Source organism: Myotis daubentonii, chromosome 14 (assembly GCF_963259705.1).
Source record: "Myotis daubentonii chromosome 14, mMyoDau2.1, whole genome shotgun sequence".
Lineage (NCBI taxonomy): Eukaryota > Metazoa > Chordata > Mammalia > Chiroptera > Vespertilionidae > Myotis > Myotis daubentonii.
This window is the reverse complement of record NC_081853.1, coordinates 22,173,281-22,243,490: the sequence shown is the minus strand read 5'-3', so window position 1 is coordinate 22,243,490 and position 70,210 is coordinate 22,173,281. Positions and strand designations below refer to the sequence as shown.

Below are 70,210 nucleotides of genomic sequence, written 5' to 3'. Positions count from 1 at the left end.
GTTTAGGCAGGGAGTGCACTTTCACGCCCTTGTCCTGGCTGTTCCAGATCCTTCCTGGGAAAAGTAACAGGTGACCCCTGTCCTTCTCAGCATACACGCCCCCCCCCCACGTCTTCCCTCCCTCTTCCTCTCCTCGCTCCATCTTCTTTCTTCTTCTTTCACCCCCTTTTCTTTTCACCCCCCTGCCCCCCTCCAATGCCTTGTTCTCCTTTCTTTTATTTCTTTCTTCCTCTTTCTTCCTCTTTCTTTTGTGGCAACTGAAATGCACCCAAACTGAGGTGGCTGCAGTCAGCCTCTTACCTTTCTGACAATAAATGTTCTGAAACATCAACACAAAAGAACTCCCACGGTTGAATGTGAAGCAGCAAATCGGGGGCAGAAGTGGGTGGTGTGTTCGGCAGGGATGGTGTGTGACAGCTCTTCTTAAGGAAGGCATTTGTAAAGGCGCTAGATGCTAGAGAATACAAGCTCAGTGTTTGTGTGATTCACAACCAGGAATGACTTGCAGGAATTGGAAGATATCAGTTCTCCAGAAACATTTCAGAGTTCCCTAAGGTTGATCTTGATAACATGTCCAGGTTGCCTTCTGGATGCCTGCATTTGCTTTTCTGTGAAATGGGAGCAATGATGTGTGTCCTTTCCAAAGGTTAGATACTGTGAAGGTTGAAGGCCCATTGAAGGGCAGCATGGGGAGGAGGCCTGGTACTGAGCCAGTGCTGCCATTTTCTAGTTTTGTCATCGTCAGCATGTAAATAGCTTCTGAAGACCTCAGTGTCCTCATCTGTGAAATGGGAAAAGTGGGATTCACAAAATGGGACGCATTTCTTCAGTCCAAAGCTGCCATCCCCCCTCTCTGGCATTTTTGTGATTGTGATTTTTCAAAAAGCAGAGCCTATCATAGGATCTGGCTAAAAGCAGTTGCTCAGAAATATTGTTGGCTGGCTGGCTGGCTGGCTGGCTGGCTGCTCACCATCAGGACCTGTAAGCACGGGAAAGAGGGGCACTTCGGGAAGACTGTGATGGGCGCCTGCCCCTGGAGCTGTGCAGATGGCAGTCTCCTCCAAGGTCCTGAAATTGCCAAGGAGGATGCCAGGCTCTTGGAGGATGTAACATCCCTTTGCCCCTCTGCTCAGTTTCCTCTTCCAGGAGCTACAGAGCAACCCATGTGGGTGCTGCGTCTCCCGCACCTACAGAAATGCAGGCTCCTGAGTGCTTCTGGGTTAGCAGCAGCCGGGGGGCTGCGTGACCTGCGAGAACCCCCAGCGGGACCCCCAGGTCAGCACAGGCTTTGCATTGCCAAGACCAGAAAAGCTTATGAAGCTGATTCGGCAAGCCCTTTCACCAGAAGTTATATTTTTGGAAGTTAAAGAGCCAAGGAATCCCTCACTTTCTAACCAAGGAAAATATTTATACCGCAGTCAGAAAGCAAGTCCCCCCGCGACCCCCCCCTCCCGCCCCCCCCCCTCGCCCCAACCACACACATTCATTTTAAGTTAAGGGCATGCTGAATGATTTGGGATTGAGGCTGCTTAATTACTCAGTTAGCAAATGCATAGCGCCCCCTGGTGGGCATGCTACTTTAATGGACCATGGAATTCTTGGACTTGGATGAATTGGAAAAGCATTCCCAACCACAAATGCTATGGTTCCTGCCCACCCCCACCCCTCCGCTTTCAGCCACTCTTCTGAATTTTCTCTGCATTAATGTCTTTTTGTGTTTACGTCTCACAAAGCCCAGGTGAAGCTATCAGAGAACACAGGATGGGGGACAGAGGTCAGGACTCAAACTTCTAAGTTTCAGTGCAGGGACTTTCTCTGACTCATGGGCCATGGCTGTTCTGCAGGTCTCCTCTGTTCCTCTGTAGTCAAGCAGGAGGGGCGGGGGACCTCCCAGGCTCCCCATAGCAGCAGAATGCAGTGGGTAAAGCTTGGACTTTGGGGCCAGGCCAGCGTGGGTTTACATCGGAGCTTAGAACTCGAGGCAAGTTATTTCGCGTCCATGAACTTGAGCTTTCTGACCTGTCAAATGGGGATGATGCTGGTAATGGCCGTCCCTGGGGTTGTGGTGAGGGTCAGATAGGAGCACGTAGGCAAAGCCCTGGCTCAGGGCTGGCACTCTCATCAGCATGCTCAGTGTGTGGCAGTGGCTGTCTTCATGGAGGCATATGGCCTTCCAGTGATATGGGCCACGGCATGGCTGCTGAAGGGAGTGAACAATGTGAGGACGAGAGTAGGAATAATAGCACGGATGTCACCTGGGTACTTGTTTTGCATTTGGAAAGATGCTAAAATAATTTTGTTGCCTCCATTTTATAGTGGGTAATAATTTGTCCCAAGTGAGCACCACCAGAGTCTGGGGCCATGCTCAGCCATTTGGATGTCATCACGTCCTGTCTGTGAATGAAGATGCAGGATGGAAATCGGAGTCAATGGTGTAGGAAATTGCATCTGCCTGAGCCCAGCCAGAGCCTGGGAAGCAGGGGGAAGGGGGGGGGTGTAACCAGGCGCTTCACTTTGCAGCTGTGCTTCTGCTCCCTGCTCGGGAGCAGGGCGGGCCCTCTGGTCCCCGTGTTCAGTCTTCTCCTTGTGCACATCAGTTTTTTTTCCCTTCATTCTTTTTTGTTAACACCTATAGCCCTACTGTGTGCTAGACTAAGGACTGAACTCATTTCGTCCTCCCAACCACCCTGTGAGCTGTCCACTGTCCTTAAGGCTCCATTCCATTTGGGAAAAATGAGGCTCAGAAGTGAATTCTGTACCCTGCTTTGGGTTCTCCAAACTCTATTGCCTCTCCTCGCTCTGGTCTCCCTCCCCCTTCCCTATGCAGGGCTGAGGGCTCTATGGGTTTTGGGGAGCCAGTCAGGTTCTTTATTACCTCTCAGCCCCTCCCCAGTTTCTGATGGTGATAGCCCTGTGAGTCCTGGCACTGGCCGGAAGGGAGCCCCCAAGAGGGACCAGGTCAGGGCTGGAGACTCAATCCAATGTTTGCTTCCAGGAGGGCAGCACGAGACCGAGGGGAGGCATACCACATTCCGAAGTGTGCAGCGGGTTCTGCAGGGAGGCCCTTCTCCACGGGCCTCTGGTGTTCCTGCATGTCTTGCAAGCAGAGGCCCATCTGTCCTTTATTCTGGGCCATCTTTTCCGGATGTTTGGACAGCAGACATCACTGGGAGCCAGATAGTCCTCCTCTGGAACAAAGAGCTTCCTGCCCACTAGAAAATATTTGGGTTTCCTGAGCTCGGCGTTACTCTCTTAATGCAACCCACACATGTGCAGGTGTTACCTGGTTCTCCTCATGTGCTCCTGTGGAAATTGGGGTTCAGAGGACTGGGGCAAACATGCTGACCACCTGGATACTGCTATTCTGTGAGTGATCATGTCCTTTGTCTCTGACCCAGGTGTCTCATGTCTTCCGCCAGCATCCATGAAACTGGCAGGCTAACAAGAAGTCGAAAGTCTCAGACCCTTCACAGTTCCTGACAGATTCTGGGCTCATGACTTAGAGGAGACAATGATTTAAGATTTTACAGATGAGTCAGCTACAGTCCCTGCCCTTAGAGGGCTCAGATACTAGCAGAGGTGGAGGGGGAAAGACACACAAGAGAATGATATAAGCGCTAAAAAGATTGCTTTCTGAGTAGATAAGGAAAGCACTCAGAGGACACAGCCTGTGGGTGTGGATTTTGATGGGCTTGGAAGCTGGGCCAGGCAGTTGCAGGCAGAGGGAACAGAATGAGCAAAGGCACAGGGTCTGAAGGCCAAGGGCGGTTCAGGGAACAGCAGTCAGTCCAAGCGTGCTGCAGCCAGGGATGCATGGCTGGATGGCCCCAGCAGCTTTGTACCTGCAGAGTCCACCTTTACCCTTTCCACCCTGCTCTCTACCCGGGTGGCTGGCGGGGTCAGCCAATGGGAGGTTCCAGTGGGAGATCAATGGGTGTGGGGGAGACTGAGGTCAGGGTAAGGATCCTCTAGGCTCCCTGCCTGTGAGGTTGCCTTAGCTCCTGAGACTCTCGGGGGAGTGTCAGGAAGCCTGTCTAAGAAAGGTCTCCTGGTTGCACTGAACTAACCTCCATTCTTCCCATAAGATGCAACTCAGGTGCTTTCTTCCGTGAAGGACTGCCAGGATCCCCCACCTCCCCTTCCAGGCATTGTTTGGCTGTCTTTCACTTGCCTCCTTCCATAGCTCTCTCCTTTCTGACTGTAGGTGAGATTGATTCCCATATCGCTCCACTTACACAGTAACTATTTGCTGAGTGAATGGATAATCATATGGATGGATGTGGGCATGGACAGAGGGATGAATGTGATCCTATGTCATTGAGGGTTTGGGGACAGGCGTGATGTGAACAGACACAGAGCACAGTTGTAGCCCTTGATTTCCAGCAGCTTCCCGTCCACTTGGGAAGACACGACAGGGACCTGAGGAGTCTCTAACCCTGAAAGGCCACGGCTGCAGAGGTGCCCCACGCACACAGAAGCGGGTGTGATAGGGGGTAGCTCACTTTTCTCTGGGCAGGGAGAGATCAGGGAGGCTGCCTGGGGGAGCTGGAGCTGGGTGCAGAAGGAAGGTGTCTGAGTCGGCTTGGGCTGCTATACAAAATGCCATAGACTGCGCGGCTTAAGCAACAAACATTCATTTCTCACAATTCTGGAGGTTGGGAAGTCCAAGGTCAAGGGACTGGTAGATCTGGTGTCTGATGAGAGGCCTCTTCCTGGCTGTGTCCACATGTGGTGGAAAGCAGAGCGAGGAAGCTCTCTGGGGTCTCTTGTTACAGGGGCACTAATCCCATCATGAGGGCCGCACCCTTAGGACCTAATCACCTCCCAAAGGCCCCACCTCCCAATCCCATCGCATTAGGGGTTAGAATTTCAACCCTTATGAATTTGGGGGCAGGGGACGGAAATATTCAGACCAGAGCCCATAGAGAGATTTAGGTGGGAGGCGGGGAGAAGAGAACAAAGGCCATGGGACCAGAGGTCAGAGCAGCACAAGGCGTTCTCAGAGAGAAGGAGGAGGACGCTGAGCGGTAGGCGGGCCAGACTTTGAGGGCATTCAGGGCCACGCTAAGGAGTCTGGAATTTATCTTGAAGGCTGCAGAGAGCCATTGAAATGCCCCTTTGGAGTCTGTTACTTCAAAGAAAACAAAGAAAAGCGACAAAATGGGCTTTCTTTTCAGAAGGCGTCAGAAATGGCTGGAGGACACAGCCTAGATTTGGAGTTAGGCAGTCCTGGACTTCAGTCTCAGACTCTCTGCTTGTTCACTGTGTGACCTTGGGCAGGTCACTCCACCTCTCTGAACCTCAGTTTCCTTTCCTAGGACATGGGTTTGTAATAGGGCCGCTGTGAGCAGATGAGCAAATGGTAACAACATGCCTGTCTCGTGCTCTGTGTCTAGTAAGTGCCTTGTTATTATTATTATTAATCATCATCATCATCATTATTATTGCTGTTCCTATTCCTCCTATCGCCTTTCTGCTTTTTTGTTTTGTTTGGGAGAGCATGTCTTTGAGGGTCATGAGCATTGTCTGCAGTGGCTTTGGCAGCTGGGATTGTGGGTAACAAAAGGAGGAATCATGTAGCCACAGAGCTTTCTTTTCTATTTTTCTAGCCTGAGAGAATGAGATAGGGGGATATTAATACTGCTCTCTGGGGGCTTGACCCTGGGGCTTGTTTTCACAGCCTGAAATAGTCTGGCATTTGCCTTTCCAGTGGGCAGGCTGCCAGGCAAGGCGTGTGTAAGCACCCGCCTAACAAAGCAGAACTATTTTTACTCGGGCGGGGGGGGGGGCACACAAGAATGCACCCCCGAGCCCCCGAGCCAGCCCCACCCAGCCTGGCGGCTGCAGCCAGTCACCAGCGAAGGCTGGTCTCTGCAGGCGTCAGTGGAAAGCAAACAACCAACCCCTTGGGGACTTTCCCTGGCAGGGAGGCCAGATGTGCCAGAAAGTTCCTGGAGTGACCTGCCCCGCCTTCATCTCTCAGCCGGGAACTAGGAGACCAGAATTCTCACTGAGAGAGTTTCTGAGGTCATCAGGCAAGAAGCTATGGAGTTTAGCTTTATCCCCTAATAGAAAGTGAATAAAAGTAATGCTGCTACTAATAGTAATGACTCCCACTTACTGAGATTCCACTGCATATCGGTCAGTACATGCACCATCTCTGCTCCTGTTAATATCTCTGTGAGGAATAGCCCCATTTTTCAGGTGTGCAAACTGAGGCTCAGAGAGTTAAGTCCCTTGCCCAGGGCTAACCAGCTAGGAAGCAGTTTGCCCCCAGATATATTGGCTGCACAGTGGATGCCTCTCTGGCCTCCCTCACTGCTTGCCTTGCAGGAGAACAAGAACAGGGAGTGGTCGGGGAGCTGGCCTCAGTCCTGGTCTTGCCCCTGACCCAGACCTCCAGCCAGTGCTCTTCAGGCCTGGGAGTTATTACGAGGAAAGCAATGCCTGCGCTCCTGGCCAGCAGGCCTGTGAAAGCGTGGGGCGAAAGAGATTTGGAGAGCCCAACGCATGATGGTGGCGGCCCTAGGCCCGCACACTGGAGGGCGAGTGTGTCTCCAAGCCTGATTCTCTAATGGGGGGGGGGGGGGGGGGGGAGGGGGGGGGGGAGGGGAAGCTGTGGGGCAGACATCCGCAGAGCTGAATCCTCTGTAAGATTCCTTAGAGAAGGCTTGTCTTTACCTTCCCTCCTCTCTTTGTTTCTTCTTCATAACCTTTCTCTATTCCTCTCTTTCTTTTTCCCTTCCCTCCCTCCTCCTCTTCATTGTCCAACTCTTCCCATCCTTGAGTGTCCAGCTCCAGCCCAGCTCCTCCAGGCAGCCTTCCCGGCCCAGAGCAGAGTGAGGTCCCTGCCATTGGCCTCCTGTCTCACCCCCCTCCTCACCCCCCGTCTGTAAATATGGGGCGCCTCAGCGGAGGTGGCCTCTCAGTGTTGGGACACTTCACGTGTCCACGTCTTCCCTGCTGGAGGCAGAGCTGTTGGAGGGTAGGCCCGAGCTCGTGCTTCTGTGCATCGCTTCGTATCCCTGCCCTCAGACCCTCAATGACTCCTTACTCACACAGGATTGAGCGTTCATCTGTCCCTCCACCCACCCGCTCAACAATACCGAGTGCAATGTTAGGGCCTAGAGATACATTAGTACCAAGGAGTCTCCATAGGAAGGAAGTGATTACAACACAGGGCGGCAAGACCTAGGAAAAAGGAGGGAAAAGCTTATGGGGGTGAGAGAAACCGTATTCAAGTCCTGACTCTGCCACTTCCAGCTGCAGGAGCTTGGTCAGCTGGCTTCCTGTGCCTCAGTGTCCTCATCTCTGGAATGGGGACACTATTAACCCCACCTCTCAGGGTTGCAGTGAGGACTAAATGAGATGATGAATGAAGAACACAGGGCCCTTTCCTCCTTTCAGTCACGTTAGTTCCACGTGGCCAGGGGCATGGTGGTGGCATGCTAGCCATCGGTGGCAGGGATGTTTCTTTGTCCCTGCGTCCCGGGCAGTGATGGCCTGTTGTTGGTCAAGGGGAGCTGAGGGTCCGAGAGATGAAATGATCAAGCCACAAACGGGTTTTGTGCCAGTTTGGCCCCACATCATCTTTAAATCAAACTTCCACTCAGTCCTTTTCATTTCTCTCCAGCCCCTGTCTGTATAATACAGGGGGAGGGGCAATTTCTGGGGGTCCCTTCCCCTGGACCTGCCTCAAGTCTCTTCGTCTCATCAGCAGAGAAACTGAAGCCCAGAGGAGGGGAATAGAAGCTGCTGGGGTTCCGTCTGAAGTTCAGATCCAAACTGTGCTTCTTCGGTTGCTTTTGGTCTCCAAGGACGATGATGGCAAGATTGCCAGGGGGCCTGGCTGCTTGCATCCCTGTTTCACCCTGACCTCATTTTCCAAAGGACCCCCCTCACCCTCCATCTTGGCCTGCACACATCACTCCACACCCAGAACCAGGTCGTTTTCCTTGGAGGCTCTGGAATTGCACCGGCCAGTAAATGGGCAGGCAATGAACGCCCCTCCCCTGAGCACCGGCAAGCTGCCTGCACAGAGGGCCCGGGACTCAAGACCAGGCCGGCCGGCGTGGGAAGGCGGCAGCCATTCTAAGAGGTCTCGTTTCCTGGGGGTTGTTGGAATAAATAGCAAAGTTTGTCCTGGACTGGACTTTTTGTTCCCTCTCCTGCTAGACTTGTTGATGGGAAATGAGCTGTTTCATAGCAGACAGAAAAGGGGAGGATGTGTGTTTTCAGCGATCTGTGCTTCTCAGTTCTCGGCCTGAATACGATGCCTTTCGAGTTGTGTGTTTGAGATTTGCACCAAGCTTGTCTCTCTCTTAAAATACTTCCTTGGCCATTGTTGAACTGGGACACAATTATTATTAAAAGACACAAAAGAAACAAAACAACCCCCCCCCCCAAAAAAAAACCCAACAACTTTGTTTCCATAGCAGCAAAGGCTTATATTTGCTTAGAACAATATCCTTTTGAAATTCATTTTTTTTCCCCTGCCCCGGAGTGGTGCAAGGGGAAGGAAAAACAGTGAAGAAGTTGGAAAAATTCCCCACTGTCCTGAACCTGAAAAAGAGCAGAGCGGGCTCTCAAAACCGCAGTCTGTGTCACATTGCCTCCTGCCCCCACTGACCAGCGATCCACGCCATTTGCTGTAGAAAGCGTCCATTATGTCCGACAGACGCCGAGTGGTTATGAGGCTGGGTCACTGGGCTGCCTTCCCTGTGCACAGTCAGCTCAGATGTCAATCAGAGGGTGGCCTGGCACACTGAGATTCCAGCTAGTTCATGTGCACAACTAATTCCAGGCGACTATTTTCAACGAAATGAAGTAGATGAGGCAAGGCGGACGAATGGGGCAGGCATGGGAGTCAGGAAGCATGCTGCCTCTGCCACACGCCGTGTGACCTTCGGAGACCGTTCACTCACTGTGACCTTGAGAAGTCACCCACTGAAACACTGGGGCCTTGACCTTTTCCTCCTGAGCCCCAACATCTGCTGGAAGGTGAAGCAGTTACACCGGTTCTGTTTCTACTAATCTCCCCATGGAAACATGCACACATGCACAGGGTTGATTTTTATCACAATGCTGTCTGTAGTTGCAAAAGTCAAAATTCAGGAGTCCATCAAGAAGAGAATGGTTGGCTACCTCGGTACATTCCTACAGGATGCTGTGAAGTGTTAAAAATGGATGGGGCTGAGGTGCTGGGTACAATTCTCACAAACATAATGTTGCGTGAAAGAAGCCAGGTGCACAAGAGGTCTGCCGTTCATTGCACTGTGTCCCCCAATCCACACACTGAAGCCCCGACTGCCAATATGATGGTATTTGGAGGTGGGGCCTTGGGGAAGTGATTAATGTTAGATGCTATCATGAGGGTGGGGCCTCCATGATCGGATTAGTGCCCTCAAAGGTGAGGCCGAGAGTTAGCTCACTCTCCACCACATTAGGACACCACCAGAAGGCCCGTAAGCTAGGAATAGAGCCCTCACCAGAGCCCTGAACTTGGACTTCTAGGCTCCAGCTCTGCAAGAAAAAAGTGTCTGTCCCCATCTATTGTTATGCAGCCCGAGCTGACTAATATAGGTACCTCAGTGAACACAAGTATATAAAGTTCAACTGAGCTATGGTGTTACGATGCAGTGGAGTGCTTACCTTTGGGACGGGCGCTGGAGGAGGATACAGGAAGAAGCATGAGGGGGGCCTTGGGATCGGGCCACATACTGTCCTTGATCTGATTATTGATCCAATGTGGGTGCCTTTACTTTGTGAAAATTCATTGGGCTATGTGCTTAAGATTTGTGCATTTTTATGACATTATATTTCAGTAAAATGCACAAAAGGATAGAAACCCTATCCAAATAAGAATAATGGTTACCAATAAAAACAAAAGGCTGGTGAACAATATTTCAGTCATTTCTCTGTTATTGGTATTGAGTGCCCAATAAGTGTACACTACAAATGTAAATTTGCTACAATAATTTAAAAGAAAAAGGAATGTGGTAAAACTGTGTATGCCAACACAGAAAGGCACCCATGATATACTTTGTTTTTAATAAAAGATACTGAGCAATATTTATAGTATGACCCCATTTATGTTTTGAAAAATTCTAAGTGTGTATACATTTATATGCAGATCTAGCTATAAAATTCACATATGGACATTGGAAGTCAGGGACCATTAATTTTTAACATTTAATCTTTTGTAGGCTTGATCATTTTAGCATTAGAGTATTTCTTTGATGAACATTAAAATGGATAATGAAGATAAGTAAAAGGGAATAGATGTGAGGGGTCTGGAGCAGATGTCTGAGGTCCCCCAAACCCAGTCTAGGGTCGGTGATTAACGCCGAACCCCTCCATGTCCAGCAATAGTGGTGGCCAGGTTTGAAGCGCCTGGCATTAAATCTTCATTTGTGATTTTTAAATTTAGATCCACAAAGGCATTTGGCCTTGTTCGTTCCTGTGGCTGTTGTTTTGGGTTTTCATCATGGATTCTTCAAGTCATGTTTGATGCATGGAAGCCAGGTGACATGCCTCAGGATGGCCATTCAAGGAGTGGCCCCAGCGTGGCATCTCCCCCATCCCTTGGGAAAATGCCCTGGGGTTAGGGGGGAAGCAGTCACATATCCATAAATAATGGCCCTGTGCAGAGTGATGTGGAGACACAGAAGAGAAAACAATTGGTTGTCCCCAAGGCAATCAGGGAGTGCTTCCAGGAAGAGGAAGCACCTGGAGTGTGTCCTTGGAAGATGAGTAAGAGTTGGACAGGCAGGGAGTGGAGGAGGAAGATGTTCTGAATGGAGAGAACTACACGCACAAAGGCTTGAGGTTGCGACTGGGCTCGGATGTTGGGGAAATGTGGGAGTGTAGAATGGCCAAGAACTTGGGGCGTGGGCAGAACTGGGGAAAGCACCAGGGTTAAAGCAGGAAAAGCTATTGAAGCCAGACTGACGATCTGGATGCCATCATGATGACAATAGAGAGCCATAGAAGACTGAAGCAGGAGACTTACTCAGATTGCAATGTGGCAGGAGAGCGCTGCCGATCCTTCCCTGTCTTTCCTCTTACATCCTTCCTTCTAGGGTGGGGACTTGGGCCAATAGGAATGAAAGGCAGGATCTTGGTAGGCATGATCAGCGTGGAGGTTATGCTGTGGAGGTGGCTGGTCCTGGTCACCAAAAGTTTTGCTGGCTTGTGGATGTTTTATTTGGGGGAATCTAGAGCTGGTGAAGCCATGCACATTCCAGGTGCAGAAAGTTACAGGTGCCGTTCATAGAGCACCTGAGACCCAGGTGTGGGTGCAAGGGGGTGGTGCAGAGGCGGGGGACCTGAGAGGTGGCTCCACAGGAAAAGGTAAGAGTGTTCTGTGGCATTCTCTGGACCCAGAGTGTACTCAGGATCGTCTGATCATTCGATTCCCCCCTGGAGGCCCCGTGATGCACCCGTTACCTCCACTCTTGGGGTTATCACAGAGCGCATGCGCATGCTTTAGACCGGCTCCCGCTGGGGGGCGCTACAGAGCAGGTGAGCAGAGGCCCAGAGGGCAGGATGGAGGGGTGGTGAGGGGAGATGGGGGGAGGAGAGGTTGGCAGGAGGCACAGGGTTGAGGAGAGGCAGGAGTTGAGGATAAGTAGCGGTTTCCAGTGTGCGGCTGTGGAGTGGCGATTGTGGATGGTGAAGCCGTTGGGAAAGAAGAGGCTGAGGAAGGAGGGGCTGGGCTGGGAGGAAAGCAATTAGATGGAGTCATGGTAACACATCATTCTTGCTCAGAGCTCTGTCTCCAGGTGACACAAGGTGGGGCGGCCCGGCCTCAGAGGGCGGGGGAGAAATCATTTCTGCCATTTTCGGCTTCATGGAGGCGCCTTAATGTGTCCGATATTACTTATGGCTCCAGTACCTGTCTGCAAGGAGACGAAGCCTGTTAATGGTGAGGAGGGAAAAAAATTACCTGCCGTGTACTCCCAGCCCTACTCCCAGCTCCTGTGTGGCCCTCAGGGCAAAAATGCGAGGCCCTAGCCCAGCCTTGGGCAAACTACGGCCCGCGGGCGGCCCGTTTGAAATGAATAAAACTAAAAAAAAAAAAAAAAGACCCGTACCCTTTTATGTAATGATGTTTACTTTGAATTTATATTAGTTCACACAAACACTCCATCCATGCTTTTGTTCCGGCCCTCCGGTCCAGTTTAAGAACCCATTGTGGCCCCGAGTCAAAAAGTTTGCCCACCCCTGCCCTAGCCAGTTTGGCTCAGTGGCTAGAGCATCAGCCAGCGGACTGAAGGGTCCCAGGTTTGATTCCGGTCAAGGGCATGTACCTCATTGCAAGCTTGATCCCTCACATTGATGTTTCTCTCTCTGTCTGTCTCTTCCTTCCATTCTCTCTAAAAATCAGTGGAAAAATATCCTCGGGTGAGGATTAACAAACAAATAAAATAAAATGCAAGGCTATCTGTTATGAAAGAAATCTTTAAGACTATGACTTGCTACTCACCCTCCTTCTCCTGGCCTCGGTTCCCCACGTGCACCATGTAGTGGTGGGGCAAGGGGAATTCTGAGGTGCCAGCACGTGTTTATTCCACGGATCTGACCCTCCCCCTCACAGCGGCCCCCAGCATTGGTGACAGTCACAGGGCGAGTGGTCAGTGCTGTCTCCAGGCCTCGGAAGGCTGGCGGTGCCTTACAGAGCAAATTGAATTTGTGTTTGAAAATTTAAGTGACCAAATAGACCTGCCTTTTAAAATTCCAAATTGGTTTTGGAGACAAATGGATTAGGCTAGTAGGAAGGGAGGGAGCAGGAGAGGGCCGGCTAGCCGTGCGTGGACTGCTGGCAGGCAGCCTTGCCCATTATGAGATTAGTATCTCTGACTTTTGCTGCAAACAAACCACTCTGTCCTCCTGCCAGGAGCCAGGAATGAAAACCTCCCCCTGTTTCTTGCCCAGAGAGGAGGGCAGCCAGACCCTAGAAAGTGGTTCTCTGGTGGAGTGAATCTGAAGCGCCAGCCTGGGTATGGTCCTACTAAGAGCGCCTCGAGAAGTGCCTTCCCGAGTCGTGGCCATGGAGGGATCCTGAGCTGTCATTGGCCACTTTTCTGACCTGTGGGGACAGAGCTTTTCTTATTCCCAGCTTCTGGGGAAGCTTCCTTAGTTTAGCAGGTGAGCCTCAGGGTCACGGTGACTCCCTCCTGCTGTCCTTGTGATGAGACACCCTGAGACTGAGTCCCTCTGTTCTTGAAAATGTGAACGTCTGATATTTAATCATTACTAGTTTTCCCCCCTGTTGCTCCATAGATGGGACAGAATCATCCTTGGAAAGCCCTGCTCAGAAGTCCAGGACGATAAAGTCCCTGAGTAATAATGTGGACTGTGTATTCATTCATTCATTCATTCATTCATGACACATATATTGACCACCTATTATTTGCCAGGTCCCGTTCAGCAAGCTAAGCTGCAGCAGGAAACATAACAGACAAACACTGTCCTCCGGGAGCCTACATCGTAGTGACAGAATGGTGAGGCAGATATTAAACAACATTAATGGTACGGTAGGCAATGTGTGGGGAGTAATAAGTGCTCTGAAGAAAAGCTAAAGCAGGAACCAGGAATAGGGAGCTGGAGATTTGGCGGGGTTGTGTGTGTGGGTGTTTAATTTTAAGTAGAGGCCAGGGAAGGCTCATTGGGAAGGTGACATTTGAGCAAAGGCCTGAAAGAAGCAAGGGAGTGAGTCATGTGGAGATCTGGGAGGGAATTCCAGGTAGAGGGCACAGCCAGTGCAAAGCCCTGGTGGTGTGCTTGGTGTGGCTTAGAGCAATAGGCAGGCTGGGGAGGCTGGAGTAGGGGGCAGTAGGGTATCTGGGCAGAGATGATATGGGAGGGGGGTGAGGAGGTGCCAGCCTCACCTCATCGCCCCGGGAACTGCTGTGAGAGTGAGAAATGTAGTTCCTGGATCTTTGTGAACTGCTGGGGCTGTGGGGCCCTGTTGGGTGGACGTGGTGGAAGTCCGGAAGGAAGGCTCAGGCCGGGATGTGCAGGTGGGGGTCAGTTGGGGGTGCTGTGGGGAGCAGGTTCTGCGAGGGAGCAAAGGCAGCAGCAGAGGGAGAGTCCAGCTGCCGGGCCTCAGCCGATTCCATGGGGAGCCCGGTAGGTGGCCCTTCAGCGTGGCCTGAACTGGGGCACGGGGGCCCTGCCTTGGTCGGTCGCTGGATGTGGCTCTTAGGCAAGGCAGCTTCCTGTGGCCCAGCGTTCAGGAAGGACAGGGCCCTGGGGCCTTGAGCATCCATGCTGCTGTGGGTTGGGGAGTGTGCGCCTTGGTCCTGAAGGGGACCTGAAGCACCCACTGGGGGAAGTGGCTGGGCCTATTAAGATGGCGGTGGGCCAGGTCGATTAGGACAGTTGGCAAGTTTGGGGTTCCCTGGGGAGTCAGGACTGGTGGAATCAGGAGCTGTGAGAGTCTACAATCCAGGTGAGGTTATTTTTGGTGTTCCAAAATTTCTATAACTGAATTCTGGGAAATGAGACAGCCTGGTTCCAGGGACTGGCAGGAGGGGCCTCACTTATGTCCAGGGGTGAGAGAGGAGGAGCCGAGAGCATCAGGCCAGGTGACATGTGGCAGCACACCCAGTGTGCACTCATGCAAGGGTGCGTGTTCCTCAGGAACTTCCAGAAAGGCCAGGGAGGGACGCGTGTTAAAGTGTGGCTTTTCTGTTGTCAAGGAGACCGAGGTTCAGATGATCATCACTCAGCTAGGAAAGGGGAGGGTGAGCTTCCCGAAGGCCAAGGAATTGCAGCATGAGTTTCACCACTTTCCTGTGTTGTTCAACCATAGCACCCCCCAGCCCCCATTCTTATAATGACACATAGTCATGCTCACTGTTTCAGTAGTCAACATTGGGGCCTTAGTGCCAACAGGTCTTGCTTGAATCCTGGCTCGGCCACACATGAGCTGTGTGACCTTGGGTACATCAGTCACACTCTCTGAGCCCCTGCCTCCTCCTCTATAGAGAATAAGATCTACCTCATGGGTTGTTGTAAGGGGTTAGGCAGGAAAGCGCCTTTTCTGTCTCTGCAGTTGGGAGTCCACGACTTGGCCTGAAGGGAGGTGCCCATTTCCCTGGTTCCCCAGAAGAGGACGGCCCTTGAGTGCAGTGTTCCAGGAACCTCCCACTTGGGCAAGTTTCTTATTTGTGTCAAGACCATTCTCTTCCACTTCATCCTCGATTCCTGCCATGGGCAACACTGTTCTCCATCCACCCCGCCTGCAGATAAGCCAGTGACAATGTTATCGCAGCTGCCAGGCCCTTTGGGGCAGAATGCCTTTGTTGGGCAGTCTTGGCTCCTGTGGGGTTCTGGGTGGATTGAGGTGGAGATGGACTGCTGAGAGGACCCGGGATAGGCATGCTCCTAGTGGGTGCCCAGTGAGTGTTCACTGATGAACTCAGTCAGTGACCCCAAGCTGTATAGATGGTGGGCAAGACCTTTACCCAGAAGGAGCGAGACTAGAGTTGGAATGAGTGCTCATATGTCATTGTGTGGCAGGGAGATGGGGCAGGGGCAGGAGTTAGGAGGCCTGGCTTTTTAAAAAATATATTTTTATTGATTTCAGAGAGGAAAGAAGAAGGAGAGAGAGCAAGAGACATCAATGATGAGAGAGAATCATTGATCAGCTGCCTTCTGCACGCCCCACACTGGGGATCGAGCCTGCAACCTGGGCATGTGCCCCTGATTGGGAATTGAACCGTGACCTCCTGGTTCATAGGTTAACACCCAACCACTGAGCCATGCTGGTTGGGCAAGGCCTGGCTTTTTACTGCGTGATCCTGGGCAAGTCATGTCACCTCTTGGAGCCTTTTAAAACCACCTGTCAAGTGGAGATAATAATAATTGTGATTTTTAAAGTGCAACCCAAGTGTCCATGGATGGATGAATGAGTAAAGAAAACGTGGTCTGAACATATAAAGGAATAGTATTTAGCACGAGAAAGGAAGGAAATTCAAATATATGCTACAATATGGATGAACCTTAAAGACACTGTGCTAAGTGAAAAACACCAGCAACAGAAACACAAATGCTGTATGATCCGCTTCTGTGAGGTCCATAGAGTGGGCAGACTCATAGAGACAGGAAAAATAGTGGTTGCAGGGGCTTGGTGTTCAATGGGGCCAGAGTTTCAGCTGGGGGTGAAGAAGAAGTGCTGTAGGTAGATGGTGGTGATGGTTGTACAATGTGAATGTGTGCACTTAAAACTGGTTAAAATGGTAAATTGTATGTTATGTGCATTTTATCACAATACAAACATTTTTTAAAGTGCTATGTAATCATTACCTTCTGTGTGAAAACACAATCTACTTTACCCAGAATTGAGCCTTTCCACATGCCTACATATAGAAATGGCTGAATCCTGAATAATTTAAAATCCTGGGTGAATTCTTGATGTCAACTTATTAGGTGGTTATGGTGGCACTTTGGGGTCAGAAGGAGAGAGGAGACATGGGGTGGGTGGCATCTGTATTTGAATGTCCTAAGGCTGCTCAAGGTGGAGCTGCCACCAACTGAGATAACATCTGTGCCTCTGAAATGCTTCCCAATTCTCACTGTGGTTATTACTGTTGCCCCCGTGAGATTTGTGCCCTTGAGGGAGGAAAATGAGCTCCTTCCCTGTGGGTTGATAGAATGGCCTCCCTACAGCACTTAACCCAGCATTATAATAAATCTTTATTCCGAGCTGGAGAAAGTTCCTCCATAAAAAGGGAAGAAATCAAAGACAGATGGTGGGAAATTGCATTAAACTTTTATGGGTTGTATCTTGAAATGATTTTTTTTTAAGAAATAAAAGGTTAGAATGCTGAGTTGTACCGAGTGGGTTCCTTAAGCCAGTGTTTCTTAAAGTGTAGACCCCCTGAGTCGGTGGGAGTCTCGTGAAAAGAACGCACGGTCAGGCCTCCACCTGACACATCCTGAATCAGGATTTCGGGGGGTGGATGGAGCCTGGGAATTTGTATTATTGACAGACCGACCCCTTGGTGATGCCTATGGACTGAGTGAAAAATAAGAGCCGAGGGCCAGCCCAGTGAATTCATTAGGAAGCCTGGGGCAGACACAGCGGCCATCTGGGTGGCCACCATTTGGTGGGAGAAAAGCCAGCGAGAGGGCCAGGGCACGGAGGTGTAGTCACAGGGAGGAAGCCTCCATATTCCAGAACTCCTTGTCTGCCCCCCCCCGCCCCCCGCCGTGGCAGCCTTGGGTCCTCTGCATTGTAAGTACTTGGTTATGAATTTGTCTCCCACCTAAGACTGGGAGTTCCTTGAGGGCAGGAATTACCTGGTTTACCTCTCAGGAGGGGTACACAGTAGGCACCTGAACCATTGAATGAGGATCTGGTGAACTTTCTGGTTACTTAGACATCAGATTTACTTGTCAGAAACCTCTGTCTCAACCAGCCTGGTCTTTTTGCTGGAGTCCAGAGATGATAATTTTTATTTATTTTTTAATGCTTTTGATTTGAGAGAGAGAAGAAGGGAGAGGGAGACATCAATGAGAAAGAAATATCGTTGGCTGCCTCCTGCACGCGCCTCACTGGATATTGAGCCTGCAACCCAGATATGTGCCCTGACCAGGAATCAAACTGGTGACCTTTTGGTGTGTGGGTTGACACTGAACCACTGAACCACACCAGCTGGGTCAGATATGGTGGTTTTGAGAGAGCAGATCCATACCCAGAGTGTCCATTTTAGAAGAAAACAGTGCTACCCTTCTGTGACGGAAGTGGTTCCATGTAATCTACCTGCCATCAGGTAGTTCCCCTCACCTCACAGGATGGCGCCCCAGCAGGATGCAGTTTCTGGCTGGGCACTCAGCCCGGTAAGTGGAAACCCATGTTGCTGAGCCCGTGCATTTCCTCACCGGGCGATGGTAGAAGCGGCCGAAGAGAGAGCCTGACGGGGGTGTCCAAGAGTGGGTCATGCCATCCACTCGATTATTAAAATTCTCCTCTGCTCAAGTCACCCTTTGGTGTGTGTTAGCTTGGGGCACAAGTATCTTCACATTCTTTGCCCATTTAGAGAAATCGACACGATATCGCTCCCAGATCTTGTTGCCACCAGTTTTCCAGTGATGCCCCTGTCCAGCCAGCCAGACCACTTTTCCGCAGCTCATGAGTTGGTATAGACTTGTACCTGTGGGACTTCTTCTCCCAGGCAAAATGCACAATCAGGTGCATTTCAAAGTCCTGCCCTCCGGGCACATTCCCTTCACCTGTCCCTTAGGAATGTTTTACTTTTGCAGCATCCACTTTTGGGCTTTGAACCCAGCTTGCACCGACTCTGAAGCCGCAAACGGTTGATTCTGCGACCACTGTTCGCTTTGTGTAATTGCGAAGCTTCTGCTTTCACGCCCTTCCGAGAGGCCCGGTCCAACGGCAGGAGGCTCTGCGCGCCGGATACATCTTCTGCTTGGTAAGTGGAAAATGGCCCCCATTCCGGACCAGCTCTCAGTACTCGTGCTCATGGATAGGTGTCCTGAGATTCCATTCTGCCTTCTTCTCCTCCTGACAGCCCTTAAATTCTTGAAGGCACTGCTGAGCGCTCCCTCTAGGCACTTCCCTCACCAGCATATCCCCCTGCAGTCATGCAGTGTGCCGTCTAGACTTCCCTTCTAGAGCCGGGCCCGACCCTCGCGTGTGTCCCGCAACTCTGACATAGCCTCCAGGCTCAGAGACCAAACTCAGAGATTACATAGACTCTGTAGGTTCTCAGCCAGCAACAAATAGGTAGGGTTGGCTCTTAGGCAGCTGCCTTCATAGAGCAGATGTTTCAGGAGCACTTGCCATGTGCAGGACATGAGGATGCTGTGATGGATCATGTCTGTGGGCCACTGAGGACCAGTTCAGGAAGAACAGCTCTAAGAAGCCCACTTTTTGATATCAACAGCAGTGATACAGATGAAGGTGAAGTGCCTGGCACAGTGTGGGGGCCTCCCTTCCCACACCCCAAACTCCTTTGACACTAGTGGGAGGTGGGAACCAGAATTTGCCTCATACAAGCCTGGGTCCTAGAATTAGGGATGCTCGCTCCTGACACCATGAATACTGGGTGGTGACGGGCATATTATTTTCCCCGAGTCACTCAAGCTGCCTAAGACAGCACTCCTGTCTCAATGCCTAAGCAAGATTAGTTGGTTTGTTCACCTTCCATGCATTTAAAGAGATATTTACTAACCCATTACTATGTCATCTGCTAACCCGTTACTCATGTTTAGCAAGGGACTGTCCCTCCTTTTGACCTACACTCCCTGGTTCCTGAGATACAACTCATGATTGTCTGCATCTGGCAACCTCAAGATTCTGGTCCCTTTCATACTCAGCTCTATTTAACATTCTGTTCCTTCTGTTTGTCATTTTACTGATTTCCTGTGATTGTTTTTCAAATGCCGGAGGGCTTTAGGCAAGTATATATTGCTGCTTAAAAAGTATCCAAGATATAATAGTGGCATATTGTTTTAGTTAAGCCACAGGTGGTCGATCTATCAATCATCTATTTTTCTATCTATCTATCTATCTATCTATCTATCTATCTATCTATCTGTAATGTTTTAGCTTAAACACACACACATATGTACACAGACATAGACACACACACATAGACGCACACATATTATGTTTAGAGTGAAATATACACACAGCCAGCCACAAACATACTGTTCCCATGGAGACAGTTCTATAAGGGCTTAAAATCATTGCTTAATGTATAAAGGTATCAAAAGACAAATTCATTCCTCAGGATCTTGGTCTTTCTCATGCATATACAATAATGAAACTTACATAACTCTCCAGTTTAAGAAATTCAGTGCTCTTACCAACTATAAAAACCTATGTGTGGGCATTGAGCCGTCTGCAGGGATATAAGAAGCATTTGTCAGATATTGCTGCAGCCTTCATGGCTGTCGCCAGCACCCTGCTGGGTGGGCAGTGAGTGATGAGGTGGAAGCAGTGGAGAGAGACTGAAGGCACTTGGTGGCACACCTCGGAGCCGTCTCCTCCTGGTGCGGCCGTGACAGATTAATCAGTGCATCCCGGGCGAGCGTAGCCGCCAGTGTTCCCGGAGGAGGACTGGTGTGCGCGTCCCCTTGCCCTGCGGAGCAAGGCTTCCTTGGCCTCTCCCCAGGCCCAGGGGTCAGGGGTCATTGTCAAGAATGCAGCGCAGGTGGAGGGGGGCAGCACACACGCTTTCACCTCTGCCACCAGGTGACCCAGGCCCAGGTGTCCATTGCTTAGACTCATCTGAAGGAGAGGGGCGAGCTTCCAAGGGCTTGAAGGAGGGCCGAGCCCCAAGCAAAAGGCTTGGAAGAAACCTTGAGAAATGCCCCAGATGTTCCACAGGGGACTCGGTTGGTGTGATAGCAGTGGCCCACGCAGCCTGGGTGGGGAGCTGGCTGTGCCCACAATGTGCTGTGTGACCTCGCTTCTTCCCCAGTGAGATGATGTGACGCTCAAGACCTGAGAGGCCCCTCCATCTCTTCTCTCCCCCTTGGGGAGCTACCCCCCCTCATGGTTATTACACTTTTCTGCAATCCCCACCCCGACACTCAGAGCCCGCCTCCGACTGCGCAATGCAGCACAGAAGTCAAGGGCTCCGGCTTGAGTCAGGCGCATGAGTTTGGATTCAGCTCAGGTGAATGGGCACCTAAAAGTGCCCACCTCCTGGGTGGTGAGGACTCGGGCGACTAGAGGCGCCCAGCAAGAGGCTGGCACATAGAAAGCCTGGTGAGTAGGAGCTCCAGGAACCCCTGTCAAAGGGCCCAGAGCGGCTACTCTCATGGGCTAGGTGCTTCCCCTCTGATGTTTCCCTCTGTTGTATTCAAATCAGGCAACAATGGGCCTCCCGTCCGGGAGGGGCCGAGGGTAGTCCCTCAGATGCTGGCGGCCAAGCCACTGGAAGGGCAGAAACCTCTTTGGCTGGACATCTGGACCATGGACAGGGATCTGAGTGACGAGGACAGTAAGTACAGCCGGGCGGTGCGGACGCACACCTCTGTAGTGGGCACCGAGCCCGAGTGCTGCCTCGGGCTGTGTCTGCCCCGCGGAGGGCATCCTTCCCTCCTTCCCTCCTTCCCTTCTTCCCTCCTTCCCTCCTTCCTCCTGTGTGCAGAGCCCATTCCCAGCCTGCAGTCTGGTGTCTGCAAGGGCCCCTGGGCAGTGGAGAAGGATGGTAAAACCCAAGAGGAGAACTTTTCTCCCTAAGGACTTAATGCATCCAAGTCTTACAGCCCTATCCTTCCTTTCTCTATCGACAGTGCCCCTCCTCCAGAGCCAGATGTAAGTGTGACTGTCAGGAGTCTTATTTCAGTCACAACAGGGCTCAGCTCTTAGATAAGGTTAATTTAAAAATGTCATGAAAGGTCTTTACTCATGGTCTCCCTCTAGCAAAGAGCCGGTCTGTTCGTGACCGCTCCCGAAACAGCCCGGGCGACCCCTTCCTGTCTTTACTGGGACAAAAATACAGTGGAATATAAGGACTATTTAAAGAGACAACGAAAAAAAATGGTATCTTTAGGAAAAAATGTACTATGTTTAAAAATTTTTGATCCTGAATTGGAATGAGGAATGCTGTACAGTCTCAGATTGGGAATTGGGAGGCTAGGGGTTCAATACCGACGCTGCTGTGAATTGCCTGTGTGATCGTGGGCCAGTCGTTTAAACTCTCGGAGCTGCAATTTTCTCATCCATGAAGGGAGATGGGGTGAGGAGTTCTTCATCTGAAGACCATGAAGGGGTGGGCAAAATGTTGTGTGAGTGTGCTTTTTTGGAGTGGAGTCCACAGCTTCATCTGACTCCCGGCGAGACCTGGGGCACTAGTCCATTTTCATAGTTACTGAACTCGGGGGCCGCAAAGGTCCTTCGAGGGTCCAACCCTCTCTGTTGTCTCTGTTGTTATCTCAGAGCTCTAAGCTTCAGAGCCCAAGTGCAATATAAAATAAACTCATGCTCTTCTTAGGGCTCAATTCAAATTTTTCATGTTGAAGTGGAAGCTGTATGGAGATGTCTTAGCATGTGTTTGAGGAGGACCTAACCTGACATGTTGGAAAATGTGTGTTCTTAGTCTTATTTTAATAAGCTCCTACTAACATTCAAATGCAGTCTTTCCTGTCAAAACACTGCTCATTAGCAGCCTTTCCATTTATATTGGGAATTTCTCTTAGTAGAAACGGGCTAAGTCAGATCTCAATTCAAATGCAAGCTGGGCCCATTTGTGCTGGGAGATTTTAAGTCATTTAAGCTCGATGGTGTCATCTTGCAGATTTAATCAAGGATTAATTGGCTGTACAGTGCCTAAAACATCACGCAGTCTAGAGCAGGCATGAAGTAAATATTGACTCTAGAAAATTATCAGATTTTACCCTCCAGAGCTTTAAAATTAAGCTGTCATTAAGGGGAGATATGATCACCTGTGATGTTTCTATTTTGGCGTCACCCTTTAGTAAGCAAGGTGAGAGTAAGGCGAACGTTTTAGTTCCCTTAACATTCCAAAATGATAGACTCGATTCTGTCATAGGGTCGCCCCCTGTGTGGACTTCTAACCCAATCAAAGCTCAGGGCAGCACTTAGGGCCTCCTGCAAGGGATGGGGCTGCCCAGAAAACGCTTTAGAAACCGAGTTGATGCACTCTGGAACTAAGTAAAATTTTCTCCAGGTTTCAAACTTACTAATTACTACAGGACTTCCATAATTTAAATGTCCTTCTCAGGTGAGAGGCGGCTGCCCACTTTGTCCAGTTGAGTTACCTTGCCCAGCCACTGAAGTGCTGTCCCTGAGTTTTTGAGTCTGTAATGTGGGCAGCTTCAGCAAGAGACTATCCTCCTCTGATGACACACTTTGGGACCAAAGGTCGCACAGACGGGGACATTCTGGGATGTGGCACCCATGTGGACGCCACCTTGAAGGCCGTTGAGCACCTCCACTGGTGGATGCTGGGATGCCTCCGACAGCATCGCCAGCTGGAGGCAGCATCCCCCCATTGAGGGGAGCGCCTTCGTGGTGGGCAGCTGCCCCTCCTACAGCTGATCCCGTCAAAAGTTCTCTTACATTGAGATGATATCTCTTTCCCTGGAGCTTCTACTCTTTGGTGTTTATTCTACCCCGCAAAGCTCCTCAGAACCTGTCTGTCCTGTGTTTAAAACAAGAACTCTTCAGTCTTTTCTTCTCCTGTTTCTTCGATGGTCTCAGACATAATATGATTTTAATCAGTCTTCTCTTAGAGGGAGATGTCCTTGCTCAGAGCTGAAGAGGAAATATCTCCTCCTTTATTCTAAAAACCATATCTTTTGTAATATAACTTCTTTGATTGCAGACTTACAGCCCTCCCAGAAATGGTAAGTCAGAGCCTCTTCAAGTACGACGGAGTCGAACTGCAGCCCCTGGTAACTTTAGAAGGAGGCTGCACTGGTCCAGGAGCGCAGGACCTCAGTGGCACCTCCTCACTCCTGGGCCCTGGGCCCTAGGGAGGTGGGGGCAGTGATCTGAGGCCACAAAACTGTCGCATTAGTGACTCAGCACTGAAGAGATGGGACTGGCATCTGGACCAGCTCCGGTCCCCGAAGGTTTGTTCACAGGGTGCCCCCTGCCTTGCTCTGCGTTGGAGATCAGAGACTGGATCTGAAGCTGACACGGTCCCTGGGTGGGAAGGGATGCTGCACTTCCGGGCAGGGGCCCAGTCTCCAAGAGTCTTGGTCACTGACCTTGGGCCTTGGCGTTTTCCACACACCTCTTAGGATGGAGGCACAGCCACCAGGGATGCAGGCCTTCCCTCCCAGGCTCGCCCCGGCCTCTTGGGGCCCCTCCAGTCTTTCCTAAGGGCTGCCACATCTTTGGAAAGGGATTGTGGGTCTGGAAACTACTAGTGGAAAGATACTGTCCCCTTTGGGGAGTAAGAAATAAAACCTTTAATGACATCATATCATAGCTTAGTGGGGAGCCCAAGAACTCTCCCAAATTTGTTTGCAGATCTCTTATCCACAGCACTACCTTCTCCTCCCTGAGCCCTGGTTTAGGGAAAGGTATCAAGACCCTAAAAGTAAAGTGATTTTTCCTCAAGACTACACAGCAGGCTAGCTGCTTTGTGCTGTGCTCATGGCTGGGGCAACAAGGATGAATAAAACACTGACCTACCTTCAAGGTGTTAAAAGCCTAGTAGGGGAGGCAGACCCCAAGCAGGTATTTTACAAGTAATCTATATATATAAAAGGATAATATGCAAACTGTCCCTTGGGAGTTCGACTGGGAGACCAGGAGTTCGCTCGCTCGCTATGATGTGCACTGACCACCAGGGGGCGGGGCAGAACACGGAGGACGACCAGCTGCAGTGGCAGGGCGCCGAGGGAGCAAGGGAAGGAGGAGGCGGGGAGGCAGGGAGGTAGGGAGCCTGATTGGCCCTGATCTCCAGCCAGGCCTAGGGATCTTACCTGTGCACGCATTTCATGCACTGAGCCTCTAGTAATTCTTACAAAGCCATTTGGCAAAAGCAATGATGGGGAGTGGATTCTCTTGAAGGCAGTGGAGTTCTGAGATCACAGAGCAGGAGAACCCCCACCCAGGCCAGCTTTGCAGGCGGGGAGATCTGGGCCGAGTTCGGCTGAACCAGGTGATGGGATGTCATGGGCAGAAGTGGCCAGAGAAGGGCTGGGAGAAATGGCACAGTGTATGTATGAGGATGTATGCAAACCTCAGTGTCATGAAGTGACAGGCCCCCTCCAGAAGGGACAGGCAGCTCTTAGAAAGCCCGGCCCTCACGTGGGCCTCTCTGGGCGCGATGGCACCTTCCACAGAGCATGGGTTTCCCATCCCACTTAGTGGAGCTGTGTGGTGGCGCTTGCTGCATTCTTCCCTGGCACAGAGGGGCTGCTAACTCCAGGGGAACCCCTTCCAGGTCTTCTTCCCCCATTTCTGTTGATGTCGGTCTCACTCACATTATATTTTCTCAATGTTCCCCACGCCAAAGTTCCCACACTTCTCTCTCAAGCCTCAAGCAAGCTGTCTCTCTCTCTCACTCCCCCTTTCTGCTCCGTTCTGCGTTCCTACCCCCTCCCCCTTCCCAGGGAGCTGTCTTTCCTCCTCTCACCCTGCTCTGGACAACATAGGAGGAGTTTCTCCTCATCATGTGAGCAGAGAGAACCCTTTCTCCCCACATGTAATGCAGGGCCTGATCGGACAGGTTCAGGAGCCTGGACATCAGCTGCGGGCTGGAGTGAGCCACTGCAGTGCGTGAGAGAGGGGATGGCCTGCCAGCTTTCTGGTCTTGCTAGGAAGGCCTTTAATTAGTGTAGCCAATTATTTGTGTGTTTGTTGTTCCTTTTTAAAAGAATAGTTTATTGATTTTCAGAGAGAGAGGAAGGGAGAGAGAGAGAAAAATATCGATGTGAAAGTGCAACATGGATCGGCTGCCTCCTGACACCCCCCACCAGGAATGGAGCCCGCATCCCGGGCATGGGCCCCAACCAGGAATCAACCAGCAGCCTCCTAGTGCATGGACGACACCCAACCGACTGAGCCACACCGGCCAGGGCTGCTTGTGCTTTTAGACAAAACAGGACTTCTTTCTTTTCTTTATCTTATAATCACCTGAACCTCCTTATCTTCTCTTTTATTTTATTCTAAATTGTGGTAAAATATCTGTAACATAACATTTGCCATCTTACCATTTCTAAGTGTGCAGCTCAGTGGCCTTCAGCGCCTTCACGTTGTTATGCAACCATCACCTCCATCCATCTCCAGAATGTTTTCATGTTCCCAACTGAAACTGTCCCCATCAAATGAGGACTCCCCATTCCCCCCCCCCGAAAACACCATCCTACTTTCTGTCTCTGTGAATTTGACCACTTGACTCTCTCTTGCAGCATCTTAAGTAGAATTTAAGTCATCAGACGTCTATGTCCACCAACTGTATGCAAGAAGCAGGGGAGGGGGCTCCCTGTCTAAAAGGGGCTCTCACACCTGCTGAAGGAGATAAAGTATAAAACAAGTCAGAGCAAGACAGCAGTGGGGAGCCGTTGGAGCAGAGAAGTGGCATGATTTCAGGGCTTGTGAGGTGATGAATCTGGAATCGGGGGCAGATGATGTGGGCTCTGTTTATCCTTCTGAAATAAGGGGGTTGGCAGTTTAAAAGAGCACTGAAGAGGCTATCCATGAATTATCCCTTTCTCTGCAAGGAAAATCCCTCTCTGTACAAACAAAAAGCAGCTGGTGGCTGGTGAGCAGAAACGCTGCCTTGGTAACACTTTGCGAAGCCTTCTCTGCAGCCGCTTGATGCCGTTTGCATGGAGCAGTAGGGTGTTCAGCTAAGTGGGAAGGGCGTTGGGGCTTGGAGTCAGGACCTGAGATCTAAGTACTGCTTCTGTCTCTGCTGTGAATGTCTGAGCTCGTTGCTCCAAATCACTTCTCTGAGCCTCATCTTGTTCTGTTACAAACTGGGGAAAACAGTGGTTGTTGTGAAGCGCAAAAGAGATCATGCCTGCGCCATCCGCTGGTGGGCCACCGGCCACCATGCGTGTGTAAGGGTGGGGCGGTCCAGCTGGACAGCTGCCCTGGGACTCAGCCCCAGCACCAGGGAGACAGTGAGGGGCCCGGTGGCCCCCTCTGGGGTGCCCTACGCTGGGTGTCACACAATGCCCTGTGACGTCCGCGTTCCTGTTGTGCCCGATGAGATCTGCACAGGAAATGACGCGTCCGCCCGTAGTTCAGCCTGGAGTCCTTTATTTTTGTCCATAACATAATGGTGAGGTTAATTTAGCGCTGACGATTGATGACTGCCCTGGGAGGTCGGGGTGGCTCCCCTGCGATGGATGGAGCTCTGGCTTTCCCACCTCTCATTCTTCCCCGCTTCCTGCCCCTTTGTTTGGTTTGCAGCAGGACATCGCAGCCACAGGGCCTTTCCCTGTCTCCTCCTGAAGGACAGTACTGATGCCCTAGCTGCCCCGAGACTTCTGGGTGGGTGGGGCCACTGCTTTCTTCCTCTGCCTGACATTTCCGCTGTTCCCTGGCTCAAAGGAGCACAAAGAGAGAGGAAGGCCTTGCCTTCTCGGGCCCATGGCATTGACTGGGCATTTATTAACGCCAGGCTCAGGGCTGCGTTCACATTCTCATTAGATGGGCACGAGCGTCCGCTCGGTTGCACACCTGGAGAGTTGAGTTCTGCGCGGGTGTGTGGCTGGCACAGGCTCATGTATTACCTGGCTCAGCTCCAGGGGATCCGAGCCCAGGTTCCTGCCGCCGAGCCTCAGGGATTCTGAGTCCAGTCACCCTGGCCTCCGTCCAGCCCTGACCTTCAGCTTCCCTTCGGATAACTGGGCTCACGGGAGCTGCGATGGACGTGCATGGGCCCTGGTCCCAGAAAGTTCAAATTCCAGCCTCCACCTTCCCCTCAAACCCATCCTCACAGGTGACTGTCTAGGTCAGGGTGGGTGGGCAAAATATGGCTCAGGACCCACCGCCTGTTTTTGCAAAGCGTTATCGGAACAGAGCCACTCATTCAATTGTGTAGCGTCTGCGGCTGCTTTGAGCCAGAATAATGGAGGTGAGTGATTGAGACAGACCGCTTGGCCCACAAAGTCTACAATACTTACCACCTGCCAATTTATAGAAAGTGTTTGTGGGTCCCTGGGTCCCTGGTGGCTAAAATAGCTCAGGATGCTAATAAACATTAGAAACAAAATATTGGGAACTAAGGTATAAATAATTCCATATTATCACACCAGGGGCTTCAGTGCTTATTGGCAGGCCACAGCGTGAAGCTTTGGGACGTTGCGCCACACCCATGTCCATCCTGGCGCTCTCACCAGTTTCATGTGCTTACAGATGTTTTCCTGCTAAAAAGACACTCTCTACATCTGCAAACATCCTTCTGTTGCGGCTTCCTTTTAAGTTTCCTGCAAGGAGAAAGATACTTACAGATGCATGTATGTTTGAGGACAAAGACCTTTCTAATTTGGGGGGAGGAGTAGAACGGGGTTGTTCACTGGTCATGTGTTTCAGCATTTCAGTCTGTCTCACCCCCTCCACTCCACTTCCAGACAAACAAGGCTGCTCCAATTTAGAAGAAGATCTACTTATTTTTCTGGCCTCTGTTTTTTATTAAACTCAAAAGGACAATTTTAGTTTGTGGAGGTCAAAAGCTATAGGCTTTAAAGAGCTGCCTAAATAAATAAATAAATAAATAAATAGGAAAAAGAAAAAGAAAAGAAAAAAGAAAGGCAGGCCTGGGTGGGAGGTGGGTCAGCTGGAGGTTTGACCCATGTGTGTGCTCCAGGGACTTAACGCAGAGAATCACCTCCACTGACCATTTTTATCAGTTCACCCTTTAGGGCCAACTCTCTGTGATTAGCTGGGCAGCTAGGAAGAGAGTGGAGGGATTCTGGTCCCTGCGGGCAGCAGGGGCTTCAGGGAACGGGTTTGAGGGGTGGCCCAGTGGGCTGGAACTGGATCAACTGGAGCCTATCCCCTGCTCTCACTCCACCGCTGTGCACCCTTGGGTTCTGGAGTGACTTCTGAGCCGCAGACTCCTCGTGTTGAGTGGAGTTAGAAGTCCTACCTTCCAGGTCTCCAGTGGAGGGTGGGGTGGAGCAACAAGTGAGTGGGCAGGTGCTTCCTGAGTTGTCCTGAGTTTCCGGGGACCAGTTCTTATATTATGCTCTCCTGCTTGAGGCTCAGGCCATGTGTCTTATGTCATAGCCTGATGGATCAAGATGAGGTTTTTCAAAATTTCTTTTTCTTTTCTTAATTCAGTGTTAATTTTGCATTAGTTTAGAGTGTTCAGCATAGTGGTTATGTGGTAGGCAGTTAGAAAGGCATGGGCAGAGCAGGGGCGAGGGGCCAGGTACAGAAGGTCACCAGGGCGGAGAGCCCCGGGTGCCTGGCAATGGGCAAAACTGGGAAAACAAGGGCCTCGCCCCCCAGGGTGGCCTCTCCTAGCATATCACTCACTGGTCATGCGGTTTAGACCCCCTAATCTTTCATGTCACTGGTCACGCGGTTCGGACCTTCTGCTGACCTTCTCCCTTCCTCCCTCCTAACCGCGCCCCCCCTCCGCATGTTGCTAGTCATGCAGGTTAGACCCCCCCATAGAGAAACATTCAGACTTGTGAATAACTTTTGTGAGTTTATTTGAGCCAAACTGTCAACAATTGCTGGGAAGCAAAATATCAACAGATTGAGATAATGCTCCAGAGAATGGCAGTTTTCATCTTGTTCGATAATTACAATCAAAAGAGGAGACATAAGTGGGTTACGTGAAATCCAATGGTGATAGATTAGGGAGGTGGGAGACAGCAAAGTGGGAAAACCACTGGGATTGGATAAAAAGTAAAATGATAGACACATGCTTCTTTTACATAGGTGGGTGCAGGATAGTCAACAGTCAGCGATTAATTCGATAACAATGAGCGGATTTGTGGTCTCTGCAGAGAGGTGCCTGTGCTTTGAGGGGTCTGGAAAAAGAAAACTGCTTTGATATTCCAAAGATATAGAGGCAAAAAGCCAATAGGCTCAGTTTAGGTAAAGATTGACCTTTGTCCTGGCCTAGGACATAACTGCCGACCATAAACTGGTTTTAGTTTAAAAAGTTTTAATTTCAGACTGTAGTTTGAGGTTATTTTAGGTCTCTGAGTTTGCAAGGCCATCACACAGGCCTTCCTGAGCTTGTCAGGTGTAGTATGTGGCCTCTTTTTGACCACACGTCCCCCTTTTGGACATAAATCAATCTAACGGATGCCTTGATGACCAACCTTTTGGTTGGATAATGAGGTCCCACGGTGCTAGGAAGGCTTATCCCTAGGATTTCTCAGTGTCAGCATTTGTCTAGCTGAATAGGGTGGACCATTGGGAATGGGCCATAACCTTAGATGTCATTCAAGGTCGAATTACTATTATTATTCAAAATAAAAAGGCAGGTGAATGGGAGGCAGTCAGATCCTATATGTCCTTGTTAAAAAATATTCTGAATCATTTCTAATATTTTAGATACTATGATCTGAGTCTTTTTTTCTGCTTAAGTGTTTTTTTTAAATATATTTTATTGATTTTTTACAGAGAGGAAGGGAGAGGGATAGAGAGTTAGAAACATCGATGAGAGAGAAACATTGATCAGCTGCCTCCTGCACACCTCCTACTGGGGATGTGCCCTCAACCAAGGTATATGCCCTTGACTGGAATCGAACCTGGGACCCTCAGTCCACAGGCCGATGCTCTATCCACTGAGCCAAACCGGTTAGGGCTCTGCTTAAGTTTTGTTTTTCTGCGTCTAGTATAACATTTACATACCAGGAAACAAAAGCAAGAGTATTAAACCAGTAACACTGATTAGGAACAGAAAATATCTAATACTAGACAAGGAAGAGTCTGAGGGGTACGCGCATCCGAGCCAACAAACAACCCTTTACATGTCTTATAATTTTTTATTAAGCTAATTATGTTTTCCTCCTTCATTCACTGTTGCTTGTACCTTATGATATGGTTGGCCAGATGAATTAAGACTCTTTACTATTTCATTATCTAAAAGCTGTAATTTTTCTTCTGATTGGTTAGTCTCCATAGAAATGACTTCATGGGGAGGATTAAGTTCGATTTCCCAATACATTGGATTTTCAGTATCAATATTATCATAGGTTTTATTAACCTCAGGCAAAGTTATGTAGCCTATAATTTCAGTATTATACCATATTCCTGTAGTATTTAATGTAAATTGGGTGTTATTACAATAGAAATTACTTAGTATAACAGAAACATTTTCTAACCCTTCCCAACAAAAATGCCCCTTTCCCATATGCCATATATTATTATTTGTTGGGGTGGATACAGTAGGCCAGGACTGGGTGAATCCAATATTCCATATAGATTGGGGGCATAACCGTTCACCTTTTTAATTTTCACAATCAGATAGTGAGATAGATTCCCATTATTTATTGTTTTTAAATATGGCCCATCTACTTCTCATTGGAAGTGTTCTAGTGTTATTGAGGATGGTCCCTATGCCAGCCAGTTGAACTCCTGAGAATTTAAGCTTAGGATCTAACTGAGGAGCCTGGGTTTTTAAGACACATCAAAGTAGATCACATTTCCCAACCAAAGTTTTCCAAAATCCAGGAGAACTGTATGAGTCTCATATGTGTCTGGCCTGGGCTTCCGTACCCATTATTGTTGGCCATTGTTCCATAGCTACTTCAGATTCCATTTGCATAGAGTGACAATAGGTTCTGTTGCGTTAGGATATAGGCATGTTCTCATTGTTGGGTTTGTGCATGAGTTTTTATAGCCTGTCCTATCCACTGAGCTAAGGCTTTATTGTCCTTTCCATGCTGCTTCCCACCCTTTTCCTTCTTGAAACAACATTCCCTCCATATGACCTATTTTAGGTAGAGAGTCTTTTTCTAATGAATGGCGTTCTTCATTAGCTGCAAGTTCAGCTTGTCCTAGAATGCCAAGGCCAACCCCTACTCCTCCAAGTATTCCACTTTTATTTCTTTTAGGGACCAATGTTATTGGATCCACCAGGAATGTTGTTGCCATTGGGTAGCTATGGGTTGGGAGCAGTTGGAGTATACTGAATGGACTCCAAAATGTTGAGTTTCCCATGCTATAGTTAAGTGGGTAGAGGTAACCCCAAAATGAGCCAGAGTTTGAGTATTCCATAGGGCTTCCCACAAGCATCCAGGAGTAGTTACAGACATATTTACCCATCAAATAATCCTAATAATTTTTGAAATGGGGACCTATTGATTTTTTTCTGGTTTCATGGACATCCAGCCACAAGAGCATGGCTGGTGGGTCTGAAGACAAGATATTCTATGACAGACAGGGCAGGTCACTGCAAGCTTTTCCCCCATCACATCCAGGTGTTTTTCTTAGGCTTTCATCATCCATTCCTATAGGTATATAATACTCATAGATTAGAGCCATATATCTACCACGGGAATTATCAGCGAGGCATTCTTGGAGGTATTTGCCCAAGTTGGGCCCTTTATAATAGATATATCCAGAAAAAAAATGTACCAACGCTTATATTTATAGGAGAAGACCTGTGTGTGGCCAACAAAATGTTAACTTCATTATCATAACTGATAATCAGAATATCATTGTCTAGTAGATGGGAAAGATTATCAGGTACCCAAGTTAAATTTTTCATGTCTAATAAGGGAAAGGGTCTGAGGAGACAGATATTGTTTCCCCTAGGAAACAATAAGGAGGATAATAACAATATAAAAATCATTTTATGTACATTCAATCAATAACAATTAGGTGATATAGGAACAAGATTTGAACAGTGTCAATTTGTGAGCATTCAGGCCTACTTGACGTCTTGTGGTAGCTGTCTGCCTCTGTGGTCGGCTTCTCATCCTTGAACAGTCTTTGTCAGGGGAGAGGAAAGGCTTCTGAAATTTGGCTAGTTGAATTTTGATTGTACCATTGGTACGTTCCACAAGCCCTGAAGACTGTGGTGTAGGCTAAATATTACAGATGGTTTTATTATTTGTTCAGTGAACTGAGTCCCTCGGTCACTATGTAATTCAGAGGGAATTCCCCAATTGGGGATTATATTTTCTAATAACAATTTACTAACTGTTAAGGCTGTTGCTCTCCTGCAAGGGAAGGCCTCAGCCCAGTGAGAAAACATACAAATCATAACTAATATATATTTGTATCCCTGAAATGGTGGCATTTGGATAAAATCCAATTACCATACTTCAAATGGACCCAAAAGAAGTGGGCAATGTCCTTGGGATCCCTGGAGTGGTTTTCCTGGGTTATATTTTGGACAGAGAACATCTGCTGTACACATTATGAGTGATAGCAGGAGAAGGCTTTCAGTAATATTGTTTACTCCCTGAGATAATCTTCTCAGGACCGCAATGTGTTAGCTCATGTGCATGCTGAAGTGTAGGGAGTTGGGCCCCTATAGGTAAAATAGGTTTCTGATTGGGTCCAAGCCATATCTGTCTCTCTGGGTCAAAGGTTCCCCCCTTTTGTTGTCATGTTTCCTTTTCTTCCTCTGTAGCTGTTGATAGTGGAAAAGATAATCTTTTATTGATTTAATAGAAAGCAAAGAACATTCTGGGGTCTGGATAACTTGACTGTTCAATGCCGCCTGCTGAGCTGCAGCATCAGTGGAATGATTTCCTTTTGCTCCGTGGTGATAGCTTTAGAATGCCCTGGGGTTTTGATAAATGCCAATTGAATGGCATCTACAAATTCTGCAACCAGTTTTCCATTTTTAAAAAATGTACCTTTGTTGTTGAAAGTATTACAGATGTCCCCTCCCCCAATCCCCTTAACCCCCTCCACCCACTTGCCATTTTTATGGGCTTTCCTGAGGAAGTTAAGAAGCCTCACTGCTTCCATAACATTCCAGAGTCCCGAGCTACATCAAGTGCATAGTGACTATCAGTGTAAATATTGGCTACTTGATCTTTGGCCAATTGACAAGCCCAAGTTAGAGCAGTTAATTGGGCTTGCTGAGCAGATCTTATTTCAGGTAGATAAGAACTTTCAATTATGTCCACTGTGGAAGTTATTGCATATCCGACTCAGAAATGTCCCTGTTCATCCTTCAGATAAGATCTGTCTGTGAACCAAATTAAGTCAGCGTTGTCATTAGGAGTTCTCTGTAAATCATTCCTAGTAGCAAGAAGGTGTAAGTAAGCAAAACACACTTGTAGGTGTTTTCATCCTGTAAAGCTGCAGAATTAAGATGATTACACTGAGTTAAAGTAATATTAGGTGCAGAGAGCAGGAGCATTTCATAAGAAGCCATTCAACTGACAGAGAAGTGTTGAGTGTGATGAGAGTCCAGTAAAGATTCAACAGAACGAGGAACATGAATGGTTAAAGGAGAGACATGGCTGGAGCAGAGATCACCCTCACACAGGGAGGGAGTCCCTTGCTAGTGGGTCTAGTTGCTGACTGTAATAGCCTATAGGTCTATGATGAGCTCCACGTTTCTGAGTTAGAACTCCTAAGGCATTTCCTTTACTTTTGTGTGTGAAAAGGAAGAAGGGACATTTATAATTTGGATGTCCCAGAGCAGGAGCTTTAACAGTACTTCCTTTAGAGGAAGGGTGGGGAATGTTTTTTACTGCCAAGTGTCATTTGGATATTTATAACATCATTCTTGGGCCATACAAAATTATCAACTTAAAAATTAGCCTGCTATATTTGGTCAGACATTTAATTAACTCATCCCGAATCCCTTGGCAGGGCCACATCAAATGATTCCTTAAATGGCCCACAGGGAGGACATTCCTCACACTTGCTTTAGAGCAAGCATGTCAAACTCAAAGGCAAACACGGGCCAAATAAATGAGGCATGCGGCCCACGGACTGCAAGTTTGACATGGTTGCTTTAGAGCCTATATAGCTTAGGTTCCATTAGGTTGGATCACGTTGATCTGACTTCACTAGGGCATATAGAGGCCTGGCTATTGATGAAAAGTTTGGAACCCAGTTTTGACAATATCCAGTCCAACCCAGAAGTCCATCTAAGCTGCTTTCTTATTTTTGGAAGAGTGAAAGATCGGATTCCTCTAAGTCTCTCAGGGTTAGTCAGTAGCCATCTTTAGATATGAGATGGTCACGGTATTTTACTTGAGGTAAACAAAATTGAAGCTTATCCTTTGAAACCTTATGTCCTTTTACAGCTAGCTGCTGCATTAGGTAAATTGTGTCCTTTGGGGAGGCTAGCAATGTCCTATTGCATAAAAGTAAATCACCCACATACTGGATTAGAGTGGAATCTCTAGGAAATTTAACATCATTTAAATCAGCTTTTAATATTTGGGAGAAATAGGTGGGACTTTCTGTGTATCACTTGGGCATTACAGTCCAAGTAAATTGTCAATCTTCCCAGGAGAAGCAAAGAGATATTGACTGTTCTTTTTCTACTGGAATGCTGAAAAAGGCACTACATAAATCTGTCACTGAAAAATATTGGCAGTCCACAGGAATGGTTGATAATAAAGTAGGTGGATTTGGAATCCCAGGATGTCTGGGAATAACTATCCCATCCTTTCCATTTGGTTTCTTTACTGGAAAGATAGGAGAATTACAGCGGCTTGTACATGGAATTATAAGTTCCCCTTTTAAGTAATCTTGTACTAGTATAATGGGCTTAATTCCAGCTACTGGATCTTACCCTCTCATCTTTGTTGTCCAGTCCCCCATCGTTTGTTCTCTGTGCCTATAAATCTGTTTCAATTTTGTTTATTGATTTTTGTTATTTATATTTCATATATAAGAAAAATCAGCAGATTTATAGTGAGTGATTCTCCTATAGGTTTTGCCTCATAAAAGTGCTTGGAAAGAACATGGGGTTTGGAGTCCAATGGACCATGGTCTTAATGCAGCTCCATCACTACTGGCTGTGTGATCTTGGGCGAGTCACCACCTTTCTGAGCCTCCATGTTCTCATTGGTAGAACAGGGTAGGAATGGTCTGTCATTGGGGTCATGCAACAAGCAGACACCAAGATGGCATTAGATGTGCCAGAGGTCCTTTGGGGACACCTGTGAAGGGAAAGGGGGAGAGGGAGCAGACAGGGGCAGGGACAGCCTTCAGACCTCAGGGCAGGGCAGACATGTAAGAGGAGAGTGGGAAGAAGGAGCATGAGCAGAAGGAGCCTCAGAACATGGTGTGGGCCCAGCTCACATGACAGCTCAGGGCTCTTTGCCCATGTCTGTGGGGAGTCCCAGGGCAAAGACTGTCCATCATAGGAAGCTGTGTGATAGACTGCTCCACATCTCACTGTCTTCAAACCAACCATGTCACTATGTTTCATTATTTTTCAGGTCAAAATTTGGGGCAGGGCTCAGCTGGGTGATCCTCCTGCTTTGCGTGTAACGGGTGAGGGCCTGTCTTAGTTTGGGCTGCTGTAACAAACACATTGACTGGGGGGCTTAAGCAACAGACATTTAGTCCTGTTAGTTCTGGAGGCTGGGAAGCCCAAGGTCAGGGTCCTGGCAGATCTGCGTCCGGTGAGGACTCCCTTCTGGCTTGTAGACAGCTGCCTTCTCACTGAGTGCGCACATGCTGGGGAGAGAACACCCTCGTCTCTTTCTCTTTTTGTAAGGACACTAGTCCCATCCTGGGGCCTCTGCCCTCATGACCGCCTCTAGAGGTAACCACCTCCCACAGGCCCATCTGCAGATGCCATTCCACTGGGCAGTTAGGGCTTCAACATAGGAGTTGGCGGGAGTTGAGGGGAGTGACACAGCCATGTAGTCCAAACAGGTCACTCAGTGGTAGTTAGTGGGCAGCTTGGTCGGGCCTGGACGGTCCCAGATGGCTTCACTCATTTGCCTGGTGGCTTGGCCGGAGTGGCTAGAAGGCTGGGCTCCACTGAGCCCTCTCCATTTATTCTTAGGGCATCTCCACATGGTCTGACGGGTAGGATGGTCTGATTTCTTACATGACAGCTCAGGGCTCAAGAGGGAATGCTCCTAGAGGCCAGAAGTAGACGCTGCAGTCACTTCATTGCTTCCATTGTGTTCCTTTGGTCTTGAACTTGCCCATGTTCAAGGGGAGGAGACATAGACCCATGTTTCAAAGAGAGAGAGGGGCCCTAAGGAAGCGTGACCATCTGTAAGTCAGTATGTTTCTCCAGGGTGGTGGCCTATGACAATGTTTATAAAGCTCCTGTCATGGTGACTGGCACAGAGCAGGTGGCCCTCAACCAGGAGCTGCCATTCTCAAGGGTTTCCCATCCTTATAATTACTGCTGCGACTATCCCACCCCCACCCACCCCCTCACCCTGCAGATGTGTTCTGCCTCCTGAGGGTGCCAGAGAGAGCCAGGCTTAATTAGGGTGAGGCTTTTAGTAATGTGCCTGCCCTCACTTGTCAGCTTCCTGGGAAGTCTCCGTAGACGCCCCTCCCTCCCTGAGGCTTGGGACCACCCATCTCTCTGCAGGCGTGGCCGACCTCAGCTTTGAGGCCGAGAGCCCTCTGGTGCCCCCAGTCGAACTCCTGGAGAGGCTGCCCAGCTATGACTGCCTTTGTCAAGGAGGCGGTAAGTCTGTGGGGTCTTGGTTCCTACGTCCTCTTCCTGGGGCTTCTGCTGATTGGGGGGACGTCTCTGGAACAGGCCAGTGCTGGGGTAGCCCCCCTTTCCTCTGGGGCCTGGGAAGGCCCTTGTCACCGTTGGGAGGGAATGGGAGGACATGGGCACAAGCCCTGTGTCCGCGAGCATCCCGTGACCATGACCCTTTAAGACAGAATGATGCTGATCTGGGAACCGTCATTCTTTTCTCCGTCTGCTCCCCCTCACACTCGGCCCCTCTTTCCTGCTTCCACCACAGGTGTCCGTTCCTTTGAGCGAGTCCTGACTCCTCCCTCTCTTCCAGGGCAGCAGATCTTCTTCCCGCCTTTGGAGGCCCCACGGAGACCCCAGGAGCAAACATGCTGGTCCTCGTTCCTGGAACACAGGTGAGCTGCAGGTGTGACCTGGTGACCCTCCCGGAGCCATCGCACAGGATCACGGGGGGTGAACTGCTCCATCCCCCTTGCCCCCAAGGGCCCCCCTGGGGGGCATCAGGGTCCACAGATCTCAACCCCAACAGCCCATCAGGATCCAGACCCGGATCAGATTCTCCAGGGACGGGGCCTGGGAATCTGTATTTACCATGCCCTGCAGGCTGCTTGGCTACCAAGCCAGAGTTGAAAACCATAGTTGCAAACTATGGCCCTGGGGCCAAACCCAGCCCACCGCCTGGTTTTGTGAATCGAGTTTTATGGAACACAGCCCTCTCCTCTGTTTTACTTGCTGCGTTCCCACTGCAACAGCAGAGGTAAGTGGTTGAGACACTGACTAGATGGTCCGCAAAGCCTGAAATATTTACTCTCTGAATCTTTACAGAAAAAGCCGGCTGCTCCCTGGAGAGGCCCACGCCCTCCTTGTTTTGCGAGGACTGGGGCAGAGTTCCAAGGTCACAGCCAGCTTTGTGCCCAGAGAGGGGGGAGGCTGGAGCGCCTCCCCTCGGCCACCTCTCCTCCCTGTTGGGAGGGAATGGGAGGGCATGGGGCACAAGTCTTGCAGCCTGCAGCCTCCCACAGGCAGCCAGGTCCTGGGGCTGGAGACACAATGCACATGAGAGGGGCTGACCACGGGAGCTGGGCTGCTGTGGAGAAACGCATGAAGATGTGAGCGGGAGGAAGGAGGAGAGGGCTCCTGCTCACCGGAGAGGTTGGGGCCAGAGGGCTTCCTGGAGGAGGGGACCTGACAGCTGGGCCTCAGGAGAGCTTTGTAGCAGGAGGGGGAGGTGTCCAGAGAGCAGGCCGAGGAGGGTCTGCCTTCCCCTGGCCATGCTCTGGTCCAGCTCACGGTGAGTCATGAGCTGTGGTCGCGCCGTCACTGGTTCCTGGCTGGTTCCTGGCTGCGGTCCTCCCGTGAAGGGGCTCACAGCTCCTCTGGTTGAGGTCAAGCTCCCGAGGGCAGGGACCTCACTAGCCCCACCTCCTTAGCTGTGATGTCTTCTCTGGCTGTCCATTTCCTCATCTCAAAATGGCATAATTCATCTTTAAGTATTTTTTTATTTTTATTTCTGAGATTCTATCAACCGACTCCTGAGCTCACACTTGAGCTAACACAGTGTTACTGTCCTTCCCGCACCCCCCCCCCAACATCGGTTCCCAGGGACCCCTTTGCTGACACACCCTCCATCGTGGGACTCCTGAGTGCTTTCCCGCCCTGGGGCCGGTGAGGGCCTCCCCAGACCCCTGCCTCTCTGCTCCATCCCCAGCAGAGTCCCTCTGGTGACAGAGGAGGTGGCGCGTGAAGCCCTCCTCAGCTTTGTGAGCTCCAAATGCTGCTATGGCCGCTCAGCCGCCAGCGACCTGGTCATCCAGCAGATGAAGCAACAGATACTGTGCCGGGTAAGGGGCCGGCCTGGGGGGCCGTGTGCAGGGTAAGGGGCCGGCCTGGGGGGCCGTGTGCAGGGTGAGGGGCCAGCCTGGGGGGCCGTGTGCAGGGTGAGGGGCCGGCCTGGCAGGGACTGGTTAGAGCAGGGATCTGGGGGAAAAGGCCTCTGCATAGCTGTGTGGCCTTGGGCAAGTCCACTGACTTCTCTGGGTCTCCGTTTCCTCACGTGAGAAAGGAGGAGCCAGGTGATGTCCACGATACCTTTCTGGTGTGTGACTCTGTGGACGAGGATCAAGAAGGATCATGGCTTCAGGCAGATCAGCTCCTCCAGGGGGGACCCTCAGGGCAGCGGATTCCAGGGGCCTCCATCTGTCAGAAGGCAAATGCTGCTCCAAAACTTGCCTCATAGAACATCCCTCGTATAATGAAATGGGGAACGGAAATCACCCCGTTGTGGGCCTGTCAGGGAGACTCCCTGGGCCCACTGACCTCCCTGCAGACGTGCCGGGGCAGCTGGGACAGAAGTCGCTGGTGGCAGCCTGCTCTGAGCAGCCCCTGTGCGGTGTGTGGGACCCCTGGTTTCCCCACTTTTTGCACAATGCTCCGTATTCCTATGGCCAGGAGTGTGTGAGTGGACATGATGTCTTTTTCTCTACAGTATCGACTGGAGACTTTCAGCGAGTCCAGGATAAGCGAATGGACATTTCAGCCCTTTACTAGTGAGTTGTCTGAAATGAGTGTCACTGAGAGCAAGCCTGGCAGCAGCTAGTCTGAGCACTAACCTGGAAGGAGATGCTCTTCTGCTTGAGCCTCGGTTTCCCCGTCCCCTGTAAAATGAGGGGGAGGGCTTTCATGGCAGAGACTTACTTCCCCGTGCTGGTCTTGGCACTGCTTGCTGTGCAGAAAGCGGTTAGCAGAAGGTCCTGAGAAAGCCTTGCATTTGCCTTTGGCCACAGGCTGGTGCTGCCACGGGGGAGATGGCACAGGCAGCGTCTGCTGTCCCCCAGGCTGCCCCAGGTCCCCGTTCACTGAGCCAGCCCGCCTCCTGCCGACCCTGCTAAGGCTCTGGGTTCTGTCTGGGAAGCCCACACCCTACCTGTTTCCTCTGCTGACCCTTTGTGTCATCCCTCAAGACTCAGCTCACAAGTTGCCTCTTTTATGAAGCCTTTCAGCATTTCTTCTCCCACCACTTTGGTCCCCAGAAGAATTAGTCGTCTGGGATTTCAGAGCCCTTTATGCGATTCTTGGCCAAAGTGCTCACCCTTGGGTTTAGCTGTATCTGTTCCCTTGAACAGAAGAGGAAGAAGCCGGTGGGGAGGAGACAATAGTGGTGACAGCTCTTGTGTGTTGCGCCCCGGCATGTGCCAGCCTGTGCTCGCACGCCGATGCCGTCTGTGTCATGGTCACTGCCATCCTCTGGTGAGCGAAAAATTTCCCCATTTTAGAGATGAGACCGTGGAAGGTCAGAGAGGTTAGGTAACGTGTCTAGTGTTACCCAGCTTGGAAGTAGAAGAACCAGGAGTCAAACCCAAGACCCTTCAACCCTAAAGCTTGGGTGCTTCACTACGAACTCCAGGGGGGCCCGTATCTACCCCTCCTGGTAGTGCCGGGGTCTAGCCTATGCCTGGCACCACAGGAAGGCTCGTGCTGTTTGGTGACTAAATGGAAGCTTATCCCAGCTGCTGCCTGCTGTCTTACAACAATCGCTTCTGTGTCAGACCACGCAGTCGATGGGCCGAGAAGAGGGACCTCCCCCCAGCTCTGGGACATCAAGGTCCAGGTTCCCCCGATGTTCCAGGAGGAAACCAGGAAGTTCCAGGTCCCTCACTCGTCACTGGTCAAGGTAACACCCGCTTCTCCCGGGCTGGTTTCCCAGAGACTGTGGGTTTCCTGAAACATGAGCCTTCTAGAAAGGAAGCCCCCAACCCGGGCTGCTGGTTTATTTCTGGGCCATCTGTTCACACAGCAAAAGGACGGTCCCATTTACAGAAATTGTCTCCAGCTTTGAATAGTGAGCATTCACATTCCTACACCCTCTGAGTGTTTGTCCGCCCCCCGCCCCACCCCCTGTGGCCTGACAGTAAACGGATGGAGTGAAAATGTCTGGAAGTTAGTAGGGGAACAGAATTTAACTTCTCTCCTGTTTCACAGGCACTTAATCATGCCACGAAGCAAGGGTAACCTAACACATGACAGGAGCACGGCTGAGACCCTTCATGTGGTGTCTCAGCTGATTACCTGTCTTGTCTCCACTGCGGACCTGGAGTCAAGCCTGTGGTTTGCCCGTGTGTTTTCCTAGCGCTGTGAGGTGGAGGACGCCGAGAGCTAGCCCAATGGAGTGTTCCGTTCTTTTCAGCAGTGATTAAATTCCAGTAGCTAGCTCGGGGCCGTTCACAAAAATGCGGTCCATTTTTACGGCTCCTGTTCCCAGAGCCCCCTTCGCCACTCAGTGGGCGAAGGACCCCGGCCTTTGTGGCTCAGCCTGGGCGTGAGTTAGGACGTGGGACTGGGAGAGCAAGTGTCCTTCACAGCACCCAGGACAGACCCGGCTGGGCTCTGAGGATCTCCTGGGCTTGGCATTCAAGGCCCTTGGGAATCCTGGTCAGTGGGAAAGGCCATCTTCTCCCTCTGGCTCTGAATGTCGGTACCTCTGTTTGGGATGGTGACATGGGGGTGGGGGTGGGGGTGGAGGTGGTGAAACGGCAGGTGACTGAGAAACTGGATCCAAGGAAAGTGTTTCTCCCTCAGGAATGCCACAAGTGCCACGGGCGGGGACGCTACAAGTGCAGCGGCTGCCATGGGGCCTGCATGGTGAGTCTTGTGTGGCTGATGGTAAGTGTAGTGTGGGCGGAGGAGCTCTCTGGGGGCAGAGGGCTGGGCTGGGGGCCTAACAGTGGCACCCCAGGCAAGTCATTCCCCCTGGCCGGACCTCTGTTTTCCCACCTGTACAATGGGAAGGTTGGATTCGGTGGTCTCTATTGGCCTTTTTCACTTGGGTGGTTTATGATTTTAATTTTGCTCTTTTTTTCTCATCCATCTATGAGCATTCATTGAGTACCTGCTTGGCACTAGGCCCAACAAGAGGACTAAGGCCTGGGTCCTGCCCACCAGGCCTCCCTGCTGTGGGGGAGGCACAGTGACTGGCACTTGTAGTACAGAGTGATGGGAGCCGAGAAGGTCACGTTCATAGGGCTCCCAGTTTCTGAGGGCGACTGTAATAGATCACCACCAACTGGGTGCCTCAGGCATTTATTCTCTCACAGTCCTGGGGGCTGGAAGCCCAGCATCAGGGTGTCAGCGGGGCGGTCCCTTCTGGAGGCTTGAGCTCTGGGCAGCTGCTGGCACTCCTGGGCGTCCTTGGCTTGTGGCTGCATCCCTCCAATCTCCGCCTCCGTCCCCCATGGCCATCGCCCTGTGTGTCTCTCTGTCCTCCTGGCCTCCTTATAAAGACACTGGTATTGGATTAGGGCCCACCTAGTCCAGGATGACCTCTCTTAACTAATTAGTCTGCAAAGACTAGTGCCGAATGAGGTCACATTCTGAGGCTCTGTTGGGTGTAAATTTTGGTGGGGGGAGAGGTGGGACACTGTTCCACCCCGGACAGGCCCCTAAGCACACAGCCAGGCTCTGGTGGCATCAGCCTTCTTTGCATACACTTCCAGGGCTACTAATGGTCCCAGGAGTCCTACCAGGCTCCTCACGTGTTCTCAGCTCTCCCATTTACACCTAATCCTCTGGGCACATGCTGACCACTGTCACTCTGAGCTGTGTCTCCCTCCATCCTCCCTCTGCCCGCCTGCCACTCCACCCCGTTGCTGCCCTCCTTCCGCCTGCTGTGTGCTCACTCCTCTGCCCGCCTGAGCAGCGTGTGGGGCCAGCTGTGGCCACGCCTGCCCAGTCTATTCTGTGCCTTCACTCCTGCTGTTCACCTCCTCCCTGAGGTCATTTCTGTGCCTTTCTCCACCCTTGCTCCTCTGCTCCTCCTCCTCCTCCCCCTCCTCTCTCAGGCTCCCCCTGGAGTGTCCCTGGCGCCCACTCTGAGCCACCTTGGGAGCGTTGCCTGAGTCACCTCTGGGGGCCTCTCCAAGATGAGACCCCGTGTCCAACACCAGCTCCCTCGGCCAGCCTGCCCCTCTCCCTGCTCCCTTTGGCCATGGCTGCTTGGTTAGGGGACAGTCCCTGGGATCACGGGGATTAGTGAGGAGCAGGAGAGGCTGCTGCCCCGGGGATGGAGGACGTAGAGTCCCTGAAAGCCTCTGGAGGGGTCCTAAGATACACTCCGTCCCACCCCCCATTTTCCAGGGGGAGGGGTGGAGGCCCAGGGAGGGAAGGGGCTGCTCAGAGTCACCAGACGGGGATTTGACCACGTCTGGGATGCTCTCTGCCCCACTTCCCTGCATGGCCAGGGGTACTGAGGCCTGTGTGTCCGCAGGTGAGGTGCCCCTCCTGCAGCGGAGCCAAGCGCAGAGCCAAGCAGCCTGGGAGGTGCCAGCTGTGCTCCGGGTCGGGCAGGCACAGGTAGGATCAGGTCTCCCTGGCTTTTCACTGTCTGCCCTTTCGGAAGGCGACCAGGCACCCTGTCTGCCTTGTCATCCTGTGTCCCAAGGCTCTGTGAGTAGTAGGTGCTGATACGTATCTGTGGAGCGGTGGGCTTTTCTGGAGGGAGGCCTGGTATTTCTGGACAAGACTGGAACTCATCCAGCAATGGGTCAGGGAAGGAGGGGAAAGGAAGGAAGGAGACCTGTTCCTGCTCACGTCGGAGGTGGGGGGAGTGGACACAGAGAAGCAGCCAAAGCTGAGATTCTTAACTCTCTGAGGGCCTGTGAATGGAGGAGTCCAGGAAGGTTGGTTGATTGACTAAACAACCAGCAAAGCTGCATCTCTGCTCACAGGGCTTTGCAGATAGCGGGGCATTGCATTTTGTAAATCGTGGCCTTTAATGTATTTATAAATCTTTAAAGGGAAAAAGAAAACCATGAGGAGTGAAATTATTCAAACTTGTGTTGGTTAAAGATACTTTTATCTCATTAAGGCCCTGGCCGTCCTTCTAACAAGCCAGATGGTGAAGCTTTAGTTGACCTGCCCCCTGTGACTAGTATAGAAGGTTTTTGATGGGGAAAGAAACTCAGGTTTCTTTCATTTACAAGTGAAAGAAATCCAGTTCAAACTGGCTTCAGCAAAAACGTAAATGTATAGTCCTACCGAACAGAAACGTCCAGGAATAGATTTCTGGGAAGGCTTCAGGTACAGCTGGATCCAGGTGCTTAAACAGTCTCATCAGGAATCTGTCTCTACTCCGCACTATGCTTTCCTTTGTGATGGCTTTAGTCTCAGGCAGGCTGTCTCTTGTTGTGGCAGAGGGGACCATCAGCAGCTCCACGCTTAGTAATCGCATTAGGAAAGGATGTCCCTTTTCTGAAAGTTCCCACAAAAGTTCTAGGGTGGATCTCATGGCATTTCCCTGCATCATGTGCCCATCTTTGTATCAGCCACTGTGGCCAGGGAGATGGACAAAGCTGGTCACAGAAGGGTGGGCAAGCCCAAGAACCCTAGAGACGGGGTGGGAGAAGGGGGGTCTCCACAGGGAATTGGGGCACTGCCACCGGAAGAAAGAGGTCTGAATGGTGGGAAGGTAGAAACAGTCCCCCTCCATGAACAAGGATTTGGGGTGGGGCCCCCAGCAGCCACCAGGGCCTAGGAGTGTCTGAGTGGTACTGACGCTGTGTCCCTCTCAGGTGCAGCACGTGCTCGGGGAGGGGGAACAAGACCTGTGCCACCTGCAAGGGGGAGAAGAAGCTGCTGCACTTTGTCCAGCTGGTCATCGTGTGGTACGTGGCGGTGTCTCCGTGCGTGGCCCTGTGGGACGTGGCCTGGACTGGTTTCTGCAGAGAAACCATATGGTTGGGGCTTTTCACACAGTACAGGGACCCATGGGGGGTGGGGGGCATGGGGTGGGGAAGGGCTTAAAGCTCCCAGGAAAAAGGAGAGAGAGATCCCTGGGAAGAGGTGGCAGAGGTGGCAGGCTGCTGGCGGGCTTTAGAACGGACCGACTTCACAGTCCGACATCACCACTTCCTAGTGCCGCAGCCTCTCAACACCTGGTGTCCCCGTCTGTGTCCTAAATCCCCAGGTGGGGGAACGCTCCAGGCCTTAAAGGGTTCTTCTGGTGGGCACTTTGCTAGGCCCGCTCAGGGAAGGATGAGCTGAGCTGTGGGTACCTGCCTGGTTTCCCAGTTCACAGCTGGACGTGCTGGGCCCAGGGAGGTCAAGACCTTCCCAGGTCCCCGCAGCCCAGGCCTGCCTGAGCCCACACCCGGGTTCTTGCCGCCCCCGTGCTCTTCACCTGCAGGAAGAACAGCCTGTTTGAGTTTGTGTCCGAGCACCGGCTGAACTGCCCCGGGCAGCTCCTAGCTAAAGCCAAAGGAGAGAACCTCTTCAAGGATGAGAACACGACGGTAAGGAGGGTTTGCAGGCACCACGCCAAGCTACGCGCCTCTCTGGCTCTTCTGGCTCTTCTGGCTCTCTGTGGGCGCCGCATTCATTTAGATCAGGGTGGGCTCGTCCAGCCCTTTACAGCCCGTGAAATCATGTGGTCTGGCCCTGGCCAGGCATTAGGGGTGAGTTAATTAAATGTTTGCCCTAATACAGCAGGCTAACTTTTAAGTTGGTAATTCTGTATGGCCCTCGAATGATGTTATACATATCCAATGGCCCTCGGCAGAAAAGAGGTTCCCCACCCCTGCTCTAGAAGGGCAGGCTGGGAGGGAAGAGAGCAGCCTGGTCAGGCCAGAGGCCTCGGGGACCCCACGGGGCCAGGCCTCCTTGAATGTCACCTACCAGGCCCTTCCTCCCTTTTCCCTTCCTCCCTCTTCCTCCTCCCTCCCGCCACAACCTTCGGGACCCTCCTTCCTGGGCACTGGGGATACTGTCCAGGACATCCCTGCCTCGTAGATGTCATAGTCTGGGGAGGGAGAGATGGTAACCTGCAGCACAGTGTCAGAGACAGTAAGGGTCAGTGAGAAACACGCAGCCAGGTGAGGAGACCGGAAGGGTAGGGTGTTGTTTCAGCACCGGGGGTCGGGGGTGGGACAGGGAGGTGACAGTGGGGTGGATCAGGTGGCCGTGGGAGCGAGGGTGTCCGGCAGAGGGAACAGTTCACAGAGGCCTTGCAGAGCGGCAGGGCAGGGCGCCGGAGGGCAGAGAGCCAGGTGGAGCGAGGAGCTAGGACTCGCCCTGTGCCAGCAGCCAGGTCAGGGAGGGCCCTGTTTAATAATAAAGTTTATAAGTAAAGTTTTATTGGAACATAGCCATGCCGGCTGGTTTAGGTATTGTCTGTGGCTGGCTTTGTGCCGTGAGGGCAGAGTCAAGTACAGTGGGGCCTTGACTTACGAGTGTCCTAAGGAGTTTTTTGAGATACCAGCTGTCTCTCGGCAGATTTTTTGCATTGAGTTGAGAGAGTAATTTGAGTTAACGAGCTCCTTAACGAACTCCTTAATGAGCTCGGTCTCCGAACGAATTAAACTCATAAGTCAAGGCTCCACTGTAGTTGGGACAGAGGGCGATGGCCCCCAGAGCCTGCAGTAATGCGACGTGGCCCCTTCCTGTGGGCCTTGGCGGGAGCTGGGCCGCGTGGGGGGCCTGAGCGGGGTCCTCGTGCTGTTTGCTCTGAGAGGGCCAGGTGCTCAGCCTCCTTTTATTTCTTCTTTCTTTGTTCCTCTCTTCTTTATCGTATTGCGACCTTTTTAGCTTGGCTTCTTTCACTCTGCCATATGCATTTTTAAAAATTGAGATATAATTGACATATACCACTACATTAGCTTTTAGGTGTACAACACAATGACTGGATATATGTACGTATTGTGAAATGATCGCCATGAGAAGTCTAGTTAACATCGGTCACTGTACAGTTACATAATATCTTTGTCTTGTAACAAGAACTTTTAAGATCTGTTCTCAGCAACTTTCATATGTCCAGCGCAGCATTATTTACTACAGTCACTACATTGTTTGTAGTAATGTAGTCATTTACTACATTATTTACTACACTGTTCATTACATCTCTGGGACTCATTTTATAACCAGAAGTTTGTGTCTCTTGACCTCCCCTCACCCCCTTCCTCCACCCCTCACCCGCCCTGGCAACCACCAGTCTGTCCTCTGTATCGGTGAGTTTGGTGGCTTTGCTCATTAGATTCCACATACAAGTGAGAACACACGGTATTTGTCTTTCTGTCTGACTTCACTTGGCACAATCCCCTCAAGGTGGCAGTGCCAGGTCTTCCTTCTTTCTGTGCTGAGCAGTATTTCTCAGCCTGTTTCTCGGCCTCATCGCTGCCTTTCCTTCAGGCTCCTGGCAGGCGCCTTCCCTCTAGGGCAGTGGTTCTCAACCTTGGCTGCACGTTAGAATCACCTGGGAATCTTTTTAAAATCCTGATTTCTGGGCCTCATCCTCCGGAAATTCTGTTTCTTTGTTACTAATGTCGTGGCCCCACCCCTTAACAAAGAAACAGAATTTCCGGAGGATGAGGCCCAGAAATCAGGATTTTAAAAAGATTCCCAGGTGATTCTGATGTGCAGCCGAGGTTGAGAACCACTGCCCTAGGAACGCACGCCCCACCTCAGGCAGCCTCAGGGGCTTGCTGGGGACCAGCGGGCTGCGGCGAGGAGTACTGTGTCTACAGCCCCCTGTTGGTGGCATTCCCAACAGAATGTGGGTCCTCAAGGGTCCGCAGGCTTCACCCCACCCGCTTGCTGCCTGGCCTCCCTCAGGCCCTTCCCAGTTGGGCTGGCTCCCGTCCACCTGAAGTCCATTGCCAGGGCTCCAGGTGCTGGCACTTGGTCAGAGCGGCGAGGTGGTGCGTCTCTCCTCAGGTGTACCCCCTGGCGGACTTCCCGCTGCGGGAGATCTCGCTGGCCTCCCAGCGGGGCATTGCCCAGCACAGCGCCGCCACCCTGGCCTCCAGAGCCCGCGTCCTTCAGCAGGTGAGCGGGCGGGGCCGGGGCTGCTTCTGGGGCCAGGAGGGGGCTCCCGGGTCCCCTAAGGGAGGAAAGGGATGTTCCCTCTGCCGGGGGCTCCGTCCTGAGAAGGCAGGGAGGGAGGGTGGCAGGGGAGGCCCAGTCTGAGGAACACGAGGTGGACTGGGGACTGAGCTGGGGCCAGTGTGGCCGGGGGCAGTGACGGGACAGGACACAGTCCATGGTGACAGGTTTGGATTGTTATCCTGACAGGAAGCTACTGCAGGGTTTCAAGCAGGAATCTGGCTCAGTGTGATTTTGATCCAAACCTGCCCAATATTCAGACCGGAAGGGAAATCTCAAATCCAGGGTGGTAGGTAGGGTGGGAACCCAGTGCCCTGCCCCTCAGGGCATTTCCCAAGTCCCAGCCTGTCTTCCCCAAGCCTCCCAGGGCAGGGGTGGCGGCCGGGGCTAGGGTTGCCTTGGTGCTGAATCCCAGTGGCCAGAAGATGGCAGTGGTGCCCGGCGTGTCCCCAGGAGCGGCTTTGGGCAGCTGGCTGGAAGCTGCCAGAGGGAGGGTGCGGGTTTGGACAGGGAATGCCCAGCCTGGGCCAGTTCTGTGTAGGGGATTGTTGGGGGGCCTGAGTCTGGCAGAGTGTGCTCAGATCCTGGTTCTTTTGCACCCTAACCTGGCCATGGCCACCTACTCCTCCTCTTTGAAGTTGGGTTTCTCACCTGTGGAAAAAGAAGTGCTAAAACGGCCTCATGGAGGTTTGTAAGGATGAGACAACTTTCTTTTTCTTTTTTTTAAAATTGTATTAAATTTATTGGAATGACCCGTTAATAAGGTTATCTAGGTTCCCAGTGTACAATTCTAAATACATCTGTATATTGATTGCACTGTATGCTCACCACCCAGTCTAATCGCCTTCCATCACCATGTATTTGATCACCTTTACCCTCTTCAACTTCCTCCCCTTCCCCTCTGATCATCACCATACTGTTGTTTGTGTCTGTGAGTTTTTTATTTGTTGATTTCAGTTTTATATCCCACATGAGTGAAATCATGTGGCTCTTGACTTTCTCCACCCGACTTTTACGCTTATCATGATGTTCTCAAGATCTATCCATGTTGTCGCAAATGGCAGCATTTCATCTTTTCTTATGGCTGAGTAGTATTTCATGTACATGTACCATCTTCTTTATCCAATCATCTACCAAAGGACACATTGGTCATCTCCATGTCTTGGTCACCGTGAACAACCTTCTGTACCAAAATGTCAAGGGAGGTCTTTTATTCCCAAAGTTATTAGTTGGAGACCAGCTTCTGGCATATGGAGAAATCTGTCTCACAGTCTCATTTGGTCGTCTCAGCAACTCTGTGACAGAGAAGTTTTATTCCCACTTCACAGATGAGGAAACTGAGGCCCAGATAAAGGAAGTGTGAGATCCCACAGAATGCTTCGTGGAAAACGCACACCCTGACTCTGATCCCCTTCTGCCGCAATGTCATGCCTCCCCCAGCTTCCCCCCACTGTAGTAGGGAACATTTTCTCAAGCCCCCCGCCCCCAGCCTGCTTCACCCTTTCCCCAGGGCCCTGAACCACTACCTACAGCAACAGGACTTGGGCTCTTTACTTAAGGAGGGGAAGTAAGAGGGCCTGATCCTGGGCCAGCCACGCCACCTCCCTCCTTGCTTGAGATCCCCAAACCTGAGTCTTGGGCAGGGGAAGAGCCAGTGCGGAGGGACTTAGGGGTTTTGACATAAAGCCTGGCCCACAGGATGTCCCCAGGAACACTTCGCTTCAATGATCAGGGGTGACTGTGCTGGGTCAGCCGCATCCGCAGTTGTCATAACAAAACAGCCCCAGAAACTAATGGGGGTGGGTCCTCAGAGGGAGGCCAGCGTCCTCACCCAGGGCGGCGGCTTGTCCCATTCAGGACCCCTCCATTTTGGAAGGTTGTTGCGTCACTGATCAGAGAATGAGGGGCTTTAGGGCCACGCTGTCGGGGGGAGTGTCCCAGGCTCTAGGTAGAGGAGGATGCTGCGGAGAGATGTGAGCGTGGAACAGGTCCAGCTGTGGCGAGGAGATGGGGCTTGACCTCAGATCTTCCAAACCGGAAATCCCATGAGCCCATGGGCCTCAGTTTCCCCATTTGTAAAAGGAGGGGAATATTTGAGACTTTTCTCAAAGGAGGGTCGATGCAAAACCATGGTAAGAGAGGACGGGGTCTGAGAAAATAGCCTGAAACAGCCTACCAAACTTTGGAGTTTCTTTGGTGTCAATGTTTATCTTGAAATGCAATTCAAATTGTACAATCCACTCCCTAATATGTCCATGACTTTTATAATATAAAAATGTTTAAAATGACTTTATCCTCTACTTTTCTCCCTCCCCCCCCACCCCCATCTGAAATTAATGTCCTGGAAGATGTCCCATTCGGCACTGACTCTCCGTGCATCCCTTCCTCCCCCGGGATGCCTGTGCCTCCACTGCATGGAACCTAGAGTCAGAGGTTCGGCTTGGGCCTGAGCTTAGCATTGATGGAGGAATGTAGTGGGAGATACAGCTAGAAAGGCAGATTTCCCCAAAATGCCGACTCCAGAGCAGGGACTGCAGCCCACAGGTGGTGGGGAGCCCCCGACAGCTCTTGGACAGGGAGCGACTTGGGCAGGACACTGAGGCTTTTCCCGGCCAATTGTCTCCTCAGCGCCAGACCATCGAGCTGGTCCCCCTCACGGAAGTGCATTACTGGTACCGGGGGAAGACGAACGTCTACTACATCTACGGCACCGACCACAGAGTGTATGTGGCGGACTACCCCGGGCGGTACTGCTGCAGCTGCACCGTCATCTGACCCGGCTCGGCTGGCTCTCCCCTCCACCCGCCCCTCACACTCACCAGGGAGGGCCCCCGAGGCTCTGAGCTCACCCATCAGTGGCTTCATTGGATGTCTCTTACCAACGCTGGCGTGTCTGTCCTTCTAGAAAATTCACCTTACCATCTGCCAAGCACAAGTCATTCCGGAACTCCTCTGGGGGACTCCGTCCTGTGTTTAACCTGCAAGAATGCAACTCCACACAATCCTTTCGGACAAACAAAGCGAAGGCAATGCTGACTGCGTGTGGGGTTTGCTTTTGCTCTTCCCTGGGTCAGGCATTCCCCTTCTAGTGCGAGCCTTTGCCAAGCCGAGTGTCACTGACGTGTTTAAAGATGCACACGAATCGGCTGCCCGCATGCACACCAAGGAGTGCACTTCGGCACAAAGTGCCTTTATGTCCTAGAACTTGACTTCCCGTCTGTGGGGCAGGAATTCAGACATGGCCATCATGGGATGGTTTATCTCTGCTGCATGATGTCGGGGGCCTCACCTGGAAGACTTGAAGGCTGCGATGGCTCACGGGCAGGGGGCTGAAGTCACCCGAAGGCTGGTCACCAGAGATCTGGTGGTTGACGTGGCTGTTGGCTGGGACCTTGGCTGGGCTGTCAGCTGGAGCACCTATACGCAGCCACTCTGTGCAGCCTGGGCTTCCTCACGGCACGGCTGCTGTAAGGCTCAGTGCCCCTCACAGGTGCCCGACGGAAGAAAGTCTGTTCCCAGCGGGGAGAACAAACGTGCTGTGTTGGATGGACGGAGGGTACACGCTGATCTCTAACGTGTGCCTCTGCGGGGGCAGATTTGGGAGAGTGATTTTTGGATGCATGCAGGTTCTTACGTCACGTGCCGCCTTTAGAACCTGTCCACTGAGCAGCACATATGCACCCAGTCACGTGCAGGAGCTCCCAGCTGGTGCTGCCAGGCGGGGTGGGTAGAGGGGGTGCCCTGCACACTGAATGCCCAGGTGGCTTTGGAAGGGTGTGGGGGCTGGGCAGGCCACTGTGCACCTGGCTGTGGGTAACCAGAGGCCCCTGTCATGTTACCACTCCTGCCCCTGACCTGGAAGGGGATTGCTGTACCCTGAGAGGGCCAGGCTATACCCTCACTTGACTCCCAAGCTCCTGTCCCCAGCCCTTGTCCCCCAATGGGGTGGGAGGACGTGGACCCAGCAGGCCTGGTGGGAGAGGCCATTCCCAGGGCATCATCATCCAGTGATAGGCAAATGAGCGCTGCCTTCTCACCCGCCACTCCCAGGCCTGGCTCCCAGTCTTCTGCTCAGGGTGTCACTGTTTCCTGTACTCTGGGGGGCTGAGGGGCTGGGGGACTGGCTAACAGGAGGAGCAGGGCTCAGGGAGGCAAAGGAAAGTTGATTTGACCCCAGAGCCCAGCAAACCTTCCAGGATCAGATGCTGCCCCCAGCCAGTGCCACAGGCTCTGCATGGGGGGGAGGTCAAGGGCAGGATGAGGTGCTCCCTTACATTGGGGGTACACTCTGAACTGTGGGGACAGAGCCTGGTGGTGGCAGGGGAGACAGGGAGGGTTCCCCCAGGCTTTCCACTTCCTCTTCCCTGGAAACCCGGAAGCTCTGTGTGCTCTGCCTGGAGGTTCTGGCTCCGGCCGATAGGGAGGCCAGCCCCCCTTCCCTGGTGTCCCCACCCCACCTTCCTGGTCTCAGAGGGGGTGCTTGTGCCCCAAGGGGCCTGTACAAATGGAGGGGACGGCTGTCATGATTACAAGTGACACTGTTGGCGCTTGGTGGCTGGAGTCCAGGAGAGCTGATGTCCCCCAGGCCTGGGGACTTCCCAAGATGAAGCGCCTCTCCACATCTCCACATCTCCCAGGACTTGCAGAAACCCCACGACATTCGTGCCGAACTTGGTCAGACAGACTCTCATCAACCACCCCTGAACACAAGGCGATGTTTATGTAGAACCAACCTCTCTGGTTTTCCTGTCTCGTTTGAAAAGCTTCTGATCCTCTCCCTGCCCTTCAGTCCACACCTGTAGCTGATGCCGTCCGGGCGCCTGCGCACCCACAGACTGAAATACACGTGTTGAAAATCGCCTTCTCTCTTCTCCTTTATCGTTCACTTCGGGCATTCCATTGCCTTTTTAAAAAACGGTGTGTAAATGATATATTATGTCACAGTATATCACATGCAAATGACACATGCATGTCATTTCAGGATAAATAGGGACCATGCTAACGGTGAGGCCCAGTGGGTCGGACACACTGTTGGCCTGTGACCCAGTGAGAAAAGCTAGCGGGAATGAGTGGGTCCAAAGGGGCGCTGTTCCAATGGAGGCCGCGGAGCCACAGCCACGGCCCTCCGCCCCCACGGTCCCGGCCGAGGCAGCGCACCCGGGTCCTCAGTGTTCTCTGCTTTATGCCTTTGCTGCAGCCGGGATGTGACTGACCTGCTATTGCTGCCTCCCCTATCCTCGGACTGAGCTGGCTCTGACTGTGTAGCCTAGACCCAGCCGACGTCGTGGGGGGTAGAGAGAGCGCACGAGGGCAGCCCTCACCCCAAAACTGGCCACCACGGTGTGGCTCTGCCCCCAATCCGACTTTGTTTTAGAACATCAGACGCAAGTGCTTGCTTTTTCTTTGTCGCCCTGCTGAGCAGTCGCTGGCCCTCCCCTGGGCGCCAGAGCCATGCTGGGCTTAGTGGTTGGCAGGGGGCTGACGTCTCTGCCCGGAGCCCACAGGGCAGCACGTATGCAGAGAAGGAATGAGTCACCGGGAATTGGGGAGCTTTACAACACGAGAATGCCTCAGGCCCAAGTTGGTGGTGACGGCTACAAGTGTATGTATGTGTGCATGTGTGTATATGTGTGTGCATGGCATGTGTGTATGCACACTAAATGTGTATGTACATGCTTGCGCACACACGGTGAATATGTGTATATGTTCGCGCACGTGTGCATGCACATGTACATGTGTGCACTGCTTATGTGTGCGCGTATTTGTGCATCCACGGTGTATGTGTGTGTGCATATGTATGTTTGTATATGTATGTGCGTGCACGGTGTGTGTGTATACCTGTGTGTACATGGGGTATGTGTGTGCTTGCCAGGTGGGGAGCATCACTACTCAGAAGGCAGGAGGACTTCCTCCCCGTTTTCCCCCCTTTACGGGCCCCCCCATTGTTGGTATTCCCAACGCTCCAGCCTGCAGCACGCGCTCAGCCACGGCCGGCTTTCCTTTCTAGTTCACATGCAGCCCTTGCCACGAAAGGTGATGGGAGAACTGTGTTTTTTTTCATGGTTGAGACAAACACCCCAAGTGGAATTATGTTTCCCAGCAGGGAAGAACCTTCTAGATGCCACTTCTTGGCCCTGACGGCTTGTGCTCAGAATCCCAATCTCTTTTTGCTTCTATTTAATGGTCGGGGCCTGTGGGAAGAGCGTGGAGGGGGGAGAATGTGTACTCTGGCTCCAATCCCCGCCTTGCTGATGCCCAGCTGTGTGACCCTGAGCAGTTCTGGTAACCTCACTGAGCCTCAGTTTCTCCATCTGTGAGATGGGCTGACCCTGCTTGCTTTGCAGGGTAGAAAAGATCAAAGGGGATCAGGTGCGGGCTCAGAGTCAGTAGGAGCTCAGCACCTGGGAAGGCTGTCCTTTCCTCCCTCCCTTCCCTCCTTCCTTCCTTCCTTCCTTCCTTCCTTCCTTCCTTCCTTCCTTCCTTCCTTCCTTCCTTCCTTCGAGTTAAGCCTTTGACATGACCTTATTTTCTGATGGCGTGTTTCTCAGAGTGAAGCTTCGGCACTGTAGAAATGTGTTGTGTTGCTCTGGGTATTCTTCCTGTACTCTGTCTGGAGCAGAAGGGCCCTGGAGCATCCAGATTTGGGGTCCCCTCCCTCTACCCCGATCCCCAGTGAGGGAGGGTGTTGCCACCTGTCTGCATGTTCGAGTCCGGGCGTTTCCTTGCTTTGCCCCTCCAGCTGGTGGAATTGAAGTTTCCAGCTAAAAGAAAGGTGTGGCCTGGGCATGAGGAGCGGGTTAGTCTTTAAGCCAAAGTCAGTCACTGCCGGTTTAGTGACAGTTTCTGTTCTGTGAGTGCACAGTTGGGCAGGACTAAGGGGTCTGGGACACTCCGTGGGGGAGACGGTGCAGCGTGGTACAAAGCCACACGGTGTGGCCTCCGTGGCCACAGTCTGGGGTGACATCCCGGCTCAGTGGCAGTGTGCCCGGAGACCCACCTGTGAATGGGAGCGATGGCTGCTAGGATTGCGGGCGACGAAATGACAGCGTACGTGGTGCGCATGGCACACGAGTTCACGGGAGAGCTGAGCTGTGGTAGGTGAGGGGACCCAGGGCGGGGCAGATGTTGGGAGGAAGATATCAGACTCAGCATTTGGGGAAGGAGGGTGTTACAGACTGAACGTCGTGTCCCCCAAAATGTATGTTCATATTCTAACCCCTGATGTGATGGAATTGGGAGGTGGGTCCCTTGGGAGGTGCTTAGGTCATGAGAGCAGAGCCCTCCTAAGTGGGATCAGGGCCCTTATGAATGGGACCCCAGGGAGCTCCCTCCGTGTGAGGGTCTGGTGAGGACATGGCCGTCGGTGAGCTGAGATGCGGGCCCCCACCAGACACCAAGTCTGCAGGGTGCCTGGATCTTGGACTTCCGGCCTCCAGACTGGGAGACAGAAATTTCTCGTTCTTAAGCCACCAGGTCTGTGGTCTTCCGTCATGACAGCCCGAGCAGCCCCAGAGCGTGGAGGCCGAGACTCCGAGGCCACCGGATGCGGGCAGGGGTTCCAAAGGCAGCCCTCGGACACCCAGATTCCAGCCCCACCCCATACGATACCCAGGGCACGGGTGCCTGAGATTACGTAACCCTGACCAATGCCCCAGATGAGCCTTACGCGTAATCAGAAGTGGAGATTGGCATTTGGAGTCAGAGCCCTCAGCCTTGCGTTTCAGTTCTTGGCTCCCCGTGGGCTTACCTTCTCTAAATCCCCGTTTCTGCATCTGAGCAGCGAGGGTAGCCTGGCCGGGGGATCGCTCCTGCCCGGCCTGCCTTGCCGGGCTGTCTGAAGCCTCACATAAGACACAGGCTGAAAGCGCTTTGCAGACTAAAGCAAAACGATTCTTCTCCTTGGGAAGAAGTGGGAACATCATTTTACAAGGCTTCCTGCTGCTCTTGACTCTGTCCACCAGAGGGCAGCAGGCGTCCGCACATGAAACCTCAGTGGTTCCTTGCGGGTGAACTCCGAACTCCATGAGGGTCTCCTTCCCAGCAGGCCTGGGCGATGGGGTCCCTTGCAGGGACATCAGCTCCAGAAAGTACTTCAGAGATGCTTTTAGTTTGTCTTCTGTTGTTCAGAGACTCCAGTTAAAACTGGTTTATCCTAAGGTCGCATGGGAAGCAATAGTGACATTTAGAAAGCCAGGCTTGAGCCCTAACCGGTTTGGCTCACTGGATAGAGCGTCGGCCTGCAGACTCAAGGGTCCCAGGTTCAATTCCGGTCAAGGGCATGTACCTTGGTTACGGGCACATCCCCAGTAGGGAGTGTGCAGGAGGCAGCTGGTCGATGTTTCTAACTCTCTATCCCTCTCCCTTCCTCTCTGTTAAAAAGTCAATAAAATATATTAAAAAAGAAAGAAAGAAAGAAAGCCAGGCTTGAGATGCCAAACTAGAAGTAATGGTGTAGGTCCGTGGTCGGCAAACCACGGCTCACAAGCCACATGCGGCTCTTTGGCCCCTTGAGTGTGGCTCTTCCACAAAATACCATGTGCAGGCGCGCATGTACAGTGCGATTGAAACTTCGTGGCCCATGCGCAGAAGTCGGTATTTTTTGGAAGAGCCACACTCGAGGGGCCAAAGAGCCGCATGTGGCTTGCGAGCCACGGTTTGCCGAGCCGCAGTTTGCCGACCACTGGTCTAGGTCAGCACCTTCCTCTTTTCTTTTCTTTTCTTTTCTTTTCTTTTCTTTTCTTTTCTTTTCTTTTCTTTTCTTTTCTTTTCTCTTTTTCTTTTCTTTTCTTTTCTTTTCTTTTCTTTTCTTTTCTTTTCTTTTCTTTTCTTTTCTTTGTCTTTTCCCTCCCCTCCCCTCCCCTCCCCTCCCCTCCCCTCCCCTCCCCTCCCCTCCCCTCCCCTCCCCTCCCCTCCCCTCCCCTCCTCTCCCCTCCCCTCCCCTCCTCTCCCCTCCCCTCCCTTCCCTTCCCCTCCCCTTCCCTTCCCTCCTTCATTCTAGACATGAACTGAGCCCCTTCTCTGTGCCGGGCACTAACTTGGCCAGGCACGGGAGAAACAAAGGTGAATCAGGCATTGGCCTGGCCTTGAAGTCTCCTGGTCTTCAAAGTAGCATGAACATTTCTGGATCCCACCCATGTGTCAGGTGCTGTTCTCAGTTCTTTATGTGTCAACTGACGTGACTCCTGCCAGGTGGGCATAATTGACCGAGGAGGGAACTGAGGCCGGAGAAGTTAAATCAAGGTCTCACGTCCAGGGAGAAGCAGGGATTTGAACATGGGCGGTCTGGCTCCAGAGCCCACACTCTGTCTCGTTCAGCGGGGGAAGGTAGACATGATAGTGACTCAGCAGTAAGAGCTGTGAGAGAGACTTGCCTTAGTCACTCCTGTTCCCAGGCATGCTGGCGAGGCCTCACTGCGCTGGGCCATGGGACGTGCTGGGGAGATGATGCCCTGGCAGCAGCCCTGCTCCCGGCCGGTGTGAGTTGGAGGATAAAGGGTAACTCTGACCTGTGTTCTATATCGCCCCCTAGTGCTCCCCCGTGGGACGGAGCTCCAGGTGCCCAGTGCAGTACCCTGCTCCCTGGCTTCTTCCTCGGCCTCACTTGCCTGCACTCCTACTATTGTTTCCTGGGATCACCTGCCAACTAAACTATTCCTGCTGCAATCCTTGGTCAGGACCTGCTGCTGGCGGAGTCCCGCTGTGACACTGTGTCTCCATGAAGTTTGTACCCTGTGAGGGCCATGGTAGGGCTGAGAGCCATGAGGCTGCAGAGACCCCGAGGGCACAGGTCGGGCCACGGGGAGCAGAGAAGGCTCTCGGGAGAGAGGCCATTTGAGCTGCTCACTCTGGACCTCCATTAACTCTCTATTAACTCCCACGTGATGTTCTCCTTGCCTTTGGAACCCATATGCTTCTCTGAGGCCATGATACAGCCCCCCACCCCACCCCGCCCCCCAGGATCCCAGGGTCTTCTGAGTCCTGCATTTTCATTCTCAAAGCATCTGCTTCCCACATATTTATCAGGCGTGCTGACCAACAGATCGCTTCTGCTTGGCGTTCCTGGGGCCGCAGGCCACCTCAGCTCATCGGGGCCTCTGTTCCCACCTCTGTGAGATGGGGATGGTAGTGCTTCCCCCACCAGGCGCTGCGAGTCCCAGTGTGATGAGGCGAGAACAGGCTCTGTCCGACCACGGGCGGCTTTGGGAGCCCCCTGAGTGGGGCTCCCCCCTGCCCCGCAGTAGGGCCGAGCAGCACGGTGCTCTAATCTTGTGAATGAAGGGAGCTCCGGCACCAGACGCTTCTCCCCACCCCTTCCCCAGTGCCCTCAGTCCTTCTGTCTGGCCCATGACCTCCCTGCTGGTGTCCTGGGGCCCTGGAAGAATCGGAAGGAGAGATGCTCTACCTCTTGCCTGTTTCCTTCCGATGCCCCCAGACACCTAGGAGCCCACGCATCTCACCTTCGAGGCTCCTGGCCAAACAGTCCTCCCGACTCCACCCAGGAGCCCTTGCGGTACTCACAGAACCGGCGTCTGCCCCTCTGGCGCCCCTGCCAAGCCCTGGGACTCCTCTAACCGGGCCCTGGCAGGCACCGCACAGCCTCAGTCCCCGTTTCCCTTTCGCACTGATTGCAGCTGATAGCGCCCAAGCCAAGCGTTTATTAGCATCTGTGAGGGGCCAGGCGCTGCTCTACCCAGGGAGGTGCAGAGCCAGGCTGTCTGGCTTTCAGTCCTGGGTGCAGATGTAGTGTGCCAGTATAGACGGCGTACTTACGTGCGTGTGTGTGTGTGTGTGTGTGTGTGTGTGTAAGAGGGGGTCACCCAGGGACTCAAGGGGACAAGTGTGCAGACCAGCTGACAGTGACCTGCCCAGGCTGGCTGGGCAGAGGGGCTGCCTGCCGGTGGCTGGGAACCACTGTGGCTCTTGGGAGGTCCCGGCCCAGCAGCTGCTGAGTGGAAAGCCTGGTTCTTCTTGGGCCCAACATTCTCTGTTGCCAGCGCTGCTGGGCCTCTTGTCCAGGCGGGTGGGCCCAGGCCACCTCGTCAGCCCCCCTGAGGGCAGGAGCAGCTTCATTCTGGAGCGCAGGTGGGGGTCCTAGCCACGGCTTCCCGTTTGTGTCCCTGCCGAGGGCAAGGCGGCCAGCAGAGCCCTGTGTGATCCTTCTCCCTGCAATCATTCACGGGAGTGGAGTTACTTACATACCACACAAGGTAAGACACAAGTAGTGTACACACACTCACAGCATATAAATGACAAGTTGTAAAATCACCTTGGCATTTGAATAGACCCCAGCCGTGTGCTTTGAAATCCGCCTGGATTTATCAATCTCTGTGACCTCAGTCTGCCCATCTGCAGAGAGGGAAGTAGCGACTACTCCTCCTGCAGCTCCTGTGAGGACTGGAGTATGAAGTGCTTGGGGAGCCCTGAGAACAGGGCCTGGCACGCACGAGGCACTCGAGAATGATTATTAGTGTTAACCTGACGTCAGCAATTATTATTATGCCTGTTACTTCTGTCTTGGAGAGTCATTTGGGACTTAAGTGAGATAATGCTGGGCACAGAGTTAATGCTCACTAAAGGATATTACTATTATTATTATTACTATTATTATTATTATTATTATTATTATTATTATTATTATGTTTTACTGGGTTTGTTTTGCCCTCACTTGGTATCCACTCTAGATCAAAGAGAAAGTTGGAATTCCTTTTCTCATTTGAAAAATGTTGAAACAGAAGCCAGGCAGGCAGAATTGCACACTCTCAGCCTTTAGGAACCTGTTTCTTTCTACTTCTTGTCCTGTTGGTGGCAAGCTGTCCACCTCAGTTCAGGCTTATATGGCCCCTCTCAGCAACTCCTGTAGCCAGGAGGACATGGACTTCCTGCTTGTTCTAGAAAAAGTTCCAGAACTGAGACTCAGTGGGCCAAACAGCCGGCCTTGGGCCAGCCGAGAGCCAATCCCTGTGGCCTGGGTGAGGAAATGAGCTGATGAAAAGCTGGGTGCTGTCCCCAGAAGGGGAGGGGAGTGTAGGCAGCAACCCCCCTACGACCAGGGCAGCAGTTCTGCCCATTCTGGACGCAGGGCATCCCGCAGCCGACCTCTGCATCCCGGCACAGTGAGCTTGGACCTGCTCAGTGTCTCACATGAACTTGAGAAACCCCGGCTGGGGCACTCCCTCTGAGGATGCAGGGCTGGGCTGGCGACTCTGTCTACACCTCCTGAGTTGAGGCTGAGGCTGGGCAGGGGCGTCAGGCTCCCGACTTTCCTTCACTCCTGCAGCCCACACCGTCCACTGGTGACCGCTCTGCCTCAAAGCGAGGAGATGGTTCCAGAAGACAAAAGGCCAATTGCTTCAGACGTCAGCGTGCAGCCCCTTCACTCAGAGAGCGATAAGCACGGTGGGCCGGGCTGGGCTGGGCAGCCAGTGTGGCCTGGCCCTGCCCGCTGCTGGCAGAGGTCGGCAGACGGCTCTGGCTCTGGGTCGCTGGTTGTTGCTGGGCACAAGGGAACCTAGACTCTCACAGGGAACAGTCCAGATCTGACTGTGCAAACACTAACATCGTCCTGGCTCAAAGCATCTGCTTCTTTTTCTCATTCCTCCAGCTTGACTCAGAGAGAGTTTTCGGGAAGATCTACCCAGTGGCTGCTCATACAGCGGCAGAAAAGCCTCCTTAGCTTTGCCCGGGAGCGTGGAGCTGTAGACGCAGCAAATGATCCATGAAGGGCTGGGGTTTGCATTGGCAGACACGTGTTTATCCAGATCAAATAGGGAAAAATACTTTTTTGCAACACTCCCTGAGTAAGGCTTTACAGCTAATAATGAGCTTGAGCTGCACAGCACATGACGGAATGTGAAACGAGTGAGAAAATGATTAGCCCTCCTGGGAGTCGGGGGTGCTGTTGGGGAGCAAGTGCTGTGATGCCTGCCCCCTTGGGACAGAGGGCAGATGCTTGCTGAGTGGCTCTGCAAAACTGAGGAGGGGAGTTTGTAGTTGGGGAGGGAGTGACAGGTTCAAAGGCTGAGCGCTATGTGCTGAGGGCAGGAGGGAGGGAAGAGAGTGACACTGCTGAGAGGGCCTAAGGAGGCCAACATGCCGAGTGGGGGCTCTTCAAGGGGATTCAGGGCGCTGGGGGAGGCGGGCTTTCTCTGAGGATGTGCACACTCATTGCCAGGAGACATTAGTAAGAAATCCCCAAATTCCTGGTGGGCGGAGCCTCTTCTATTTGCCCTCTAGCCCTGGGAAGCCATCCTGCACGGGCTGTCTTGCCTTTTGTCTTCCTTTGCATTTGGCCAGTGGAGGAGCTTCCCTTTGGGTTTGGCCAATGAGGAACTTCCCTTTGGGTTTGGCCAATGAGGAACTTCCCTTTGGGTTTGGCCAGTGGAGGAGCTTCTCTTTGGGTTCGGCCAATGAGGAGCTTCTCTTTGGGTTTGGCCAATGAGGAGCTTCTCTTTGGGTTCGGCCAATGAGGAGCCTCCCTTTGGGTTCAGTCAATGAGGAGCTTCTCTTTGGGTTTGGCCAATGAGGAGCTTCTCTTTGGGTTCGGCCAATGAGGAGCCTCCCTTTGGGTTCAGTCAATGAGGAGCTTCTCTTTGGGTTCGGCCAGTGGAGGAGCTTCCCTTTGGGTTTGGCCAATGAGGAGCTTCCCTTTGGGTTTGGCCAATGAGGAGCTTCTCTTTGGGTTCGGCCAATGAGGAGCCTCCCTTTGGGTTCAGTCAATGAGGAGCTTCCCTTTGGGTTCGGCCAAGGAGGAGCTTCCCTTTGGGTTCGGCCAATGAGGAGCTTCCCTTTGGGTTTGGCCAATGAGGAGCTTCCCTTTGGGCTTGGCCAATGAGGAGCTTCCCTTTGGGCTTGGCCAATGAGGAGCTTCCCTTTGGGTTCGGCCAATGAGGAGCTTCCCTTTGGGTTTGGCCAATGAGGAGCTTCCCTTTATGTCTGGTCAGGGCATCAGAAGGAAGAAGGGGGTGCTGTTGGGGATATTTCCCCCCTACTTTGCCCTTGTACCTTGGCTTGGCTTGGCTGTTGCTAGCTCCTTGGAGGTTCTTTACACACTGCCCCTACCTTTGTAAAATTTCCTTCTATTAAATGCCACTTAAATGATCCTAATTTGAATGTGCTGTTTCCTGCCAGGACTCCGACCTGCCTGGTTGGTGTGAGTGCATTTCTCACAGAAGCCTGTAAGGGGTGGGGCTCTGTGTCCTGGCGAGGGCGGAAGCAGAGTCACCAGACAAAGGAAGAGCCGAGTTCCGCTTATAACACACACATTCAGGAACTCCCCAGGAACCCGGGCAGCCTGGGGACCCCTTGCAGCCATCAGTGTGACTGGCCCCAGGAACTCACCGGGCTGGCACCTTGGGCCGCCAGGGAGTGTTCCTTCCAGACTGAGCCGGGAACAACCAGGATCTTGAGACATAGAGGTGGGAACTGAGGACTGCTGGGTGTGACCACTCATTCATGTGGAAACTGGGGCTGCAAGAGGTTCGTGTCAGGTAGAGAGCAGCATTGAAAGAGCTGCAGGAAAGTGCAAACAAGGCTTGGCCTGAGGTCAGACATGGCATCAACCAGGGAAGATGCCAAATGTACGTACGGAATTGGAATTGGCCCGATGCAGGAGCAGGTACAGAGGACTGCAGGCAAATCCACTGGGAGCTCTCTGAGGCGCCTCCATTTTTTCTGATTATAAAAGCCATTCAGATTACTAGTAACTCCCGAACGCTTGAACACCATGGCAGAAATCACCCAGGTTCTTGCCTCTTAGACCAACTCAGACTCAGTTACTATAGGGTATTTCCTTCCAGGCTTTTTTTTTTTTTTTAATATATTTTATTGATTTTTTACAGAGAGGAAGTGAGAGAGATAGAGAGTTAGAAACATCGATGAGAGAGGAACATCGATCAGCTGCCTCCTGCACATCTCCTACTGGGGATGTGCCCGCAACCCAGGTACATGCCCCCGACCGGAATCGAACCCCGGACTTTTCAGTCCACAAGCCGACGCTCTATCCACTGAGCCAAACCGGTTTCGGCTAGGCTTTTTTTCTTCAAGATAGCTATAGTCATCTGGTTCTTAGAACTTTGGATTCTACTTCTTAGCATTATGAGTAAACATTGTGAATAAACATGATATTTTAAACTTTCTATTCTATTATATAAATTTCTGTAATTTGCTTATATAACTATTCCCATGATAGTGGGCATTTAATTTTTTTCTTTTTCTTTTCTAATTTTTATTTATCTTTTGCTATGGTAGCTAATAGTACATATATAATAATATATACGTGTATGTGCATATACATGTATATGATAATAATGATATGTACACAATGTTGCACACAAACTTTGTACTCACAATTTTGTGTTCATCTCTGATTATTTCCTTCATTCCAGATTTTTAAAGTAGATTTATCAAAGGATATGAGCATGTGAACGACTTTTGATACATATTTTTGTAAGTTGCTTCCAGAGAAGTTGTACTAGCTCCTGTCTCTTGCCAGACACCTAGGACAGCGCAATCTTGATGCAGCTTTTCCTGTGTGGAGTTTGGTAGGGCTTCTCTTCAAGGTGTGGCTCCACCCCCAGGCCAGGGCCCCCCTTACCTCCCCCCCTTACCCCGCCACCCCAGTTACTGGCCCTACTCCCAGGTCCCACCTGCATGTGTCTTAAAGGTGAGTCCACTCACTGCCTGTTAGAGTGAGCATGTGCAGTGGGTGAGGGTTGATCTGGTTCCAAGAGTAATATATATCTATTTTCTACTTTCCAGATGTTTCTCCCCTCTGGGCCCAATTCCATGGCTCCCTGGAAAGTGATATGATGACCTTGGGCTCGAGCCCAAAGAGCACGGGGGATTTTTGGCAGGTTGACGGTGGGTTGGTGCCAACCAGCTTAGAGCATAAGCACTGTATGTTGGGCTCACGTGGAGGAACGTGTCTGCATCTGCCTCCCCAGGCTCGGAAGCACCACAGCCTCCTCAGGGAGACCCCGGGCAGCTGGGTCCCTGTGGGGCAAAAGCAGGCAGGCTGTGCATTAGAAAGGATTTATGTGGCCCTGGTTGGTTTGGCTCCATGGATAGAGCGTGGGCCTGCGGACTGAAGGGTCCCAGGCTCGATTCTGGTCAAGGGCACATGCCCGGGTTGCAGGCTTGACCCCCAGGGTGGGGCATGCAGGAGGCAGCCTATCAATGATTCTCTCTCATCATTGATGTTTCTATCTCTCTCGCCCTTCCTCTCTGAAGTCAATAATTTTTTTTTTTTTAAAGAAAGGATATGCCCTAACTGGTGTGGCTCATTGGATAGAGCGTCGGCCTGCGGACTGAAGGGTCCCAGGTTTGATTCCAGTCAAGGGCATGTACCTTGGTTGCGGGCACATCCCCAGTAGGGGGTGTGCAGGAGGCAGCTGATCGATGTTTCTCTCTTATGGGTGTTTCTAATTCTCTCTCTCCCTCCCTCTCTGTAAAAAATCAATAATATATATATATTTTTTTTTTTTTAAAAGAAAGGATTTATGTGTGTGGAGTGGCTGGAAGATTAGGAGGCACGGGGTGTGGGGCAGGAGATCTGGGGCTGCAGGGACCACTGGTACAGCAGCAACAGTAGGGTAAGACGTGGATATTCAGCCTCACTGATGCTCAGCTTCCTCCTCTGTGAGGGATACTGCTGGGAAGTTTTCTAGGGCCTTTTCCAGTAAGTGCACACACATGCATGTCCAGGATACGTGTTCTGTTGTGTCATCCATTTGCTGGATGGTGGACACATTCCAGCTCTTACCCACCCTTGATTTTCAGCGTCCCCTACTTACCCTGCTGCTGGGAATGCACTCAGTGGATTATTAGTAGCAGCTATTGAAACCCAAGTCTGTCTTTCCTCTGAACAATGCCCTCTTCCTGTCACTGTTTCCACTATTTCCTGTGACTGGATAGAGTTCATTTTCATATGAACTCAAAAAGTCTGATGAAGAAAGTGGGTCTGCAGAGCTTGCATCTGGACCTATTCAGTGTTTATACAATCACCCTGCATCGCTCTCTCCCTGAGTGCAGGCAACTTAACGTTGCTGGATGTGACCAGCTTACAGATCTGGTAACTGAGGCTGAGAGAAGGGGCATGCCCAGCCCAAGAACATCCACCCAATGTGGAATCAGGACTAGAATGTGAATCTTCAGATTCTAGGTTGGGGCGTTATTTACTTTACCTGTGGTTACAAAAGGATCCCGTAATAAATGTGTTTCACGTGATCCTGTCACCTCATAAACAGATGGAAGTAGTGGGGAGGGGTTATGTGTGGCCCAGAGCCTTACCCACTAGGGCAGCGGGTCTCAGCCTGTGGGTCGCGACCCCTTTGGCGGTTGAACGACCCTTTCACAGGGGTCGCCTAAGACCATCAGAAAACACATATATAATTACATATTGTTTTTGTGATTAATCACTATGCTTTAATTAGGTTAAATTTGTAACAATGAAATTGGGGGTCACCGCAACATGAGGAACCGTATTAAAGGGTCGCGGTATTAGGAAGGTTGAGAACCACTGCTCTAGGGGCTTCGGAAGTAATTCCATGGATCTCCACACTTCTGCTTAGAAAGGGCTGATATGCACCAAGCAGCCTGCCCCATTGATTCACTGATTCTCTTACTTATGTATCCTTTCAACAAAGTCATGGTGAGTACTTAGCTTAAGTAGCTACCTAGTGCTCTTCCAACAAATTCTCTGTTCTTGGCTTCTCCCTTTTCTTAAAATATTCAGTCATTTCTGTTGCTTTCCATCAAAGAGTCCTGATAGGTGCGAAGAGTTTATACTAACTATCTTGGTGGTGGAGCCCTTTCAGGAGATTTTGAGCTGGAGCGTTTCTGGCACAGATTTGAATGTGAGATAGGTCATGCTGGTGGCTGAGCAAAGGATGGCTTGGTTCCCGTGGGAGTAGAGGGGACATAGGAGGCAGGAATGTTGGTTAGGTCACATTGAAGACCAGGAAAGAAATACGAAAAGCCTAAGCTGTGTCAGTGATTGCCCCATAGACAGGAAATAAAGACCTTGGTCTCTGATGACAGATCTGTTTGCATCCCTACTGCCATTTGCTTGGTGTGCAAACAAGGGCAAGGCTCTCAGCCTCTCCGTCTGTTTCATCCTCTAAAGCAGGCTGGGGAAGGATGTCTCTGCTTGTGGTGCTGGTGGAAGGATTCATTGAGGTCACTGGAGTGGAGGCTATGCACAGTGTCTGGCTCATAACAAGCATTTGGTAAATGCTATTATCCATGACGAGGATGAGGAGAATAATGGATGACGGTGATGATGATAGTGATGATGATGGTGATGGTGATGATAGTGATGATAATGGTGATGGCGATGGTGATGATAATGATGATGATAATGATAATGATGATGGTGATGATAATGATGATGATAATGATAATGATGATGGTGATGATAATTTATGATGGTGACAACTATCCAGGATGGAGATGATGAGTGGGTTTTAAAGGAAAAGTCAGAGATGACTCCTGGAGTTCTAGGACAGGGGACTAAGGGAGCCCTTTTTAAGAAAAGTAACAACAACAACAATAAAACATACAAAATATATTCATATTGTTCTATGCTTTTGTAGAGTTTGAAAAGTTGGATGTTGGTTATCTCAAACGTAGCTGGTTAAGATCACCTTCTCTCCGCACTCTGCCTGCCCCTCCTGTGTCCCCTCCTGTGTCCCCCCTAATGTTGGGTGGTGCCGGGCAGCTTCAGGAAGGACATGTGCCAACCGCATCAGCTCTGTGTTAAACCTGAGTGCACCTGAATTCTATTACATTATCTTATGGTTGTTCATGGGAAGCCAGCATCGTGTCCATAAACAGAAAGTGGCTACAGATTCAAATATGATGTCTTAGCTAATGACTTCACTGCTGCCTGCAAAGACGCCAGGCCTGAGGCTTGCCGTGTTTTTGTTTTGTTTTGTTTAAAAGGGAGCGTAACTGGCATCAGGAAGGTGTTAAAGACACGCTGGCGCCAAAGTGAGCCTTCCTTCCTGCAGTAACTGGCAAGATTTGAAGAGAATGGATGGTGGGACACAGTAAATTTCTCGCCGAGGGAGTCTGTGTTATGTATTGCTGGGTCTGTGAACCACCTAGAGCCGTGGCCCGAACTGCCAGTGGAACTCACTGGATACCACGGACAGTCCTGCCCAAAGACAGGCTGTCCTACGCCGTGCCACGTGGCTGCGCTATTCGGGACCAGTGGAAACTGACATCGACAGGTGGACACAGGTGAAAATTAGCTCGGGATTAATCAGCCTCTGGCCTGGCTCCCTCGGGCAGCAGGAAGGAGGGGGGCATCACCACAGGCTTCTATTCGGAGAGGCATCTGAGCAGCTGGGTTCGGGGTGGGCCGGGCTCTGCGGAGGGGCGGCTCCAGTCTCCAGGAGGGCTTGCTGGTGGCGTCCCTGGAGCCATGGCGCAGCTCAGAGACCACCGCGAAGCAATTAAAGGGACAGGAACCCCCTACATCTTCTAGGCCTTTCCACGGGACCCCCCCCCCCCCTTTCCCTATAAGGGAGGTGGAAGCCAGCAAACCGGTCCCTGGGAAATGGGTAGTGAGGATGAGCTACTTTTTGGCCATAGTTTTAATGAGTGTGCTTTTCTCAATCCCTGCCCAGCTCGATTTGCTCAGATGACTCCCAGGAAGACTAATAAGCGATAACCTAATCATGGGCACCCAAACTGACCTTTGCAAACTATTTACATCCTTTTAAAATTCTGTTTCTAGGCTGTGACATTAGCTGTGATGCTCAAAATATTGACAACATCTCCATTTTAAATCTTTAATTATAGAAAATTTCCAACATATACAAGAGCCTAGAGAGAACAGCAGAATAATGAGCACCTTGTACCCAGGACCCAGTCTCAGCAGTGATTAACGCACAGCCTGTCTTGTTTCATCTGCCACCACCTCCCCCTGCTATGCTCTTACCCCACGAGGGGAGCTCCTAGAATCCTGGGCCTCCATCCACAGCGCTTCAGAATGGGTTACGTTGCTCCACATGCAACTGCTGACAAGCACACCTGTTTATTTCAAGTTGGTTTGTTGGGTGCGGATGCAAACGTGGTCCACCCATCACGGCAGCATCTTCAAGCTGCTGCATCTCCTCCCTCCTCATCCCCAGCCTTCTCATGTCCCTCATGTTCATAGTCATCTCGGGAGGAAGATAAACTTGTTTTCAGAACTCAAACTCCTCTGGGGGTTGTCTGCTCTTTGGGGTTCCCATCCACCTCCTTTAGGCACTTAGAGATTGTATATTTTTTACTTACTGAGGAGTTTTAATTCCCCAAAATTCTATTCCCTGAAGAAGGCGTTTCCAGAGATGAGAGAGCCCGTGGATTGTAGATGGAAGGGGCTCCTTGGCTACTCTGTGCCCAGTGGGGCTGACATTTCTGTTTTAGAATTGACCGAGGCCTTGCCACTGTTCTGTGGCCCCGGCCAAGTCACTCAACCTCCCTGGGCTCTGATTTCCTCGTGTGCCACACGAGAGAACATTTGTTCACTTATTATCCTCTTTCTTTCCCTCCACGGGAACGAAAGTTCCCTGTGAGCTGCTGTGGCAAAATGCCTAGCACGCAGCGAGCCCTCACTCATCGGCTGAGCGCGTGGGTCAGATGCTCTCAGGACCCCCTTCCGCTCGGAAGCCCTCCTTCCGAGACCTGCCGGTCCCGCCCACCTCAAGGCGCCCCACTCCTGCTCCGCCTGGGGGTCAGCTCCCACGCCGGGCTTTGCTTGGCTGAGTGAGAAGCAGCTAGCTGCAGCCTCCGTGGAGGGAGACGTGGATCAGGACGTCGGAGGCCACGTCCCCGTGTCCTTGGCTGAACGTCCCCTCCTGGGCGACAGCCTGGCTCCCAGTGCTCAGCTCTATTTCGGTCGCCACTTGGCATGTGTCACCTTGCAGAGGCCCTCTGGGACAAAAGGCCAAAATGTGCTGGAAGAATGGTAATGTGAGGAAACTTGGCCCCTGCCCCTGGGGCTTCGGTGTTCTTTGGGACAAGTTGAGTGATGATATCATGGACTTAATTACTTTCTGGACTATGCAGGGCCCTTGTGTCTGGGCTCCAGCCGGTGTGAGGCCCCAAGGAGCCTAATTTAGGAAAAGGAATCAGTGGGATGACAGCTGCTGAAAATGCTTGGCTCCACCTTCAGCCAGAGAATTTAAGAAAAAGGGCCCTTGAGACACCTAGCCCTGGAGGAAGGCCTTTCCTCCTCACGTCCCGCGGGAAAAGGCTCCCTTCTGGGGGCTGAGAGGCCCACAGAGGTCATCTTGGCCAGCCAGCACCCTCCCCGACACCCCTGCAAGGTGGTCGTTCTGGCTGTGCTTGATTACCTCCAGTGATGGGGAGCTCATTCTTTCACAGACAACCCGTTTCATTATTGGGCCCTAACTGCTGGACCTGACTTCTCCATCGCTTCAAACTGTCTTCTTCACGCCACTCCCATTGCCCTGGTTTCACCCGGTGGAGCCACATAGAACACGTTTAAATTCTTCTTCCTTGCGACAGCCCTTCAGATATTTGAAGGCAGCTCTCATGTCCCCCTTGAGCTTCGACTCCAGGCTAAACATAGCTCTTGCAGCCATTGCTCATATGACATGGCTCAGTCCGCGCCCCTGTCCTCGTCATTTTCCACTGGATGGATACCAGCTCTTCCCCGTCCTTCTCAAAGCCCGGGGCCTGGAGGCACTAACCGCACAGAGAGGAGTCGGACACTCACTTTATTCCTCCCTCCGTCACTGTCATGGCCCAGCTTGGCAGCCCCCCAGCGCCTTACACCCACAAAAGCCCTCCGCCGTTCTCACACGTGCTGCTGCTAAGCCTCCCGCCCGCTCTGGGATTTGGGCAGCTGCGTTTTAGGGCCCAGGCGCAGGGCCTCCAACCATCTGTCCCCATCATAGTTCCGCCTTGTTGGCTTCATGCAATTGTTCCCGGCTGTCTGGGTATTTTGGGTCCTAATTCTCCCATTTGACTCTGGTGGCCCCTCTCAGCTCTGCGCAGCCTGTGCGTGCCCAGCGCATGGGCCTGGGCAGGCACATCCATTTAGGCTCGTGCGCCCTTTTGGGGTGATCATTCAGCACCGTACATGGAGCTTCGGTTACTTCACCCCCACGCAAGGCTGCTGGGGAAGCCGGGTTGCAAGGCAGACATTCTTGTGGGCGCACACACCCTGTGTACTGTTAAGGGCAACGAGGTGGGGCCAGGTGCCCCCTGCACTTAGCCAGGCTGCTGCTGACTTCTGCTCTCTGCCTGGAGGGCCGCCCGGTCCCCTGGTTGCCCTGGAAACC

At 51.7% G+C, this 70,210-nt stretch overlaps 1 protein-coding gene across 3 annotated transcripts; it reads left to right on the top strand.

Moving 5' to 3' along the window:
* The first annotated feature begins 20,880 nt into the window (after window positions 1-20,880).
* SSUH2 (ssu-2 homolog) lies at window positions 20,881-52,722 on the top strand. Of its 3 annotated transcripts, none has more exons than XM_059663412.1 (12): window positions 20,881-20,984; window positions 36,930-37,028; window positions 37,363-37,444; window positions 38,761-38,890; window positions 39,535-39,595; window positions 40,595-40,719; window positions 41,625-41,687; window positions 43,309-43,394; window positions 44,612-44,704; window positions 45,226-45,331; window positions 47,748-47,858; window positions 50,544-52,722. In XM_059663412.1, the coding sequence occupies exons 1-12, from the start codon at window positions 20,900-20,902 to the stop codon at window positions 50,688-50,690; spliced, it is 1,188 nt and encodes a 395-aa protein (XP_059519395.1). In that variant the 5' UTR covers window positions 20,881-20,899; the 3' UTR covers window positions 50,691-52,722. The 3 variants fall into 3 exon arrangements, with proteins under 3 accessions (XP_059519395.1, XP_059519393.1, XP_059519396.1); XM_059663410.1 differs by having other exon boundaries at window positions 38,758-38,890; XM_059663413.1 differs by lacking the exon at window positions 47,748-47,858 and having other exon boundaries at window positions 38,758-38,890.
* The last annotated feature ends 17,488 nt before the right edge of the window (window positions 52,723-70,210 follow it).

Bases quoted from the DNA above. Each gene is read 5' to 3' on its own strand.
- SSUH2 (XM_059663410.1), top strand. From the start codon at position 20,900: ATGCTGGCGGCCAAGCCACTGGAAGGGCAGAAACCTCTTTGGCTGGAC. The intron at 20,985-36,929 runs GTAAGTACAGCC...ATCTCTCTGCAG, and splicing joins GGATCTGAGTGACGAGGACA to GCGTGGCCGACCTCAGCTTT. The intron at 43,395-44,611 runs GTAGGATCAGGT...TGTCCCTCTCAG, and splicing joins TCCGGGTCGGGCAGGCACAG to GTGCAGCACGTGCTCGGGGA.